Genomic DNA, 72,089 nt, shown 5'->3' on the forward strand with positions numbered 1-72,089 from the left:
CGACTGCTGAGTTACCTAACGCATGACCTGAGATCCTCCCCCTCTTCCTTCCTGTCCTCAGGCGCTGCTCTGTGCTCTGGGGACGCTGTAAAGGCAGCATATTTAAAAAGGCGCAGCACAGCTGCTGGATCCAAGTGACATCAGGTACTTGTAGGGCTGCAGGGGGATTTCATGACTGCACTGAGATCACACTTTTTCTGAACATGAGCACTTCTACTGGCTTGAGGTGATCGTGATATAGGCCTTTATGAACGTCAGACAATGTTGCATAAGATCATTGGTTAATGGAAATCTGAAGAGCTCTCAGAGAGCTTTTTGTTATGAGGCTGAGGCTGTGACATGCTCACAAAGAACCAATTTTGCTCTCAGTGAGCTCACTTTCAGTCTTGCCTACGCTGCGAAAATATTCATTGTGTTGTTCTATATCGGCACTGAAAGCCCATCTTGGTGTAATTTAAGCCTTTAAACACCACATGTACCAAACAGCAGTATTACTTATTTGATATGAGGCTGTTTTGTCCAGATTTGATTTGACATCATATCTTTAATCTGCACATTTTTTTCAATTAATCAATTTCTTTCATGCAAAAGAAAAATATGAAAGAGAAACCATCTCGCAATGGGTCCCAACAGTCAGACACTTGTTTGTGGATGTAACCTACTTACAGTATGCACTCACTGGACACTTTATTGGTTACATGTTTAACTGCTCCTTAATATAAATATCTAATCAGCAAATCACCTTTCAGTAATTCAAAGCAGTTAGTTATGTAGACACAATGAAGGTGACCCGCTAAGGTTCAAACTGAGCAGGGCTGGTCCCACACAACCATCTCTAGGGTTTAAAGAAAATGGTCTGAAACTGGAAAATATCCAGTAATGGTTAAAATACCTTACTGGTGATTTCAGAGGAGAATGGACAGATTGCTTTGAACTGAGAGGAAGGCAAAGGTAACTAAAATAACCACACCTTACAACCGAGATACAGCCAACCAATCCTTTTATGATCACAATGTACATATCTTCTGATGTCTGCTTCTAGCAGGATTACAGAGCATGTCACAAAGCTCAGATCACTCTAAACTGGTTTCTTAAACATAACTTGAGTTCACTGTATTCAAATGTCCTCCGCAGTCACCAGATCCCAGTCTAATAGAGCACCTTTGGGTTGTGGTAGAACAGCAGATTTACATCATGGATGTGCAGCTGACCAATCTGCAGCTATTGTTTAATGCTATCCTGACAATATGGACCAAAATCTGTGAGGAATGTTTCCAGCACCTTGTTGAACTTGTTCAGTAAAGAATTAAGGCTATATCTAATAAAGTGGCTGATGAGTGCAAGTGGTGGTTTCTGCCACAATAGCCTTATTTCCTTCAAGTTGTAAAACCCTAGCTGAGATGTGTTTCAGTAAGACTGATGCACATGTTCAAAACTTTCTTCATATTGAAAACACTTCACTTTGGGGATAACTTACATCTCAGCTGTGTGAAAGCTGTTGGAGCAATTCCTCACGGAGATGCATCGACCGTTTTTCTAAATAAATTCGACTCTTTTAATGTCACTCGCACTTCCTCTGGTAATCAGTCGAATGTTTTATCCCATGTAATGAAGCAGGTGATGCCTCACGATGTCCTGACCCTCAGACTGGAAACTTTTACCCGCCCACGCTGAACATCAGAAGCACAGAATACCCTCCCACTCACTACACAGAAGTGAAAAATAAGCTAAAGGACCAATCCTGTCCTCTTGATTCAACCCACCTACATGTCCTCGGGTGTTTTTCTCATTTTACCTCTGCTTTTTCTATTTTCTGATTATTTGACGGCGAGCATCACACAGAGCCACTGTTTGCATAGATCCTTGTTTCCAGTAGCCGATGCCTGGCACCTCCTTCTGTAGCAGGTTGCGAAAGACAGCGGCGTAGGTGACCAGTCCACAGCCTGTTATGTGTCTCAGCTGAGTCACACTAAGAATTTATGACTGCAGTAGCCTAAGCTAACAGGGTGATCATCCTATCAAACAAAAATATTGTGTGTTTTTTTATTGTGTGTTTACTTATTGTTGTATCTGGAAGCAACAGTGCATATCCAGCCCATCCCATCTGCTCCCTTACATTTACCTTGTGGCTCATTCTGACTCACACATTCAGAAATGAAAATTTACTGAATGTTGTCTAAACTCTCGGGGACCAGCGTCCTTTTTTATTGTGAAGTTGGATTTGTTTTACAGTCGATGGTGGATAATTAGAAGATTTTTTTCGCACTGTTTGAATGCCTTCTTCTAAACTGCTAAAAGGCTTTGAGGCATTTTGGAGGAGGGGACAACAAAACAGCAGTGGATGATTGCTTCATGTACATAAATGCATCTTCTCAAAGGAATGTCATTTGAGGCTCTGAAGCTGTTCAGGGCTTCCACTATGATGCATCAGTTGTGTAGTACAGCGGTGCAGAGAGTTATATTGGAGGTGACTCCCATCAGGGCTATAAATAGCTTTGCACTTTCCCCCCAGGAGCTCAGCTAGCGCTCTCCCAGGCATTTGATCACTTGTTTGTAGTGAACTGACATCACCCACTTCTGCCTTTTTCTCACTGACTTTCTGACTCCTGCATATAAACACGCGCACACATACACACGCATACAAAACGCTGTAGCTTACTTATAGCTTGAATACAGTGCTCATGGAGACCTTCATCAGCTGCTGTGATGATGATGATGATGCCTTTGAGGGCAGATAGTTTGCCTCAGGGTTTCCCTAAACTACGCTACTACACTTACTGATGACTCACCTAATCGCTTAAGACTCAACTACGACTGCTGCGAACAAAGGCACAGAGTAAAGTCAATTCTCAGATACAGCATCACTCTTTAATAAATAAACTGCTGCTCTTAATTGGAGGGGAAGGGGATTCGGGCACAAGCCTCATAACATGTGGGAGTATGAAGCGAGTGAAAACGAAAAAAGATACACAAAACCCCTGCAGGCTGTGTCTGACCCCGGTGAGTCACTGTCTACGCGAGCTTCTGCAGAACTGAGCATGACTCAGTAACAAGCACGAACATTAGTGAAGTGCACTTCTATTGCTGGCTACCTTACCTGGAGTTTTATCTCATTTATTGGAACACAGAGTGCCGCTTGTACAGTTTTTGCTTTTTGAAGTGCAATTCCCTTTTTCCTTTAGACAAAAATGCCTCACTGAGATGTTACAAAAACACCGAAAATTGCAGAATGTTGTGGAGACGGGGTGACCACGGCATGTCTCCTTGCACTTAATCAATTTACACTTTAAGAGTTTTTAAGGCAGAAACAACTTTGTTAATGGTTAGTAAACTACTATGGTTATTGACCAATTTATGGGCAATTATAAAGTCTGAATTCATATAAAAACAGACTGGTATTTAACTAACAACATGATGTAAACTGATTAAAACTTAATTTGATTAACATTTTATTCTTGTTTAAATGATTAATAATGGTTGTGAACCCAAACTTTGTTTTATTAACACCAGTTTTTAAATTGTCAGGCAGTGAAATGTTCCAAAAGTTACATCCTTTGACATAACATTTAACCCTGTAAGCATTTATAAAATACTATAATTTATAACTAATCGCTTTATTAAACAGAGCACTGTCGTACTGAGGTTTAAGGAAACCCCCCTTGTACCTTGACATTAAGAAAGACTTATGGCTGTATATATAGCAAATGTTTCACTTACTAATGATTTAAAGCTCCACCTTCCAAAGTCATTAACATGAACAACTTCAGTGCGACCAAAATAACTAGCTAAAATGGATTATAACACTATCTGCATCCATTGAAAGGTTTGCGAACTGACAGAAGGCTGACAGAGGGGGAAGAACTCATTTTCTTAATTAAAGACCTATTGCTTCTGTGGCCGATTAGAAGTCAGTAGATCCAGGATTATTTAACTTTGAGTTACATACGTTATTAACAAGATTATTGCCAAATTAATAAAAGGATATAACCACATGGACTCCCGAGAGACAGCTGGTGTTTGATCTGCAAAGCAAGGGCATTTCAGTGAGTCTTTCCAAGTCGGTGGGAGAGTGGGACCAAAAACACAGCAGGTTTAAACAAAAATAAAAAACACAGTTTTCAGGCTCAGTTAGAGGTTTGATTGTGTGAAAATTGGTGCTGTATAAGAATTTACACATATCTTTATTTAGGATTTTTTAAAAAACAAATGACAAAAGTAAACGTTCATTTTTCTTATTCTGTGTAGCTTAACAGTCCACGGGTTGTGTAATCAAAATATATTTAAAATATATTTAAAGTGTCTAAAGTAAGTGCAGGCATTATGTGATGCATGACTATACTATACTATAAAGACACATCTCCTGGATGCACTGGTACGCATCTTCAGTGATGTATCCTAGGGTCATCAGGTGTTTCGGGTCTCACAACATCATACACCCTCGCCCAGGCGACCCAGCCGGGGGTGATCAGGCCCCGACTTGCGTACCAGTAGCTACCCACGGATCAGCCCTCTTAATCCACAGCCACCTTGTGGCTTTCTCTGCCGCTTCACTCACAGCCTGGATGGCCCTCTTCTTGGCTGCCCCAGCCACGCCCAGCCAGCCTAGAACTTTGCAGAGTGATCGTCCTGCAAAGCCCCTACAACCCACTTCTATGGGCTCATAGAAAGTCTTCCAGCCCCTTCCCCTGCACTCTTGCACTAGTTCCTGGTACTTTCCTCGTTTCCTTTCATTAGCCTCCTCAATCCGCTCTTCCCAGGGCACTGTGAGTTCCAGCATGATCAGCTGTTTTGAGGCCTCAGAAATAATTATCAAGTCTGGCCGGAGTGATGTTTCTGCAATGTTCTGAGGAAACTTTAGTTGTTTACCCAGGTCAGCCTGTAGCTGCCAATCAGAGGCTGTGTGGAGAAGGCCAGTTGTCAAATGTGGGCGCCCCTGGGGTTTCTCTCCAGCCTTAATAAAAGAGATTGCCTTCCTCGGAGCATGATGATGCTTGCTGATGCTGATTGCTGAGGCAATCTTTTCAGCAACTACTCTGAGCACCTGGTCGTGCCGCCAACGATACCGACCATCGGCCAGGGCCCTTGGGCAGCTGCTAAGGAGGTGTTCTAGGGTCCCTCTTCCAGAGCACAGGGGACAGGCAGGTGTCTCGCTCTTTCCCCACAAATGGAGGTTTGCTGGGCTTGGCAGAGTGTCGTATACTGCCTGCACTAGGAATCGGATCCGGTGGAAGTCTGCCTGCATGATGTTTGCCCAGGTGACCTTGCGCTGCAAGGTGCTCTCCCACCTTGTCCATGCTCCCTGCCGCTTAAGGCCTACAGCTCTGCTTACTCGCTCCTCCTCCACACCTGCTCGGACCTCTTCCTGGAGTAGCTGGTGTCTCTCCTTTCCCTGTGCCCTGCTGACCTGGGCCTTTGGGATGTACCCCAAGCCTGCTCCCCCTTGATATTGTATGTATCATATGCATGACGGTACTATGTCTGATGATTAATATGTGTATATTTTCTCTCTTGAATTTTGCACCTATTGATGTTTTTAAGTACTTATGTACTGCTGGTTAGCTTGAGCTGTCATACAAACAAGTAACTATTTTAAAATTAATAGTATGGAATACAAAGTGCAATAACTGCATCTTATAACATAGAAAAGAAAACTTTGTACTATGGAGTAAAAGCAAAAAGCCGCATAACATGAACATATTAAACATATTAAGATAAAATTGTGTAAAGAAAAAGATGTTTTACTGTTACTGCAGCAATTCGTGGCAAATAATTGTATCTTCGTATATTTAAGTCAAATTTTAGGCGAAAATCCCGTTAAAAAGTGACATTCTAACAGTCCTTCCTTCAAACTATTTGTTTATTTTTGCATCTACAGAAAATATGACACGCCAAATCTACGCGCGTAATAAATAATTCATATGAGCAAAAGGGGGGCGTGTGCACCTTGTGCCATTTGATGACGGCTGAGCCGTTTCCCATTATTCAGAAACACATGCCGGAGTTTATCTGCGCCCTTTGCCTCCACATCCACGCTGATTGGGAGCAAAGGGCGATCAGTGCAAAACTCGACGGTGAATAACTGAAGCGTGACGACTTGTGTTTGTGCTCAAGTTTGCTCAAGGTGAGCCGAACGAGGCATCGACAAAACATGTAGGAAACGAGGTGAAGCTTGGGTTCATTTTTTCTGTGAACAGGTTTTTGTTCAGTCATTCATCAACTTGCTTTTCTCGGTGCCCCACAGATCGCTCTCTGCCTGATGGCTGTTCCGTTCGCGTGTTGTTCAAACTGTCGTGGCTGCTGAAAGACGTGACCCCCGCGCATCGCAGAGCGCCACACGCGCACCTGTCGGATGTAAGTGGGAAGCGGTCGGTGAGCTTATAGAGCGAGAGGGGGAGAGAGAGATGGTGACTGCTGGGTTCAGCACGCTGGATAGCGCTCGAGGAATTTGGAAAGTACGGCGGCGGCGGCGCGCGGACGCACGAGGATCTAAGTGAAACGAGTGCGTGGAGCCGCCGGAGAGATGAGCGACCATGGTGGATTTGAAGTTCTCGTTTGCAACAACAGGCGCAGGTAACGTGCGAGTGGACTTTCTGGAGTGAGACATGGACTTTGCTGAAATCATTTTCGCTTTGTTCATCGTCGTGGTCGCGATCGTCTCGCTGTTGTCCAACTTGTTGGTGCTGCTATGTTTCGTCCACAGCACCGAGATACGCCGACAGGTGCCCGGTGTTTTCACCATGAACTTGTCTTTCTGCAACATACTCATCACTGTTTTGAACATGCCGGCCACTCTGGTGGGGATTATCAGAAAGCAGCAGCCCTTTGGAGATTGCGTTTGCCACACGGTGAGCTTTCTGGAGACTTTTCTCACCGCAAACACCATGCTGAGCATGGCGGCTCTCAGCATAGATCGGTGGATAGCGGTCGTCTTCCCGCTCAGTTACTCCACCAAAATGCGCTACAAGGACGCACTGATCATGGTGTGCTACTCCTGGCTGCACTCCTTTACCTTCTCCCTGACGGCGCTGCTCTTCTCCTGGGTCGACTACAGCGACGTTTACGCGTCCTGCACCTTGCAGCCGAGCGAGGAAGGCAGCGACAGGATTAAGTTTACAATCTTCACTATCGTTTTCCACGCCACCAGTTTCATTCTGTCCCTGCTCATCTTGTGTTTCACCTATTTGAAGGTGTTGAAGGTCGCTAGGTTTCACTGCAAGAGGATTGACATTATCACCATGCAGACTCTGTTCCTGCTAGTCGATATTCACCCAAGGTAGTTCACCTCGTGTATTGTGAGCATGATTTCTCCCGGTCTGTTTTGACAGTGGCCTTGTGGCAAAAAAGTCTAAATGTTCTTTGCTGTTTTCAGCGTGAAACAAAGATGCTTAGCAGAGCAAAAGAGGAGAAAGCAGAGAGCCACGAAGAAGATCAGCATCTTCATCGGCTCATTTATCATCTGCTTTGCTCCTTATGTAATCACAAGGTGAGTCAACTCATACATAATTCAACTTACTGCAAAACAACTGCTTAAGAAATAACTGACCCCACACATTTGTAAAATAATACATCTTCGACGGCATTTGACTAAGTAAAAAATACATTTAGCCAGCATGTTGAGATCTGCATCCACGCTGATCAGCTTTGCAGACCTGTTTTCTTCACATGCTAATGCAGTACAAACTCACAATGTCCGATCAGATACAAGCAAACAGTTTATTCCAAGCTGACAGCACACCGCTCATAATTTCAATGATCATTTCCTTAAACTGTGATATGGCTCATTAGCCACCTGTGCTGCGCTGTACATAAACATGGCAGGCTACTTCCAGTGAAAGACACGCATTAGAGTCTAGGACAATAGATACAGTTCAAACAACCAAAGAGGCTCCCAGAGAAGCGTGGAAATGCTTTAGTGGGCCACAAATCGCCCAGATGCGGTGCTGATGACCCATCAATTTGACATTTGTGGTGTGCTCATATATGGAAGGGAAGAAGGAGGACAAATTAGCAAAGAGCAGCGTTTGAGGTGGAGTAACCCCCCACTGACCGTGCCTGCCCACAGGAAGTGTCTAGTGTGGCAGTTGGCACCTAAGCATCCAATTATGATAATTCATACGCATATTTTATCTTTTGTACTTGTAAAGTAGTCTTTGCCTCTGTGGTATTTTGATGGTCGTGTTTGATTTCACTGTTCCACATCCCCCCTGACCAGAAGAATACAGGAGACTGTGTTAGAAATGTGGAGAGGCGCTCAGCTGTGTGGTTTAAGTTGAAAAAGGCAAAACCCTACGCTGTGTTTCAAATACTTTAACTGATAGTATAGTAAGTAAGTAAATAAATAAATAAGAAAATGTAATCTCCACTGGACAGAAAAAACTTCTTTATTGGATAATTTGAAGCGCCTTAATAAAATCTACACAATATCTATGGTCATATGTAATGCCTTTAAAAATGATAATTTCTCCACCTTTTTTAATGTTTTGATTTGATGTTAACGTGGCACTGAAAATGCTTTAGCATTTAATTCAGTAACCAACATAAAGATGTGGAAACTATCTAAATATCTGTGCAGGTTCTCAGCAATCCGGGTCATAGTAGTCTAAGGAGCTTGAAAAGAAGGTGATGGGACTTGTTTAATTGAAGAAGATTCTTAGATGAGACCAGGCATCTTCTTTTTTAAGCTCCTTAGACAACTATATAACCCCTTTAAAAAAAAAAAAAAAAAAACATGTGTCAAATGAGACCATGTTTTGAAATCTATCTGTTCATTTTTAATTTGATGGGATCAATATGTTTAAAAAAAAAACATTAACTGGTGAGACAGGGACACGTCTGTCCCTGTGCTGCTTCAGAGTTTCTTCTACATGCTGAAGTTTTCAAATGTATTTTTTCACCTGCTCAGCAGAGTATCCTTGATCAAGTCTCTCCTGTGAGAGTTAAACCTCACAATTCCTTAAACACGATGAGAGTCTTCATGGCCTTTTTTGGGTATCTATCTATATTTTGCTTTTGTTTACTGGCCTCTTCAGCCAAAAAAGCTGAATTTTAGGTTATTAGAAAGTAAAATATAAAAATGCATTCAGTAGGAGGACAGCTTAACAACTGGAGCAATTGGAAGGTTATTCTTGGTATAATATGACAAATACGCCACAGTAAATAAGCCTACTGACGTTTTCTTTCTTTACTTAGGAAACTTAGTTCTATCAAAATTTATAGTAACATTAACATTTTGGCTTTTTTAAAAAAAAACTTTAATCATAAAAATAAAGGGTGGTTGGTCTGCAGGGTAGCCAATCTATCATCAGGACCCCTTTACTGCAGAGTCATACTGTTAGATTACACACACAACACAATTTTGGTGTTGTCTTGGGGTTATAATAGGTTGCACTTTCCCTGAAAAGGACATTGTCTGTGTGGCAGCATATGTCACTTTGAAACTTGCATGCATTATTCAGCATTAGTGGGTCATCATAAATGTGCATAGTACTCATGTAGTGTGCACTAATGCACCTTCACACTGTCAGAGACGACAGCTTTTGAAGTGCGCTCTGATAACAGAAAGCAATGATCCTGTCATAGTTCTGAGACTTAAAGACACAAATATACATAAACTGAGGCTCAGTGGAAGGAGAGGGCTATTTATACACATGGGGTAAACAGGGACGTGGAAACAGCTGGATGAAATGAAACAGGTGAAAACAATCAAGACAACCAGAGGGAGGGAGTAAAGTTCAGATACAGGAGACATGTTTCAAAGAAAAAAGAAAGAAATAGCAAAAGCTCCAACCAAAAACAGGAACAAAAAATACAATAACAAAAAATCTGAATCGGACTTTACAGGGAAAATTCAAATCTAGATACTTTTACTAAGCAAACTGAAAACAGGGCCAAGGTCAGGGACCACAGCAGGTCTTCTTTAATCCAGAGGACACAGCATCTGTGATTTAAAAAAAAGTCAGATTTAATTGAAAGAAAACAAGAAAAATGATCAGTTTCATCAGCTAATATTTAGTCTGTGTGCTGTTCTTTAGTTAAAAATAGCTTTTGATTATTAGTTTTTGTTAACGTTTCACACAGCCTCCCAACTTTGGTCGAAATGGAGTTCTTTGTTTGGTTTGTTTTTCATTTAGGCATTTAAAAATCTGCCACACAGTTCCTTTTGATCATTAATAACACGAGTGGTCTGAACATAAAAATCCGAGGTGAAAAAATGATAAAAGATCTCCTTCTTTTGAAAGGGCAGAGTTATAAAAAAAATTTCACCACGTTACACCTACCATTGCAAAAGAAAAAGAAAAAGAGCACACAATTGCATTTCCAAGCCTCTTTTATGATCATTATAGAGTACCTAACGTGTTAAAGGTTTTATGGTCAGTCTTACCTAATCATCTGACATGACATCAGGACAAATCTCTGAGCGGCACCTTCACTAAAATGCACTCTGTTTAGTCATGTTTCTCCTGATGCCCCTTCAGGTTGGCTGAGCTTCTCCCGTTCGTGGACGTCAACCGCCACTGGGGAATCATCAGTAAGTGCCTGACATATAGCAAGGCTGCGTCTGACCCCTTTGCCTACTCTCTCCTACGTCAGCAGTACAAGAAAGTCCTGGTCACCGTCGTCAACAGGCTACTCCGACGTGACCTGTACCCTTCGTCTGGCCATAACAGCTCTTTAGACACAGAGAACGACTACTGTCTCCAGAGGATCAGTTAATGGCAAATGCAGGACGTGACATATGCACACGCTACAGTGCAGGCCAAAAATAAAGGTTGCCTCTTGCAGAAAAAAAAGGTGGGTGGAGAGAAAAAAAGAACAGGAGAGAGAAAGAGAGGACAGGTTATTGTTAGAAAGAGAAAAGAGAGTCGAAAGATGGGACAAGGAAGTGGGTGGAAGGTGAAGAAGAGAGCAAAAAAAAAAAAACCATAAGGAAGACGGTGGGCGGACAGGAATGAAAAGGTGGCGATGTGGGGGAGGATGAATGGGCAAAAAGATAAAGAAGAGATGGGTAAGACGACAGATAGGGTGGAGACGTTGGGGAGTGATGGCAAACAAGGGATCTGTGATTCATCAGGAACAGCATTCCCCAGAAACCACACAGCCAGTCTATTTCACTGAATAAGTCATTGGCTCATCTAAAGCTGAGGGGACGCACAGCTGGAGATGAGGTCCCTTCTTCACTCTGAGCGACATGTAAAAGGTGGCCTTCCTCTACTCCAACAACTTTAGAATCATTTCAAACCTGTTCTTGCCCCACTTAACATCGCACACACGGAGGCTGGTGGTCGATAAGCAGCCGAGCGACGACGGGCAAAGAGGGAAAGACTTTTGTTGCTCCTGCTTCTGTATAATGTCCTGTCAGTGAATGGATGCAGACCTAAATGTGGAGGCTCAGCTGCTGCACATTATTGCCATGTTCTGTATTGACTGTGTTAGACTACTTTGCAGTGTCATGTCAGTCACTTAATATTGATGCACTTTGTCTAATTCTCTCAGAGATGCTATACCTAAAGGAGCCAAAGGCATTTGACATTTACACCCTAATCTTAAAGGATGAGTCTGGTGAGAGGCTTTATTCTTTGTTACTGTCACCAAAATCAATTAGTTGGTCGGTTTCTCAGTATTTTCCAACTTCCCAAGCATCCCTGTTCTTTGAATTTCTCAAGTATAGACAACAATTAATGTGCATGTTTAGACTATTTCCATTAATACACAGGTCAGTCTTTAAAAGCTTTATTTATTTATTTTTTAAAAATTGAAAGTTATATTTTGTATACATCACACGTACAATGAAATATGCCAAGGCTTTGTTTGTTTTAGTTTTTCTAATTACCGGTATGTTTTATAGCTCATGAAAATCACACATCCAGTACAACATTCACTAACGTCAATCATAGAATTATTTATGAAGGAGAGATGCCCGACTTTTTAAAAGTATGCAGAGGTGATCTGTGGCTCTGCTGAGGTTGTTATTGAAGCGGGGCAGGTGCAGGAAAAAGAAATCAGGATCTCCGTAAGGCTCGCCAGCAGATGAAAGCTTGATGTGCTCTGAAACCTCCTGGTAGATGCTCCTTTTACTTTGGACTTCATAAAACACAGTGGACCAACCGTTAATAACAGCAACCCAGTTCATCAAGGACTGCAGAAGCTTCACACTGGACTTTAAACACTCCGCTCCACTCTCCTCCAGGCACTAGGACTGAGACTTTCAAATAACATATAAAATTTTGGGACATTTCTTTCCCAGGTAAGATACTTCTGACATCTCTGGTTCAGAAGTGGCTTGATATTAGGAATCAAAGTGGTAAATGCTAATGGACTGGTTCTTGTACAGCACTATTCTACTCGACTTGAACACTCAAAGCTCTCTGATCTAACATGCCTAATTCAACCATTCACACCCATTCATACAAGCGCTTTTTTTCTACACCTAAGTGCTTTCTGTGTAACATTCACATACATTCACACTCTGATGGATACATTGGAGAGCAACTTGGGGTTCAGTATTTTGCCCAAGGATACTTGCACACTTGCACACAGACCAGAGCAGCCAAGGATCAAATCACTAACCTTCTGGCCACGACCAGCTGACATTTGCACGCGGTGGCCCTTGATGCTAAGTCACCAGCCTCAGTCCACTTCTTGTGAAGCTCTTGAATTCTTGAATCGACTTTTTGGCAGTCCTCTAAAGGCTACAATTATTCCTGTTGCTCATGCACTTATCCTACCACACGTTTCCCTTCAAGTCAACTGTCCATTAATATGCTTCAATTCAGCTCTCAGTGAAAACAGCCAGTCTTTTCAGTTGAGACTGTCGGTGGTTCACTCTGTTTGTGGAGGGTGTTGGTGACATCTGGACAGTCGTCAAGTCAGCAGTCTTCCTGTTGATCGTGGTTACGAGGCCTTAAATAGACTCAGAGAAATACAGTATTTATGACGTGTGAATAGTAATTTACTCAAACTGAGAATGAAATCATAAGATAACGAGATACCGGATTTCTGATTTTCATGACCTATCATCAAAGTTACAGAAAAAAACTTGTCAGACATATTTCACATTGCATGCAATGAATACAATGAATGCAATGAATATTTCAAATAAATTGAAAATAAATGAACCTTTTCACAATATTGCAGCTGTCAGGACACACTTGTAGACGGCAGAAAGAAGATAAAAAACTACTTGACCACAAAACATCCATCACTGAATACTTGGCTTTCTTGGTTTTCCCAAATATTATGTTAGTGTGCATTTGAGTCATTATCTAATTAAATAAGCACCAGTCTGCAGGTTGAATAAAGCTAGGTTGTGTGGGCATATCACCAGTCCATAATTTTGGAATGCCATTTTAGCTTGGAGAGTTAATAAGAGGAGGGAGAACACTTTTTATTTTTTTTTTCATTTTGTATATTTGTTGACAGTAAGAAAAAATATGGCAAATTACCAGATTTATACTTTTAAGTTAGAGTTTTTAACTGAATGTACCTGATCACCCACTTTTAACTGAAACGCGTTTGTATAATTGTGTTCTGTTTTGCCAGCTGACTGGAGAAGTCGTTTCTATGGATATTTACATAATGATATTACATATTTTGCACTGTACAGGAACAACTTTTTGTCTAGATAAATGGGGAGCAACGTGATGTAGCATAGGAGTGTTTTCAAAGTGCTTTAAAACACACTGCTCTGTGTTTGTGCTAGATTTAAATATGTGATTTTTTTTCCAGCTGTTCCACACAAGAACCAGAATAGCTGCTTCATTATAATAACAGTTATTATTATTACTAAAATAAAAATCTGGTTATTTGGATGTATTTTACTCACATGTATTTTTTCCTCCTGTGAGCCACTTGCTGTTCTTTGGCAGTGTGATTAGCTATTAGTGGAATATGTGCAATAATAAAAAGCTGTCAATTATAAAATACGAATATGAATGTTTTCACTGCAACGTTGCTGAACGTACACAAATGTCCTTTAATTACATCATATTTCATCTCCAGATTTGATTTGCCAGTTTTTATATTGAATTCAGCCCATGGACACGACAGGCCGGCACACTGAAAGACAAATAGCATGTCTTTTATTTAAATTTGGACTCATTAATTTCAGATTTTACAGTCTTAAATAAATAAAGAATAAACAGATGCATTTGAAAAGGCTTACACGGGGAAGTTATTCTCTGAATAATAAAAAGCTTTCCGGGTCGCACCTGTTTCTGCCTCACAGCCCTGATTGTGGCGCAGATAGCATGCAACATAAAAAATGACTCTGGTGTCACATGGAGAACTTCTCTTGCAATATCGGCAAGTATAATTAAAGAGAGGAGTTCATCTTTGTCAATTAATATATTCAAACTCAGTAATGAATCTCTTTTAATCTGATGCGTGGAAACAGACCAGCAGTAATTACTGGCAACATTAAAATTAGAAATCCCCATTTTTGGTGGCTCGCTCAACCACCGGCACCTCTGAATTCACAGGCAGTTAACGCTTAAAGCAGCTCAGGCTTGTGCAGAAGCCAGAGCTCGGCTATTTTTGCACCTCTTAATTAACCCCAATCACCAGAACCTGATAAAAGAGAAACTGGTAATTAAAACTGCTCAAATGGAAAATGTATGCATGGCACAATATGTGTCACAGCTGCTCGAGTTTAAAAGTACGGAATCGACTGAGCGGGTTTGCAGACTGTCAGGCCTCTCTTGAAAATATGCTTTCTACATGGCTATTAATACATGACTCCTCTCACACTCTAGAGCAGCCTGAGGAGGATTTAAAGACAGCAGCATTGTCTGCATCAGTGGTAAATATCTTAACCTCCTTCCACACTTCAGTCCACCTACATATGGTGATAAAGTAGACGAAATGATAAGCTTGTAATTAAAATAAGGAAGAAAAAAATCCAAGATAAACTGAATTAGAAGAGTCTGATTTCCATATAAGCAGCTTGTTTTCTGTTATTATTATAGAGTGTTGATGGAGAAGGAAGGAGAAGGTCAGGAGGTCATAGGAGAGGGCGCCACTGTGGTGCTGCATGAGGAAGTCAGGAGCGGCAGAGACATGTATGAGGACAGTGAGGCAGGGTTGAGGCGTGCAGCAGGCGTGATAGATGGGTTCAATGTGGGAGTGGGACTACATCGGCTGTGAACATCTTCTTGTTCGCAAAGGTCAGGCAGGAGTCTTTGTGGGCTATGACGTTTGCAGAAGACTTTGTGGTGTGTAGGGAGAGCGGGGAACAGGTGGAGGAGAGCCTGGAGAGGTGGAGGTATGCTCTGAAGAGAAGAGGAACGAAAGATAGAATATATGTGTGGGAATAAGAGGGACAGTGAAGCTGCAGGGAGCAGAGGTAGTGAAGGTGGTGAACCATCCACACCGCACAAGAGAGGTGAAGATAAGAGTGCAGGCAGGGTGGAGTGGGTGGGGATGAGTGTCAGGAGTGATTTGTGAGAGAAGGATAACAGCAAGAGTGAAAGGGAAGGTTTACAAGATGGTAGTGAGACCTGCTGTGATGTATGGTTTGGAGGCGGTGGCACTGACAGAAGGAGGCCGAGCTGAAGATGCTCAGATTTTCATTGGGAGTGAGCACGCACATATATTTGTATGTATATATGTATATATATATCTCTATATATATATACATATATACATATATATAGTTTGTTCATTAAAAGCTGTTCGAAACACTTTAAAACACTTGTCCGTTGCTACAGATCCACCCCTTTTTTTCTCCAGCAGTTTCCCACAGAGACACTTGATCAAAATCACAATTTACAAGTTTGTGCGTGTTTTCCATAGAGGGTCACGTCTCCCACGAGGCTCCTTTTCCATTCAGTTTCTGGGGCATGTAGTAATTTCCATAATACATGAACGTGTTAAGGATCTAATCAATATTCCTGGTTTAGCTGAAGGATGTAGTAGTATTTTTACTTTACCTCCACACCATCCTCCACCTGCCTGTATGATGAATACCCAGGCTTCCGGTTATGCAAATTCAACTCTGCCAAGCTTGAAGAAGAAAGGACTCTAATACTGGCTCAATAAGAAAAACAGATCACCTTCAAAATGGTATTTACTACTAATAATATTTTTTTGTCTAATAATGATTAAGATTTCTGCAGTATTTTATGTGATTTAGCCTTCTGAACATCACCGTAAAAGCTGCTACGCATCCACTTTGATTGGCAGCAAGTTTGAGGATTATAAATTGTAAATGTTTCTTGGTTGCTAGGTTTATTTAATCACAGCCAACTGGTTGTTGCTCCAACCTTGTGAGTTGGACTCAGGCTTACAAATATTCTTAAAAAGTCTTAAAAAGCTTAATTTAAAATGACATGTTGTCCAAAGCAAAACTGACACCAAAGAGAGAAGGCAAGAATAGATCAAAAGATATTAAGTACTCTAAGTATTTGCCAGATGTACAGCTACATCAGGTGTGTTATCAGGTGTGCTGGCCACTTTGTTAGGTACAACACGTCACCTGCCCATTAATGCAAGTGTCCAATCAGCCAGTCACATGGCAGCAATTTGATGCATTTAGGTATGTAGACACCGTCTACAGTCTGAAGTTCAAACTGAGTATCAGAATAAAAAGGAAAGGTGACTTTGAATGCAGCATGGCTGTTGGTGTTACATTGTCTGTGTATTTCAGAACCTGCTGATCTGCTGGATTTTCACACACATCCATCTCTGGGGTTTACAGAGACTGTTCTGAAAAAGAGAAAATATCCAATAAGCAGCAGTTCTCTGGATTAAAATGCCTTGTTGATGTCAGAGGTCAGAGGAGAATAGCCAGACTGCATTGAGCTCACAGGAATGCAACAATAACTCTGGTAACCAGGAGAAGAGCATCTCTGAATGCACATGTTGAACCTTGAAGCAGATGGGCTAATGATGGGCAGATGGGCAGTAGCAGCAAGAGAGAGGCAAAAAACAAAGGCTGAGAAACCTTTATAACCTTTCAATACACAAATTGACCAATACAGGAAAAATAAAAACACAAGTCACGTAAAGACTTCACTAAAACTAGCAACTCTGGTACTAAGTACTTGCAACATACGTTATTATTATTATTATTATTATTATTATTATTATATGTAAGTTCTGACTGTGACTTACTCACACACTGAAAGCAGCATTAGGTGCTTGTACTCTCTTTCTCTGCGGGCACCTGACTGGTTTGGGGGGATTTTTGTGGATTAGACCGCTTTAAGTGTATAGAACAGACAAATAAAACTAGAATATTGTGTTTAAACGTAGCACAAAGCTTCCCACAGGAAGGGGGATACAGAATGAAATGATAATCTGTGGCTTATATATGTATTTTTTTTCTGCTTATTCTGTTGGTTTTTGTTTTTTGCCCTTTATCCCCGTCCCTCTTCTTTCTCCCCTTTCTTTTCCCCAGTCTGTCCCGTATTTAACAAGTAAAAATAAAATAAAATAAACAATAAAAGGTGAATCAAATAGACCATTACGGAGAGGCTGGGATGGTCTATTTGGTAAAGTAAATCCGTTGGGCATCTTTCTTCGCCTTTAGACAGTAATTCTGACGGCAAAAGAGCCAAACGGGACAGGCAAAACAAACAAACAAACAAAAAGATAATCTGTGGCTTCATGACTAAAAGCAAGCTCACACTGACATTTAATATGATGTTATAATTTTACAGTCAGTTTAAAGCAAGAAGAAGCACCGACACAAACTATTGTTGCACACTTGAATTAAAATGAATTGAAACCAGTGTGGCTTTGTGAGTTCGCCTTTACTGCATCTGCAAATATATACATGGACATAGCACAGCGTTACACACTTTTGCAGTCTCACATAACGCTTATAGGCGCACTGCCTTATGGGTAGTGTTTAAACTCAAATCACTAATATTTCTTACAGTGGAACAATGAAATATACATAAACACAAGGTAGTGTGATCCACCAGTCTACATCTGCTGTGATTACAGCCCGGTACAGGTATAAATCCACAAAAGTGCCACGAGGTTTCCACACAAACTAATGAATCAGATCTAGCTGCTAATCGTTAGCATCACAGCTAATTCACATCGCTACCAATAACTTATACACTAATGACACATAGTGGGGATTAACGGCCAACTTTCCCACATTCTCTGCAACCCCGTGGACTCATCTGTAGACACATTTTAAGTTATTTACCATCTTGTATCTGCTTACCTGCAAATATATACATGGACATAGCACAGCGTTACACACTTTTGCAGTCTCACATAACGCTTATAGGCGCACTGCCTTATGGGTAGTGGCTGGCTTCTTTACTCCCGCTAGAGCTGCTCATTTTAGGGGATACTCCCTCTTGTGGTGTAACGGAGGAATAACTACGCTTCCTGCACTATGTCATTTTTGGAGACTGGGGCACACATTATTTTACCACAATCAAAGAAAATACAGATGTGAACAATCAGACCATTTAACTAACTACAATATTGTCACTAAAGATTATGGGGGGTGTCTTGTTTTGTCCACAATGTCTTTCTTGTCCTTACACTCTCCCCTCAAAAAGTTAATGGCGTCCCGACATTCTACCAATATCAGTCCTTATGTGGCAACTATACATTGCTCGTAGGAGGCTACATCCCTTTAGGAGTCAGAGTTCAGCATCACTGCTAGCCACAGTGAAACACATGACATGTATCTCCCCTTCATGTCATATGTCGCAGCAGGTGTTATTGTGCACGATAACAGTCCACTGCTTTTCCATCCATATCACGGGTATCTGCATCTTTACTGAGTAAGGTGCTCTCACCTGGACATAACCTCGCTACATGACATGGGTGCCATTCTCATTACAGGTCATTCCACTGTCTTCTTTATAGCTAACAAAACAGAATTAACATTTCTATCCTTCTAATAAGCATTAATAAAAACCCAAAAATGTAACTGTTATAACTGCTTTACTGCAATATGTAACATATGACTGTGTCTGAGGTATTTATTCAAGTGCTAACGTTGGCTGTCCTAACTTGTGGTAAGTAAACATTAGCTTTTGTTTTCTCATTCTGAAAGGATACTTTTTCACACTGGCAGGTGACTGGTCAGTGTCCTCTTGGTCACTGCACTCCATCTCGAGCTGGTGCGTCTGCTCTGTGTCTTTAATGTCCTCTTGTGCCTCTGTATCCTCGTCATGCTGGTCGCGTTGGTGTTCTATATCATTCACGCCCAGATTCTCTTCTTCGCAATCCTCCTGGTGTTCCCTGTCATTGTCATCACAGAGATCCTCCCTACTGCCTGCTCCACTTTCTGCATTGAACTCTGATGCTTCTGTCCACCAGGACAGTCTACCACGTTCCCCTTGTTCTGTTGCCAGTCCTCTGATTGCCCTCCAGTCATCTTCATCCTCCGAACTGTGCTCTTGCTCATGCCGCTCATGTCTGTCCTTGTTGTTTTTCTGTTTTTGCTTTCCCAGTTCTGCATGTGAGTTGACTTTTCCGGCTGGTAAGAAGTCACACGGCAGCAGGAGGTTCCTGTGGACGACTCTGACACGTCCCTTGCCATTTTCTGGCTTAATCTCATATACTGGGCTCTCCTTATGTTTCCTTTGTGTCACCTGAAACACCTGGTCCTCCCAGAAGGATCTCAGTTTCCCTGGTCCTCCCTTCTCACCAAAATTCCGGACCAGTACTCTGCACCCTGGGTACAGCTCTGCACCATGTGTTTTTCTGTCATAGAGCACTTTTCCCCGTCGACTCTCCTTACAGGCTGTCGCTGAGGCCAGTTTGTAAGCGTCCTGCATGCGAATCTTCCACTTCTCAGCATAGTCTTGATGAGAAGGGCTTTGGTCATTAGCTGTGAGACCAAAAATCATATCAATGGGGAGTCTGGGGTTTCTCCCAAACAAGAGGAAATAAGGTGCATATCCAGTAGCCTCGCTGCGCGTACAGTTGTACGCATGGACCACCTTTGCCAGGGATGCCTTCCAGTCTGCTTTTGCCCCCTCTGGGAGGTTCCGAAGCATGGCCAGCAGTGTCCTATTGAACCTTTCTACCTGACCATTTCCCTGGGGGTGGTATGGTGTGGTTCTGGACCCCTTGACTCCACTGTATCCCTCCAGCTTGGCAAAGAGTTTGTTTTCGAACTCTCTTCCCTGGTCATGATGGAGCCGTGTGGGAAAACCAAACTTCAACACAAAGTCTCCAAATATTTTCTCTGCCGCTGTTTTGGCACTTTTATCTCTGCAGGGATAAGCCTGAGCAAATCGTGTAAAGTGGTCCATGGCCACGAGGATATACTCATACCCTCCCTTACATTTCTCCAAATGTAGAAAATCAATGGAGACCAGCTCAAACGGGTACGTTGTAGTGATATTGATCAGTGGGGCTCTGGTGGGCTTGTGGGGACGCTTGTTTTTTAGACAACTACACACCTGTGTTATGTAGTGCTCCACGTCCTTCTGCATGTGAGGCCAGTAAAAGCGATCCCGAATGAGGGCCAAAACTCTCTCCACCCCCAAGTGACCCATGTCTTCATGTAGTTCTTTATAAATGAGCGAATGGAACTTCTTAGGCAGAAGTAGCTGTGTTCGGCTGAGTGTTTTCCTGTACAGTAAACCATCATTATCAAGGTGCAGTTTCTGTTTTTCCCTTGCCAGAGCAGCGATCTCCTTGTTGCCTGCCTGTTTTCTGCCTTTTGGCCACCGATTAGAGATGACATACTTCAGGACTTCCCCGATCACAGAATCCTCTTTTTGTGCATCTCTTAAGTTTGCCTTAGGGATTTCCAGACCTGACATCCCTACCTCCTCACTTTGCTCTGCTACCACAGTTGAGATGTTTAACGGGCAGAGCCAGGGTTCACTTCCCTGCAGCTGAACAGCCAGAGCCTGAGTCACGCTGTTTAGGACCTCAGGTGTCACTGCTTCTGTACACGTTTGTATGTAGTGTTCCATATCCAAGGGCATTCGTGAGAGACCATCTGCATCCCTGTTAGCTCTACCAGGTCGATACTTGATGGAGAACTGGAAGTCAGCGAGTTCAGCCACCCATCTGTGTGTGGTTGCATTCAGTTTTGCCGTTGTCAGCACATATGTGAGGGGGTTATTGTCAGTGTAGACAATGAAGGGTGGTGAATAGTAGAGATAATCTCTAAACCTCTCACATATGGCCCACTTCATGGCAAGAAATTCCAGCTTCCCTGAATGGAGGTGGTAGTTCTTCTCTGGGGCAGTAAGGGTCCTAGACCCATATGCTATAACCACTAGCTTCCCATTTTGTCTTTGGTAAAGCACAGCTCCAAGTCCCTCCTGTGATGCATCACAGTGTAAGATGAATGGTTGCTCAAAGTCAGGATAACCTAAAACGGGGGGCTGAATGAGGAAGTTGACGAGCTGACAGACCACCTGATGATGCTCAGCTGACCATACCACTGGGTGAGAGGATGGTAGCTGACCCCCTTGATTCTTTGTCTTTTTGTTGTCTTTTGACGCCCTGACTCTCCCTTCCCCTGGCTTTTCTGAGGAGAGCAGGTCATAGAGTGGCTTTGCAATGCGCGAAAAGTTAGGAATATAGTTGCGATAGTATGAGATGAATCCCAACAGCTTCCTCACTTCCCCAATGGTGGTGGGGTTCCTTTGTTTTAAGGCTTGGACAGGCGCAATGTCAGCGGGGTCCATGGTGTGACCATCTTGAGTTACCAACCTCCCCAGGAATCTCACCTGATTTTTGAACAGTTCACATTTCCTGGGTGTTAATTTCACTCCATGGCTCTGATAACGCTGCAGGACCTGCTTTAGATCATTTAAGTGGTCCTCAAATGTTTTTGAATGAACAAGGTTGTCATCCAAGTAAGGCAGACATGTGTCGTCCCGCAGCCCTGCAAGGCATTCTTCCATCGACCTCTGAAACTCTGCCGGTGCAGACGACAGCCCAAAAGGAATTCTTACCCATTCATACAATCCCCAGGGTGTGATGAATGCTGTGAGAGGGCGACTTGACTCTTCCAGGAAGCCCTGGTGATAAGCCTTCCCTTGGTCTAAGACCGAGAACCAGGAGCTTCCTTTCAATGTGTTGAGCATATCCTGTATGCGTGGTATGGGATGGCGGTCCGGGATTGACTTCGTATTTAGCTCCCTATAGTCGCAGCACAAGCGGAGGCCGCCATCCTTTTTTCGCACACATACGATGGGGCTGGAGTAGGGGGATTTTGATTTCTTTATCCACCCTCTATTCAGCAAGTCTTCCAAATATTCTTTTACTTCTTTATGAAGTGGCTTAGGCACTGATGTATATGTTCGGCGAACAGGTGTGGGGTCGCTGAGGCGGATCTTAAGCTGCAGTGAGGGGATATTGCCAACATCGTGTTCATCACGAGCAAAGGCATTACTCTCCTCCCTTAATAGCTGCCTGATCTTCAGCTGCTGTGCCGGAGAGAGATGGTCGAGGGGAACTGGAGGGTCCCAAACACCTTCACTGTTGCTTCTTGTTCTGTTTTCCTGTTCCCCAATTTGGCTAGCTGGAGGTGTAGCTGTTGCTTCTACAGTAGATCTTGTTGTTCCCATTTGTTCTATTTCCACTGTCACTGTGTTTGCTGGGTAAATAGTTCGAACCCTCTGAGTTTGTCCCAAAACAGTTCTCGGAGGCAGTATGATCTCATAAGCTTTGGTATTAGTGACTGGGAGGCTCATACGGGACCAGCTGCCTTGCTGTAAATGGACAACGCCCTCTTGCACCTCCAATCCCTCTGGCATCTGAGGGTAGGGGCTGGGCTCGAACAGTACATCCTGACCTGCTGGGAGTGGGCCTGCTCTCACACTACACTTGACCACTCTTGTCTGACCAGGTGGGATACTCATTAATTCTCTCCCAGTTTTCACTCTGCCCTCACCTAGCCCATCGTCTCCACTCTTCATCACCTTTATAAAGACCTCAGCTTTCTTACAGTCAATGGAGAATGCTGTGCTAACAGCTTCTGTTACAGCACGAGGTGGCTCTATTCCCCTCTCTAGCATGTATTCAATCACGTTGAAGCCAATTATTGGCTCCTCCGCCACCCCATCTTCCTGAGCTACTAATACTGGCACGAGAAGTTCTAACTGCGCAGCCTCTTCTGTGGGCAACCTGAATTTGATTTCAACCCACCCGGAAAATGGGATTGGTGTCTGGTTTACTGCCCTCCCATCTAATATACCAGGCCCAATGATTTCAGTTAAACTCCTAACTTTGAGGTGTGGGATGTTCTGTTGTCTCCATTTTTCATTTATGAGACAAACCTGTGATCCCGTGTCCCACAACGCTGCGGTTTTTACTCCCTCAAGCAGGCAGGTGATCAGGTGCTTCCTCCCTATAAGATTGAGGAGCTGGGCTCTTCGTTTTGGGGAGAGGAGGCTGACGGAGACCGCTTCATTCCTCTTATCTGGTGTGGCGGCTGCTGCTTTTGTCTCCAAATGTTTTATACTGTCCGTCAAGAGTTTGTGAACATCTTGTTGTTGCTCACCTTGGTTTAGTAGCTGAAAAGAGGGTGACGGGCGTGGGTTCACTGTGCTAGCTGACATACCAATCTGCTCTGCCCTGTCTGGAAGTTTTCTCCGGGTGCGGCATCCCCTAGACAAATGCCCACTTTGTCCACATTTGAAGCAGTGGTCGCAGTTTTCTCCTCTATTGCTGTCCTGACAATCCCTGCAGCCACGTTTGAGGCTTGGGCGGTGTAAGGGAGAAGGTCGGTGCGACTCACGAATCACTCCTTTTATTTCAGCTATTTCCCCTTTTAGTTGATTGATGATATCAAACAGCTCAGTTTCCTTGCGTGTCACTGTTGCTGGTGCTTTAGCAGCTTTACCTTTTGTCGAGGTGGAGAATGGCTGGTCTTGCCCACCCACTGCACCAACCGTTGCCTCCTGCACTGACTGTGCCTCTGCTTTTATCTCTCTTACTTTCATTTCTCGGATGGTCTTTCTGAATTTTTGTTGCCTCTCCCACTCAAGGCTGGCCGCTTCATTTGTCTTTGCAATCAGCACATCGTCAGTGACTGCTGGATCATCCAGGTAGAGTTTGATCTGGTATTTCACATTGTCGCTAATCAGACCTGTGCCAACGGCTCGCAGAAACTTTTTCTGAATCAGTTCGACACTGTATTGTTCATCTGTTCCTGGCTCCCTTGATGATGCTAGGAGTCTTTCTTTCAGCTCTATTGCCCTAAATAGAAAGTTCTGTGGGGACTCATTACTTCCTTGAGTGATATTTATCAGCCGATGATAGAGGTCAGTAGAGCTATCCTCCTTGTAGTGTCCCCTCAGTATGGTACGAAGCTGCATGAGGGTGAGGTCTGTTTTAATCTCCAACATATCACGAAGACTTAGGCCTGGGCTTATGGCCCTAACAACAGCTTCAATAATTTCAGCTTCGCTGTGATTCTTTTTAAGTCCCATTTCGATTTGATGAATCAGGTTGGAGTATGACAGTTTGTCTTTCTGACCCCGTTCCCCAATTTGGCCACTGATTCTAAATTCCCTGCGTATAGTCACTTCAGGGGGCTGTGTTGCTGGTGAAGCAGGTAACGGTGATGGACGAGTAGGTAACTGTGCAGCGAGACCCTGATTAGTTTCTTGGGAGGCCATTCTGTCTGTCAATCTTGCCATTTCTTCCTCTAACCTTTTTGTTGAGGTTTGAAAACTTAGTTGCAATGCTGCATATTGTTCTTGTAGACTGGCCAATGCAACCGCATCCCTACTGACACTCTCTTCACGTTCCTGTGTAGGGTCATCTCTTTCCTTTAATTCTTTAACAGTTTTAATTAATCTGTCCAGGAATGTGTGTGCTACTTCCTCTTCCTCCACTTCAATAATTGTTTCAACTGCTTCACTTATTGTTCTGATCAGCGTGTGCTTCTTTGTCTGTTTTCCGATTGAGATTTTAACTTGTAAACACACTTCTTGTAGTTGGTCTGACCTTAACTGTAGCAAGCTCTCACTTAGCTGGTCTTGCAGTTGCTCCAACTCCATACTGTGGGTGACGATTCTGTAATCTCACACTGCTTCTCAGTAGCACCGCTGATCCCACCGCTGCCACCAAATTTTGTTGCACACTTGAATTAAAATGAATTGAAACCAGTGTGGCTTTGTGAGTTCGCCTTTACTGCATCTGCAAATATATACATGGACATAGCACAGCGTTACACACTTTTGCAGTCTCACATAACGCTTATAGGCGCACTGCCTTATGGGTAGTGTTTAAACTCAAATCACTAATATTTCTTACAGTGGAACAATGAAATATACATAAACACAAGGTAGTGTGATCCACCAGTCTACATCTGCTGTGATTACAGCCCGGTACAGGTATAAATCCACAAAAGTGCCACGAGGTTTCCACACAAACTAATGAATCAGATCTAGCTGCTAATCGTTAGCATCACAGCTAATTCACATCGCTACCAATAACTTATACACTAATGACACATAGTGGGGATTAACGGCCAACTTTCCCACATTCTCTGCAACCCCGTGGACTCATCTGTAGACACATTTTAAGTTATTTACCATCTTGTATCTGCTTACCTGCAAATATATACATGGACATAGCACAGCGTTACACACTTTTGCAGTCTCACATAACGCTTATAGGCGCACTGCCTTATGGGTAGTGGCTGGCTTCTTTACTCCCGCTAGAGCTGCTCATTTTAGGGGATACTCCCTCTTGTGGTGTAACGGAGGAATAACTACGCTTCCTGCACTATGTCATTTTTGGAGACTGGGGCACACATTATTTTACCACAATCAAAGAAAATACAGATGTGAACAATCAGACCATTTAACTAACTACAATATTGTCACTAAAGATTATGGGGGGTGTCTTGTTTTGTCCACAATGTCTTTCTTGTCCTTACACTATAAATTATTATTCTTCAGAATGAGGATTCATGTGAAGTGAAAATGTGAGGTTACTAGTCTAAATACGCAGAGCCAGTTTTGAGTTTCGAGTTAAACCCAGCAGCAGGCCCGTGAAACAGCCACCAGCCGTACTGAAAAACGAAGACGCAGCAAAATGTGAGCGAAAATTTGCCCATCCTTTCATGCACTTATCCCCGTTTTACCTCAGAGCCATTTCCTCTGTAACTCGATAGGAAACCGTAATGCTTGTAATAAAGTGGCTCACAGAGTTGCTCGGAGGAAAGTTTTGCAGACTTGGGACACTCCAACGCGCACACTCACGCCCTCTGGCTCAGTGTGTGAGGTGCCACATCGAAACGGAACATAAGTGTCGGAAAGTGCGCATCATGCTGCTGATCCTGCTGCAGTTGTTGGTTTTTGCGTCTTGTGCTCCTCCGCGATGCGACCCGAAGTTTCGAGGTAAACTTTCTGCACTTTTTGCGATAACAAACTTTATGCTGATGTGCGCATCTGGACCGGCCGCGCAAAAACTGGACAGGACGTCACGTGCAGGCTGTGGACTATTCTTGATTCAGAAGCTCATTTTTGTTCAATTAGACTTGTGAAAAATTCTTGTATATAACTTTAAAAAAACCTAAAGCTACAGGATGAGTGAGCTGAATTAGATGGTGACAGATCTAAAGTCTGACAGATGGTGTTAATGTTTTAGATGGAAGCAAGTTTAATGAATACGATTTATAGTCGTGGAAAATGTGATCCTCGAGGGACTTAATGATTCTTTGCACACTGACTGGCTTTATAGAGAGTTGTTGAAGCGAGCAGTGTTCTGTAGGCCCCACTGTAGCATTTACAAAAACCACCCTGCCATCTAGTGTCTACTCAGTGTCAGCTAATGGCATGCTGGTATGTCTTGCAGGACAGTGCAAGCCAATAATAGAAGAAAAACGTAAGTACCCATGGGCTTAAAGCAAGAAAAGTGTCATGCATGTGCTGTTTGCTAACTTGCTTTTCTGTACACTTTCTAATTTCTAACCAATCAGTTTTTTGTGCCTCTAACACTGGAAAAAACCAAGCCTCAAAGTCCCCCTTCTCCCCCCCCCTAATATGCCAAGTGACTGCAACAGGACTGTTTTTCACAACAAACAGGAGGAGATTATAAATGATAGTGGGTGTAGTTTTAGTGGAATCTGTCCCCAAAGCCATAAAATCATTGAGTATTTTTAGATGATCGATGGCAGCATGAAATATTCAAATTCTAATTTCCAGAGATAATAGAAATATTTAGGACTAGATGATTGAGGACGGCACAGTGAAGCTCATGATTAAGCGCTGCAACAGATGGAGATACACGTCTTGATCTGTTACTTTCTAAGCTGATCCCTGATCTGTCTTCATTGTGGAATTTTTCTACTCAGCCAAATGCACAGATCTAATGCTGTACTACTGCGATGACATGCCCTACGCTCAAACCATGTTCCCAAACATCCTCGGTCACAAGACTCGTGAGGATGCTGAAGCTGGCGCTGAGTACCTCCTCATCAGCGTGGCTGAATCTCTGCTGGGCGGAGATTGTAACCCAGAGATTCGCATGCTGGGCTGCTCGGTGTTGGCCCCACGTTGTGAGAAGGAGAAGGTGCTGAAGCCGTGCCGCAGCACGTGTGAAGCCGTGCGCAGAAGATGCAGTCGCACGTTTGACAAGATACAGATGGCCTGGCCCTACTTCCTCGACTGCGATCGCTTCTTTGTCAGCGACCAAGAGGGATGTTATGACCCCCTGGAGGGCCTCAGAGGTGAGATATAATCACAGCATACTGTCATTATGTTGACCTTTGTTGACCTGAATTGGCCTTAGTCTTGGCTGTGGCTGATGACATCCGTGTAAATGTTTTAAATACTGACATTAGCTTCTTTTTTCCACCTGAAAAAAAGAGCAACTCAAATAAAAAGCAGGCATGAAAATTTCAGCAGTGCACTCCTTCTCCTAAACACATTCTGAAGGCATCTGGTTTGCAGAGATGCTTATGTGGCTCACTTTAAGATATAGCCTAACTGGAATGCCTTACTTCCCCTATAAACTGTCACTAATCCTTGATCCTGTGGTTATCTTCTGGTGTTTTTATTGGCAGTGGCTTTATAAACAACCCACAATGAACCACAGAAAGGCACACATTGCTAAATCATATCTTGCCCAAATAGCTGAAAAGTCTTTATAGTAAAAAACAAAACACAAAAACAATAACAGACCCAAATATGTATTTTGCTACCACTCGTTGCATCTCCATGTGTGAACCAGATGAGCGCGTGAACAGCAGCAACTTCTGCACAGACACATGGAACCAATTTGAGTAGTTAAGTTGTGTCATTTCAACATTTATAGACAGTATAATGTGTACATTTCATGAAGTGTATGCAGGTAGTGCTTTTTAAATTGTTCCAAAACTTTCATGATGCACAGTCTGGTAGCAGGTTAGCCTGATATCAGTGTAAGAACTCCAGCTGTTCTTCTTTCACTGTGTATCATATTAGGACTAGAGATGGCACGATACCACTTTTTTTATGTCCGATACCGATACCGATATCATAAATTTGGATATCTGCCGATACCGATATGAATCCGATATAGTGTTTTTTAATCAACAAAACTGTTTTTTAAAATATCTTGCTGCATTTTGTATAAGTTCATACTCAAGTTTAAAACAACAACTACACTAAAGCTATTCTGTTATACCTGTATACAAAAAAAATATTTCATAGTTCAGCAATACTGATCAATCTAATAAACTTAGACCTACACCATCCTCCCTATTCTGGTATTTTAAAGAGTACTTAGCGTAAATATTAAGCAACCTAACTAATAGGGTTCCAACTCCCAGCAACAACAAAAATAAATAAATAAAAAATAGGGAACCACCCCTCACGCGCCACCTCATGATGCTTAATCGACGTAATCAACCTTAATTTGATGCAGTGTGAAAAAAAATGCACAGAAATCAATTATTTTTCAAGAAATATTAAATAGACTCAACATCTTTCTTCAACAAAATTGCAGACTGCACAGATGGTACCTTCCCAAAGGAAAAAGTACTATAGCTTACTAGGGTATATATATTAGACTTAATAGTCACTATATACAGTAATTGACTTCTATTCATTTTACATCAAATTAAAACTTTGGGTGTCAGATAATTATTTATTAAAAGCTAGACATTTTAAATGAGAATAAGAAAGAAAAGTATGTCTTTGTGCCCCCTTTTCCCAGTTAATGCCCTATCGGCCCCCCTGGCTAAACTTTGCTAGATCCGCCCCTGCACAGTTACCAGCGTCAGCTGCGTAGAAAAAGATCCTCGAGTAGAAAGTAATATTAAATACATTCTAACAACAGCTGATCAAGCTTAAACGTGCTGCTGTTGTTCAGCCGCTGGTTTCCTCTTTCTGGTGCAAAGTGGGCCAAAAACAAAGACGGACTCGCGACAGAAAAGCCGATCAGCTGATCATTTAAGCAGTTTCACGATTGAAGTAGCAGCTGGAGAGCGAGAGGCAGTCGCTCGTTAAGCTTAACGCAGGAATGCTTTACAAACATTCAGAGATGGACTTACACACTTGCTTTACTTCTCTCGGGGATAACTTTGTCGGAGATGAAATGCCGGGTTGCTAGCGAAGCTCCAAATGCTATCCAGACCACAGGTCCCGCATGCCACAGCCGCTCTATCACGTGATGCATACTGCTCCGACATGCTAACGTTCTGAGGTGAGTTACGGCGTGTTGCAAGTTTTGTGAGGTGCTTTCGTGATATTTAATGGATCGGATTACATTTTTTATTTTTCTCCGATATCCGATCCAGTCATTTAGGTCAGTATCGGACCGATACCGATACGTAATATCGGATCGGTCCATCTCTAATTAGGACAGTAACACTCACGAGGGCGATTAAAGGCCTGCGTTAACAGTGTTCTCCTGAATGCACCCTTATAAACATAACTATATCATCTTAAATAATAAAACAACAAGCTGTAGCAGATACTACAATGCATTCTTAAGTTTGGACTCCCCTCACGGGCCTCTCAGTTCTTTGGTCCGCTGCCTGACATCGTCTTACTCCTTTATTTTGCAGCAGTGAAGCTAACTTTACTTCTATCACTCAGCACAATAAAACTTAATGTTTGTAGGCAGACTGGGTCAGTGTTTGTGGCGCAATGTGATGGGTTGATTTCCTCATGTGGCATTTAAAAAATCCTGATAATATTAAATCTTCACATTACATAAATGTAAAAACATAATTCGGGTGCGGTATACTAGGGACCGATATTGGCTCATATCAGTATTTATAAAGGCCGATAAATAAAAATTTTGAAAAAGTGGAAACGAGAGAAACAATCAACCACAACATGATGTTACATAATTTATCCACCAGAGGGCACTCAAATGCAACAACAAGCTGATCCAAGCAGAAGCATTAGGTAGTGCTAGCACGAAACTTAAGCGAAATAATTCGCAAACCTCAACTCTACTAATTTATTTCGCCGACCTTCATCAGAGGCTCAAACACAATGGAGGTCATACTATTTATACACAGAGGTGCATCTTCTTCAGATTGAATGAAAGAATGAAAGAAGACTTCATTGTCAACAAGGATTCTTAAATAACTACAGATAACAAACATGATGGGAATCTGTTTGGGTTTTTGAAATCACTAAATATCTGCATCAGTCTTAAAATTTAAAATTTCCATATTGGCCAAGCATACACTATGTAATCTTCCACTTTCTATTGAGATAAATTATCAATACAGTAGTGTCAATTATCAATATATTTATAAAACATGCAGTTGGTCTTGGGTTGTTTTTCTTTGTACTATGATTTTTTGTTATATGATTGTCTTGTGCTACTCTGTGTTTTCCACCCTTTAAATTGTATCTATGCAAAGACATATTAGGGAAAAAGAAAGGGCCTCAGAGGTGTGAGTGCACGTACCATTTGGGATGATTTCTCCACAATATGACGCGCAGGAAGTGTTTACATAAACCATCTGTAGCTTATAATGTAGCCAGCAGCTCTGTGTTGCAGTCATAGATGTTAAAGTTTTTGTATAATACAGTTTTACACTGCATAAATCATGTTTTTTAAACCAGCAGCGAAAGGTTTTACAGCCTTTCTAGGTCTGGTCTCAGCTGGTGTCAGAAATAAGTGTGAATCCTAAAATCAGGGCAGACTTGTACAGACTTTGGGGGAGGGGCGGGGTGGCAGTTGAAATAAACACTTCTAACTAATTATAGATTTGAAGTGCTTCAACTTTTTCTCCTTTAGATTTCTGTTGTAAACTGCAATATTTATACCCTGGAAAACCTTACACAAATAAGGATAGTACTTCCATTTGAGGTAGGTGAGATAGAACAAGTCATTGTTAAGCCAGCTTCACCTAACAGCCCCTAAAAAGAGGGTGTTAAAACCCACTGTGATAATATAATAATAATGGATTGGATTTATATAGCGCTTTTTCTAGGCACCCAAAGCACTTTACAATACCACTATTCATTCACTCTCACACGCTGGTGGAGGTAGCTACAGTTGTAGCCACAGCTGCCCTGGGGCAGGCTGACAGAAGCGAGGCTGCCATATCACGCCATCGGCCCCTCTGGCCAACACCAGTAGGCAAGTAGGGTAAAGTGTCTTGCCCAAGGACAGGGATCGAACCGGCGACCTTCCGGTTACAGATGCGATTCCCAACCCCCTGAGCCACGGTAGTGTGTCTGTTTTGGGACCTTACTCTGTGTGCATACATAAAAAGCTGGTTGTGGGATGAGCAACAGAACTGGCATTGATTAAAAAGATGAGCTGGAGTGGTGAAGGGTTGCAAAGCAGCTTGCAGAGCAGCTTGCAGATTTCCAGTAACTATGCTTGTCTCTACAGGGCAGGAGGAAGAAGAAGCTGCTGATGGCCTGGATATTCTACTCACTGCGGACTCTCCTGACACTTTGCAGTTCACCTATCATTCCAACACTGACCTGATCAGTGTCTTAAAGAAGACTGAGGAGCAGTGCTCCGGCATAGCCCGGACCTACAGCATAGGCCGCAGTATGGAGGGCAGAGAGCTGCTTGTGATCGAGTTCTCTAACAATCCCGGAGAGCATGAACTACGTAAGTCAGGCTCCTCAGTCTTCATAAGGTCTGCTTTCTTTTCTCTTACAAATGTAGGTAAAACTTAAACGTGGCTCTCTACATACAGTTGAGCCGGAGGTAAAGTATATTGGGAACATGCATGGAAATGAAGTCCTTGGCCGCCAACTACTCATCTACTTGGCTCAGCACTTGTGCTCAGAGTATTTGCTCGGCAACGAGCGGATTCAGACTCTAATCAACACCACCCGCATCCACATTCTGCCCTCCATGAACCCCGATGGGTATGAGTTGGCTGTTTCCGGAGTCAGTGACAATAACTACGATTTTGAGCAGGTGAGCTATTTACAGTTACAAGCAGTAAATATATTGATGTGCAGTTTGAGTCAATAGTTAAGTAATTAGTAATGCATGATTCCCTGCACAGTGCAGCAGAACATCAGCTCTTTAAATTGATGCCCATGAGCACGAAGCCAAACGCTCACCTTACAGAATATATTGTAGTCTGTTATAGTTGAATGGCAATTTCTGGATGACTCATACTGCTACTATCTAAAACACATATTATTAATAAGGCAATAATACTTATTCCTCAGGAGGATCAAAGATATGATTCTTGGAACATCGGCCGAAATAACGCCCAAAACATCGACCTGAACAGAAACTTCCCCGACCTGACGTCCATCGTTTACAGCAGACGCAGACAAAAGGGCTACCGCACCGACCACATCCTAATCCCAGACTATTACTGGTTTGGTAAGGTACAGTATAAATCCTTATCCATATATAGTGAATGACACTGCACATACTTTATGAAATAACGAGCTGTGCTGTTGCAAAGTTTGCCTCTTTACAATAAACTGACTTAATCAGTTAGACCAATAAGAAGTGTTAATGCTGAAATCCAGGTTGCACCAGAGACCTACGCTGTCATGAAGTGGGTCCGCTCCATCCCGTTTGTGCTCTCCGCTAACTTCCATGGTGGAGACTTGGTGGTGTCTTACCCTTATGATCTGTCCAAACACCCATTGGGACATGAAATGTTCTGCCCAACCCCAGATGATAAGGTAAAAAGGGTTCTTTGGGAAACTTATAGAGTTAAAGGATAGTTTGTAATAATCAAAAACAAAGTGAAACCTAAACAAACCCTAAAAACCAGAAAATATAAAGGACCTCAATTATTACTGTCATCAGTACAGGTATGAACATGTAGTATATGTTTAGAGGAAGCTGGAAAAAGAATAGACTGTTGACTGTAACCACAGACATTCTGGTTATTTGATTTGCCTTTTTAATCTTTTAACATCTACCAGGTAAATGGTGGGTCAACCAATGCTAAACAAGCATAAACTACAAGATGAAGAGCGCGTCTCTTAAACGTATTAGTTTCACATAAATGGTTGGACGTGTTAGATGTGAACCTAACCATAATTTAATTGCATGTTTAATCCAGTTCTCAGTGTATATATTCCCCTCTTTCTCATGCAAAATTGGGCATCCTTGACTCTAGGGCTGCCACAAACGATTTTGATAGTCGACTAGTCACCGATTATTTTTTGGATTAGTCGACTAATCAGATCATGCATCCATTGGACGTAAAACGTACAGCTTATTGCACCAGCACGTATTTGCTCTTATATAACTATCATTAGCTTACAGCTTGAAGTGTTTAAGGTATATTTTAACTAAAAATAAAGACAAGATGATAGTTTATTAAAGTTTAATGAAATCTGCAGATTGTTTCGTTGGAGTTTAATAAACTCAGTCTCGTCTGCTCCTTGCTATCTAAAATATAACAGGACACCGGAGTATATTCTCGAGCATCTCACATTTCTGATAATCAGTTGTCGTTTATTCAGCTGTGTAAAAACTATAACTTTATTTCTCAGCCAAACCGATTTACTCAGGAACAAATAAAATACTAAAAAAGCCAAACAATAACATTTGTAAGTTATCTAAGTGACTTATATATGTTTAACCTGAGTAGCGAAAGACTGCGGTGGGTTTGAAAATGATTTGCCGGGAGTCCGGTGTTCTCACGGACTCTAGTGAGCTTTGCCCCCGGCTAGCTATCGAGCTAGTGGGTAACAGACGTCTCCGAAAACGTCGGAGCACTTTTGAAAATATGCAGTGTCTTGATAAACTGAGCAGATATTTGAAGTTTCCACAGCTACATTCTTGCCTGAAAATATGTTAAACTTTATTTTGTGACCCAGAAAGAATAATAAGAGTAATATTAAAACTAACTAGCTGCCGCCATTGTTGGCAACTGTGCTGGTCCGCGCTATGAATTCTGGGACACAGCTTCTTCTTCTTCGGGGTTTAACGGCAGCTGGCATCCTTGTACATGCAGTGCTGCCATCTTCTGTTTCAGTCCGTTATTACACTCTTAAATCCTACTACTTATTCCTGCGTCTTTTGGGATCTTACAAAGCTTCAAACAATGCGTCGACTATTAAATTAGTCGTCGATGATTTTGATAGTCGACGTAATCGTGACTAGTCGACTAATCGTGGCAGCCCTACTTGACTCCTCCCATTGCATCCTAGGCCTCCCAACTCACAAGCAAATAAAAGAGGTGAGGATTCCCTTGGAGCGAGGAGCCGGGGCAATGGGGATTTTTAAAAAAAAGGAGAAAGCCTTTTTAAAGCAGTGTTAATTAAATGATACCTGACATGACTGTATGATAAATATAAACACAAAAGATACACCAGTGCATCCTTTGTGACCGAGTGTGCATCCTCCAGGAGTGCACACTGCTCTATGCTTTTTCCTACAGTCACTGGTCAGTTCTGAAAACCTTCTACACCCTTATATTCTTACTTTATGCAATATATCAGTCATGTTTTAATGAGTTAAAGGCTATAAAGTGAAGGACCCATGATGGTTTAGACTACAGCTACTACAACTGTAACGGGACTGGTAAGTAAGGTGTAATATTGAATATTATTTGCAGTGTGCTCCCATAAAACACTTAATGCAGTGACATGCCTGTTTACTGCTCTTTGAGGGAAGGTAGGAAGCAATGAGTCATTGCTAACAACAGAAAACAGATGGCAAAAAAATAGGACAAAACATTATTAAGATCAGCAGACTCTGATTTTTTATTTATGCTTGTTGCCCCGGTAAAACCCTGTGAACATGTGGTTTAAATCAGTGGTTATTTTTTCATCTGAACAAAGGGAGAAACAGTTAACCAGTTTTACATTTTGCAGGTTTTCAAATTTATCGCAGCAACTTATGCAAATGCCCACGAAACCATGTCCAATGAAAACGCACGCTGTGGATCGTCTCGTACTCAGAGCCAGAAAGGGATCGTTAATGCAGCTCAGTGGTCCAGCTTGGCAGGCGGTGAGTTTGGGGGGGGGGCACAAATCCAGAGAAGTAAAATAGATTTCTGAGTCAGGAAGGAAAGTGCTGTTGTCTGCTGAGTCTGCTAGAGGGTGGTGTAAGACCAGTTATGAACCTGTGAGTGTGTTTTTTGGATTTTTGTTTTTTTGTGGTCAGGAATGCAAGACTTCAACTATCTCCACACCAACTGCTTTGAGGTGACTGTGAATGTGGGATGTGATAGATTTCCCCCTGAAGAGGAACTGGCCTTTGCCTGGCATGAAAACCAAGAATCTTTGCTCTCATTTATGGAGATAGTAAGACTCTTTTAGCAGATATCCTGATTTTTGTTGGCATGGCAGTTCAGCACATGTTAGCAATAGCATACTGAATCTCAAGTGCGATGAATGAAATGATCTATTTGTAAACAACTTTCTTGGGTGTTGGTCCTCAGGCCCATCGTGGCATCAAAGGGATTGTAAAAGATGAAAAGGGAAATGCTATAAAAGGTGCCAGGATATCTGTCAGAGGGATACAGCACGACATTACAACAGGTAATAACTATCACCTGCTAACAAAACATACGCCTTTACAAAATTTCATTTAGTTATGACATTAGTTTTGTCTCTTAGTCAATTCTTAAGCTCTTTATGGCCAACATGATTTTTATTCAGTAATTCAGATATGTAGCATCTTAAATATTAAAAAGATATGAGCTATAAAGGCAAAAAAGGCATTTTGAGGTAGTTGTCCTGTATAAGTACAACTTCCTGTGTCAGGTTCTTCATAAAACCTATATTAAGCTCATAACAAAGCTCAATAACATCATTGTTTATTCTGATCACAACCTTCCAACCACCCTTCAACCATGTTATGAGTGTTACTGTTGCACAGTAAGGCACTCTACAACTTTCCTTAAGGTGAGATGCGTTTGGCCACAAATTCAATAACCAAGTGAGAATCTGAGAAGCATCGTATGTAAACACCTTGTTGTGACAGTAAAACAAGATTCAGCATCAAGTAGTCACTAACAGCAGCACAAAACGTATAATAATTGACAAATCTCAACTTTTTTGTCATATTGTCTGAGTAATCTGTTTATTTTAGTTTATTTCTTGTGTTGAGAAAGGTAAACAATTTCTGATATATATGGGTTTTTTTTCATATTGCCAAATATCGGCACTGGTGTCTGTATTAAAAATCCTATCTAGGTTCTCGAGGTGGAAGTACCTGGAAACCAAATCAATATCTTACTTCAACTAAAGTTATTAAGGTCATTGCAGTTCTACCAAACACCTACTCCCACAGTTTGTATTACAGGGTTTCTGCAAGTTGTGTAAACCCATCTTGATGTGTAAAATGAACATTTCTCTACAAATATATTCGTACTCATGTACTGTGTATTCATGTTGATTATAAGCCCAATTAAAAGCCCAAATACTCAGCCTTTCTCTCCCTGCCCTAGCTGAAAATGGAGACTACTGGCGCCTCCTCACTCCTGGCATCCACACAGTCTCCGCCTCTGCGCAAGGCTACACCAGAGCCACCAAGAGAATCCAGCTGCCCTCTCACATGAAGACTGCAGGCCGGGTGGACTTTGTGTTGCCGAAAGCGCCTGTGAACTTTGACCCGCAGGAAGAGGACTTCTCATCCTACGACAAGTTTGACCCTTACAACCAGTACCAGCACTACACCCAGATGGCTGATTTGAGCCAGAACCAAGAGGAGAGAGCAGAGAAGCCCTGGTGGTGGAATTACTTTGCTTTGCCTGGAGTACCTTCCCCCACCTGGCTGCTGAAGCAATATTAGAGCTTTAACAAGAGAAGCAAGAAATGAGTCTGTCTTTCTACATTATGCAGAAAAACATGGAAGTGTTACTTTTTACTGATGCTACTTCTGCTTCACAATTTTGCCTTTATGTGCTGTGTCTGGTCCGAAGCCCACACCTGAATTATAATGTAAGCGCCTTACAAGCTTTTGCCTGGACAGTAACATAACTTTAGTTAATGGCCACGATTGAATAAAAAACACGTTAAAAGATTTGACCTGCAGTTTTATAGCACTATTTCACCTGAACTGTCGATATTTTTCATGAATTATTGGCGTATTTAGACCTGACCCCTGACTACTTACAATTACCAAACACAAGGTTTCTGATGGCCACTAGGGGGCAAGCTAAACCAACATCTGGCTGAAGTTGCTCCAAACGGTGGTTGCTCCTCAACACAGTGTGCAATTTGTGAAATTGGAGTAAATAGACATGTCAGTGAGAATAAATAGTTCTGCATTCATTTCTCTCATTAGTGAGCGTAAGGAAGAATTTGGTTTGTGATATAATCTGTTATTTAAGCGATTATAAAAAGAAGTTAAAGGTTTTACATTGACTATAAAACAACAATTTACTCATTATACACAACTCTCATGTGTCCAGGATTCTGAAAGTGTTCTCATAGGCAGCGCAGAATAGTAGTTTTCAACTTTTATCATTTTTTTATGCTATTTAGATTTCATGAGTCATGATTCAAATTCAAAAAACACTTTATTTATTCCCCAAGAGGCAATTAAAAACACACCAACAGAACATCAAACAAACATAAACATGAAAGCATCAGTATATCACTGAGCAGGTCAATTATAAAATATAATATTTTATAATTATATTATTACTGTATTACTCCTAAAATGCATTCTTAACCTAAAACCCCTCCACGTGTAGACATGCTGTCCTGCAATAATCTGTATGTCGTTCCACCAAAGAGTGACTGGCCTTCATTGCTGAATAATTGTTAGACACTTGATGAAGTTATATTCTCCACTTTTCCCACAGAAAATAAACCAAACTTCTTGGAGGGATCCTGACCTCTTGTATAGTTTATTTACAACCAAGCCCGGGGTAATCAGTTGAAACGTCTGTCAGTGTTTAGGGTGTATTGCATGTCGACCTTCTTTAGAGGACGAGCGTTCGGTCAAATTAGACCTCATTTCTTTTGGAGTCCATAAATAGTGGCAGACAAGTGCATTACGTAGACTTGTCTACAAACAACAATGGAGGAATAAGCAAGAAGTGCTAAGAAGATAAAGCTATGTCTTTATCTTCTTAGAAGGCAAATTTGTTACAGTTAAAGAAAAAACAAAACATCCTCAACAACAGAATTTCACAGAGAAAACCACCAAATGGACACTAGATCCCAATAATGAAAAGTAGCCCAACCAGAGTAAGGCATGCATTCGCATTGGCAGCCCTGGGGTCCAGTGAAGTCCCAAATCCTATAAACAAAACAGCTCTTAAGAATTTTTTTATGAAAGGTCATGAAAGAAGCATGGGAAAAGCAAATTACCCCCAGATAAAGGTCGAGGAATAGTATTATAAAATCATAGTGAAAAGTCTGCTTAGAGAACTACTTGACCCATGACAAGTCAGTGAAAAAAACACCGGGCTTCTCAGGGGATTTATAAAACACAAACACATGATTTGGCACCAAACTCGGTCAGCCAAACAACAGAGATCTCCATCTACAGGAGAATAGGAAAATACTCCACACTCTCCCAGGATCACATAACCCTGTGTGCAGGGCTTTCAGCACACTGTCAGAGGGCATCAGGATGCCTGCAGGTCCATGCAGGATGTTACAAATACTGGATTTCATTATGTACTGCACTGGCACTGCAGTACCTCTAACGGTATTGTTTACAGTGATATTGCAATGGTACCTGCAGCAACATCTATACCACCATATTCATGGTCACATATATCAAAGTAGTGGGCTTTAAGCTGCAAGCATTGATAACGTTTCCTACTCAGGGTTTGGGGTGGAAGTAGGGGGATGGGGTGGTGTCTACCAGGACTAAATAACTTATTCCTTTCTCCCTTTCTTATTCTTTTTTATTCATCTCCTGAATGTGGATGAGTATTTCTGTCTGACTTCTTCAGTCCCATTATTTTGCTCATTCACTATGGTGGCCTTTGTTTTGTCAAGTAAACATATGTGAAGCTGCTACACTAACATACCATAAATCTGAGGAGCTAATGAAGCTGCAAACTTGTCATAACAAGGTTCACTCACTGTTTCAGCAGCTTTAATTACAATCTTTTGGCCGTCAGTTGTTCAGTTGTGGCGAAGATGGTTAAGAGTGTTATCATGTGACCTTTACAATCACTTAACTGTCATCACTTGTCGCATTAGACCGAAAGCTGCGGAAGCTAATAAGTGGATCTTAGGTTGACAAGGTCAAGAGTGAAAGTTCAAGCTTGACTGAGATAAAGTAGCTCTACAGGTGAACACTGCAGGTAAGGTTTAAAAGGTCTCAATGGAAATTTGACATTGTGTGACATTTTAAGTACAATAACTGACAGTGTGGCATACAAAATCCAACTGTTTATCCAATGATCCATCATCCATTGATGAATCTAAGGGATATGTCCATTATGTGACTTTTTTCACTCTAGTATTTATAGACTGACCTTGTATACAGCAAGGCATTAGGCCACACCTCTTAATTCTTTGAATTCAGGTGTTTTCAGGCCCACAGGTATATAAAATCAAGCATCTAGTCATGCAGTCTGCCTTTTACGAAAGAATGAGTCGTTCTAATGAGCCCACTGAATTCAGGTTTGGTGGTTGGTAACAGGATATCACCATTGCAACGAGTCAGTTTATAAAATTACTGTCCACTTAGATCAGGGCTGCCCAATTCCAGTCCTCGAGAGCTACTATCCTGCAGCTTTTAGATGCATCCCTACTCCAACACAGCTGAATCAAATGAATGGCTTGTTATCAGGCCTTTGCCAAACACGATGGCATGCTGAAGAGGTAATCAAACCATTTGATTCAGCTGTGTTGGAGTAGGGATGCATCTAAAAGCTGCAGGACGGTAGCTCTCGAGGACCGGGATTGGGCAGCCCTGACTTAGATATTCTTAGTGGTATTATTACAAAGTGGAAGCATTTAGGAACCACAGCGACCCAGCCGCCAGTCGCAGACCATGTAACTACAGAAATCCTAACATCCTCTGGCATTAACATCAGCACAAATCCTGTCCACTGGGAGCTTCATGGGATGGGGATCAATACCTGAGCAGCTCCTGTAGGTTTAATGTGTAGGTGGTCCAGTACTTTTTTCCATATGTTACTGCTGGCTGGGTTTTAAGGATAGTGTATAATAATTTTTCCTTTTTCGTCTCTATTTGCCCTTTTTTCCTGTTTTATGAATGAGCTGATCAATTTTCACTTGTTTTTTAGTTTCTTTTTAATTTTTGTTTTATTTAAACCATGTGCCATTCAAACTGTTTTTTACTGCACTTTGCAGTTCTTGGAAATTACAGTTAAAACACCAGACATATCAACATGAGAATGTAATATAAGAAACTTTAGATATTTTATCGACAAATGTCCTTGATTTAATGGCGCTGCAATCTTCTGCAAAATGTGCAAAATGCAGAATTGAACCCGTTTGCTTTTCTGAGCCCGCTTCCTTGAGCCTACGATGTCAGGTGGGGTGCCAGGTCACCAATTACTTGGTAAGGCTGAGAAAGTTGCAAAGAGCTGCCCTGAGCTGCCATGTTGTGTTAGCATCATGCTGCTGGCAAGTAGGTAAGTAACGCCTCATTTCAGTTCAGTGAACCTGCTCTCTTTTCTCAGAGGACTTTTAATACGCTTATGTCCCACCTCGAGACCAGTTTGTTAACTATGACTATTTATGAATGCTTAGTCCACCATGTGGATACAGTGCCACAAGGTGCCAGCATTGAAGCAGGGGGTACTTTCATTTAATACTCTCATTAACTCATTTTAGTATGAGACTGACAAGTCTGCTGCACGTCAGACAAAGTGCTGTTATCTGTGTAAATGTATATTAATATAATACGCAGACATACTTTTATCATGCTGCGCTTTTCAAAACAGAAGCCTCTTAAAAAAGAATAAATTGTGATGATTGAGACAGAGAGAGTAATAAGAAGCAATAGGTAAATTGCAATATATATATATAATATATAACTTCACAATAGGCTAGGTGCTTTTATTTGTGGGTTAATTATTGGTTAAACATTTCTTTCATATATCATTTGAGAAAATGTTCTAGGACATTAGAAGTTACAACAAAAATTGGAAATGCCATCCACCATGGTGAAAAGAAAGTACACCCACATTAAATTCTGAGGTTTTATGTTTAGAATATTGTAACAATTACCCATCCTTAGCAGGTCTAAATTTAAATAAGCACAACCTATAATGAACCACAAAACTTGACTTTTTTACACAGCGTCATTATGAAATTGAACAAAAGCTAAATCAAAAAGCAGAAATGGTGTGTGAAAAACAAAACACACCGCTACTGATACCAAATGAATTAAGACGCAAAGGTTTTGGCAGTTTGCAGGTCTGGAGTGTTCAGGTGTGTGCTAACATAATCACACAATCTTCCCAGCAAATTCATCCTATGGTCAGACCATGCACAAGAGCTACATCTCAGACTCTACAGGCCTCAGTTGTCATGTTAAATGTTAAGGTTCACAATAGTACAAAAGACTGTCCTTTTGCACAGACAAGGCCAAAGTGTTGATGTTTGGCCATAATGTGCAGAACCATAATTGACGAAAACCAAGTACAGCATATCAGCACAAACACCTCACCTCAACTGTGAGGCATGGTGATGGAGGGGTGATGATTTGGGCTTGTTTCGCAGCCACAGGACTTGTGCACATTACAGTAACTGAATAGACCATGAACTCCTCTGTTTAACACAGTATTCTAGAGTCAAATATGTCTGTCTAACAGATTGGTTGAAATTAGTTCACTCTACAGGACAATGATCCCAGGCACAGCAGCAAATCTAGTCCAGATCTCAACCTGATTGAAATATCCTTGAATGCTTGCAAATGTCAGTGAACTCAAACAATGCTGTTGCAAAGAGTTTGCCAAAGAGAGCAGAGAAGGTTTGAATTGGAGATTATGTATCGGAATTTCAGGAGCAGGACCACGCCTCCAAACACGCTCCTTCCGGTTCTCATCTATATAGGTTCCCCCACTCCTGCAAGCTGTTCATTCTTGTTTACGTGCCCCACCCTCCCTCCCTCCTTGTTCTCAAATCTTTAACTTCTTCACTTCTATTTAGTACACGGGGATCTGCCACCAGTCCCCTTCGAGGCCTTCCCCAAACTGCAGCTCAATTCATGTCCAAGCATTTACCTTTACCTACTAAAACGCCGTCAAACCTAAAATGAGGACGTGGGCCCAGCTAGTGAAATGGTGATAACTGGACAGAAAATAAGTAAATGTATTAGTAGCTTCTTTCACTTCTTGTTTTGTTTATTTGTTCTTTTGGGTTTTTTTTTAATGGTACAATAAGTTGAGTGGTATTAGAGGTCAAAGACACAATCAAGGTGAAGTGTTCCCTTTCCTGAGCCTTTTTTCGAATTTACAGTTAGTGTGTAATGCAGGGGTGTCCAATTCCAGACCTCGAGGGACGGTGTCCTGCAGGTTTTAGATGTGTCCTTGATCCAACACAGCTGATTTAAATGGCTAAATGACCTCCTCAACATGCCCTGAAGTTCTCCAGACTAACTAATCATTTGATTCAGGTGTGTCGACCCAGGGTGATGTGTAAAACCTGCAGGTCATCGGCCCTCAAGGCCTGGAGTTGGACATCCCTGGCATGATGTCAAGGTCTCACCTTTTTGTTTGTTTCTTCATGACAGGAACAAGAACTGACTCCTCTGTAATAGGTGTGTGCTTTTGAAATGTGAGCACGTCTTGCAATACAAGCACTGCTGTATAGCTGTATGGAACCACATCAAGTCTAGTCATTGAGGGGTAGCCATAGAAAATCTACTCACCACAGGAAGTACTAATACCAGGGAGAAATAGAGTTTAGTGGATGTCAAACTCAACTTTCATTCATAACTTTCAACCAGTTGTGTTGCTTACAGTGAAAATCATGCCTCCGACGTCAGACTGCCACTGCCTCTCCGTGACTGTAACTCTCTTTTCATAATCCTTACAGGGGAGAGTCACTGGGCCCTGCCAAACTCCCATAATTGGAAAAACAGCATTTCATTTCCTAATAATGGCTCAATGTCAAGTCCAATTCCGTCCGCTTGTTAAGCGGCAGCAATTACTGAATGGTACATGTGCAGACAACTCCTCCAGTGGGTGATAATAAGCCACTTTCTTTGTTACAGACCCTGAACAAACTCGTAGGGGAACACGTGAAGCAAAGATAATGCGACCAGTCGAGCGAGAGTGTATACAAAACCCCACCAATCATTCTTGTAGAAAACCCCTCAGCTATGACAAAAGCAGGTCCAACTGGGTTAAGGTGATTCCACTTTAATAGTGCTGGGATCCGCAGCCACAACACCACATAACAATAGAACATACAGCTGCTCGTTTGTGGAAGTCACTTACTTTTGGGAATAAGAGGCTGCGTCCGGGTTGACTAGCTGCTTATGTATATGAACTTGGGAGGTACGCTGCGAATCTGAGAGTTTCTTTGTGGACTTCTTCTGTTGGTTTGTTTGGGGTTTCTCCTTCAGCGTGACAGTCAGAGGTCATTGTCCATCAAAGCCACACAGGCTCCAGAGTGACCTGCAGGCTCAGATGAAGAATCATGTTTGTTGACATGTTCCCATTGTGTTCATTTATTTTGATTTATTTCTGCAACGCTCTGATACTCTCTTATAGAGGGGGATCAAAGTGAGGATCTTGTGTTCTGGTTCAGTTACAGGGCTTTGCCTGTTGGCACAGGAGCAGTGCAGACCATTTCATTTTAACTGAATCTGTCAAATCATTTTGTTGTAGCAAAAGTAAATGCATCCATCCAATCCATCCATCCATCCATCCATCCATCCATCCATCCATCCATCGATCCAATCCATCCATCCATCGATCCAATCCATCCATCCATCCATCCATCCATCCATCCATCATCCATCCATCCATCCATTAAATCCATCCATCCATCCATCTGCTTATCGGGGTTGCAGTTGGATTGGAGCCTATCCCAGCTGTTATAGGGGTGGTGGTACACCCTGGACGGGTTGTCAGTCTATTGCAGGGCTAAAAAAAAAAGATGAATTCGGTCAAATTCGGTCAATTCAAACAGAAGGAACAGGTGAAGAGTCGCGGCAGAGAACTGAAAGGAACGGACTTCAGCGTGAACGACCAGTTCCCCAAAGAGATCCTGGAACGACGCAAGGTCCTGTTCCCAGTTCGACGTAGCTTCATCCAGAAAGGCTCCCGTGCTGTCATCGCCGTGGACCGGCTCTACGTGGACGGACAGCTCTACCGCGACCCCGGCACCACACCGTGGTTATATTGACTGCACTCCAGATAAGAACCCGCTACACTCTTTTCTTATTCATTCACACTTTCTCTTTTAACATGGGTTTAACCTAGTAATATCAATATGATGTCATAGCAGATATAACACCGTCACCCTCCGTCATTGCTTTAATTGGAATGTTTCCGTTTCGTTTCTTTTTTGTTGTTGTTGCTCACAGTTCATGTGGTTTCTTTCTTTCTCTTGTCTTTCACTGCTGTGATCACCTACTTCCCCACTCACCTACAAACAACACCCTCTATTTCTCCATATTTTCACACCACGATCACGCAAACACATCAGCTCAACGGCAGCACATTCACAACAGCCTCACAGCACGCACAGACTTGCAGGACACATAAGCAAGCCACGCTTGTTCATATTAGTGAATATCCACACACATAGTCTGACTTATGGAGCCTCTCACCACACTTCTTTTTCTCTTTCTATTTACAAACAAGGGATGTTTCCACACTCTCTCCACCTGTCTAAACGAAACACCCAGCATACTTCATTAGACATACACACACAATTATGGGCATGCTGAGGTTTGTCACATGGAATGTAAATGGAGCTGGCTCCAGAGGAAAGAGGTTAAAGATATTTAACCAGCTTAAAAAACTACAGGCAGATGTTGTTTTATTACAAGAAACTCACAGACCTGTCACAGGTTTAAACGAACTTAAAACACCTGAGTTTCCTAACGTGTTTGCAGCCTGTTATAATTCTAGACAACGGGGAGTAGCAATTTTAATACATAAAAATGTTAATTTTACAGTACTCGATACAGTTATAGATCCAGAGGGTAGATTTCTAATTATTAAACTATCAATATTGAACAAAAAACTATGTATTGTAAGTATATACGGTCCAAATGTTGATGAACCCTCATTCTTCCACGGATTTTTTAGTGCACTCTCTGAACACCTTGATTGCACACTCATTCTTGGCGGTGACCTCAACCTTGGACTAAATGAAGACATGGATAGGCTCAACACAACAGGAACTCAGCGCAATTGGCAGTCCACAAATATAATCAAACAGTATATGAGCGACTTTGGTCTTTGCGATGCATGGCGCTCTCTTCACCCCACCAGTAAGGAATATACTTTTTTCTCGCATGTTCATCACTCTTACTCTCGTCTGGATTATTTTTTGGTCAACAGCTCACTGCTATGTGACATTTCAGACACTGAGATTCATCCTATAGCTGTCAGTGATCATGCTCCTGTATCTTTAACACTAATGCACAAGAATAACACTACGCCAAGAAAAAACTGGAGATTTAATATATCACTACTTAAAGATGAAGACTTTATTAAATATTTTAAAAAGGAATGGACTTCATATTTAGACTTTAATGACACTCCCGGAATATCTGCTTCTGTTCTATGGGAAGCAGGGAAAGCTGTGATGAGAGGTAAAATAATTTCTTTCTCATCACACAAAAAGAAAGAAGAAAACAAAAATATTCAGGAATTAGAAAAAAACATCAAATCACTAGAAGAAGCCTACGCATCCCACCAAGATCAGGAAACATTGAACAAAATATGCAAAACAAAACTAGAATTAAATGAAATTATTAATAAAAAAACACAATTCCTTATACAAAGACTTCGCTTGCAGAATTTTGAACACAGTAACAAATCAGGTCGATTTCTAGCTAACCAGCTAAAAATAAATAAAGAAAAAACAACTATATGTGCTGCTAAAGATTTATCGGGGAACACAATATATGATCCTGGAAGAATAAACAACATTTTTAGGCATTTCTATGAAACTTTATACTCACCACAAATAAACCCATCTAAAAATGAAATTGATCTGTTTCTTGACAACGTAACTCTTCCAAAATTACTAGATAGTCAAGCAATGGAACTGGATTCGCCACTGACGCCAAGTGAACTCCAGGAAGCCCTGATAAGTATGCCCAATAATAAGGCTCCAGGTCCAGACAGCTACCCTGCAGAATTCTACAAAGAATTCTGGATAATTTTGGCACCAGTATTCCACGGCATGTTGCAGGAAATCGAGGAAAATGGCAGACTACCACCAAATATGAATTCTGCCAACATTAGTCTCCTGCTAAAACCAGGCAAAGACCCTCTATTTCCCTCAAGCTATCGTCCAATTTCTCTTTTAAATGTAGACCTTAAAATAATCTGCAAAGCTCTCTCAAAGAGATTAGAGAAAATGACCCCCCTCTTAATTCATCCTGACCAAACTGGTTTCATAAAAGGTCGGCACTCCTCAACAAACACTCGTAGATTACTTAATTTAATAGACTACTCATACGATAAAAACATCGAAACCATAATATTATCTCTAGATGCAGAAAAAGCATTTGACAGAGTTAACTGGAAATTTTTATTCGCAACTTTACACAAATTTGGTTTTGGAAATTCTTTCATAAACTGGATAAGAATATTATACAATTCCCCAACAGCTCGTATCAGAACAAATGACCAGACATCCTCCAGCTTCTGTCTCCTGAGGGGCACCAGACAGGGATGCCCACTCTCCCCTTCACTTTTTGCAATTTTTATCGAACCTCTAGCAGCAGCATTTAGACAGGCTACAACAATTAAGGGCATAAAATGTAAGAACATAGAACATAAAATCAGTCTCTATGCGGATGATGTGTTGCTTTTTCTGCAAAACACACAAACCAACCTCTCTGAGGTAATTACTTTAATAAACTGGTTTTCAAGAGTTTCAGATTATTCAATTAACTGGCCAAAATCTACAGTTCTCCCCATTAACTGCTCCTTCCATAACTCTTCCTCTGCCCCACTGCAATCCGGAAATATTAAATATTTAGGTATTAATGTCTCTCCTAAGCTTTCAGACTTAACTAAATTAAACCACATCCCACTTCTAAAGAAAGTAGAAGGCGATCTGACTAGATGGAAATCTTTACCCATATCACTCATGGGAAGGGTCGCCACTATAAAAATGATGATCTTGCCAAAAATAAATTACTTATTTTTGATGATCCCTAACAAACCATCACAAGATTGGTTCAGATCTCTGGATTCATATATTTCCAAATTCCTTTGGAAAGATAAACCCCCGCGTATCAGCTTAAAAACGCTACAAAGAACCAAGGATAGAGGAGGATTAGATCTACCTAATTTTCACCAATACTTCTTAGCCAACAGGCTTCAGTTCATCTCAGAATGGTTAAAACATACCTTCTTAGTTGAGCCCTGGCTAGATGTTGAACAGGCACTATGCAAGGATCTAGAGATTTCAGACCTACCATTTATTAGCTCAAACATCAAAAGACATGAATGCTTTAAAAGTATCAACATCAGCTTTTCTCTGACAGCATGGTGGGAGTTTCTAAAAATAACGGAGTCTTCATTAATCCCATGCAAACGTACACCTATCTGGAATAACCCTGACATATTACAAAACAATAATATGATTAATTTCCCAGAATGGAGTTGTAAAGGAATTAAATACTTAGAACATATATTAGAGGGAACAGAATTTATTCCATTTGACAGACTAGTTGCACAATATGGGATCAACAAGACAAGATTTTTAGAATATCAACAAATTAAATCCATAGTAAAAAAGAAATTTAACCTCAGTCAAGTTGAATTACAAACACCACTAAGTGCGGCACATTTTCTTACTCTTAAATCCCCCAAATTATTATCTAAAATATACAGAACACTTTCTAAATTAGATGAATCAATATCCCTTCCTATTGCTAAGTGGGAAGCAGATTTATCAGTCAGCTTAGACCAAAACTTCTGGTCTCAGATTTGCTTAAAAACCTTTAAATTAATTAAAAATCCCAGTCTGCAATTAATACAATACAAAATACTACATAGAGTGCACTATACAGGTCATCGGATGTTCAAGATGGGCTTTACATCTTCCAACAACTGCTCACACTGTCAAGGCAATACACCAGACAATTACATCCACGCTCTTTGGTTCTGTCCACCAGTGCAAAAGTTTTGGCGCGAGATATGTGAAGACTTATCAAAGTGTCTGAAATGTAACATTCCAACCTCCCCTTAGTGTGTTTACTGGGCAGCTTAGATAATGTCACTTCAGAAAAGAATATAGCCCATATGATTTTCACTGCCCTATGCATAGCCAAGAAAACAGTCCTCATGAACTGGAAAAATAAAAATAATCTTAATTCTAACCAATATAGAAATTATCTATTAGATTACATTAGTCTTGATACAGCCTCTGCCACCACATCAGATCAATTGCTCTGGACTCCTTTTATCAGCTCCATCACCTAGTGGGGGTGGGGGGTCATAGTTTGGTCCCGCCTTCACTGTTGTGATTGGTGTGGGGGTAGGGACAGGCTTAGGGCGTCGGGGGGCTCCCCGGAGGCATCTTCCTTGGGGGGCTCAACCCGGGGTAGCGGTCATGTCCGGTTGGGGGCTCTGTTGGCTCTCAGGTGACTGTTTCCTCGCGGCTGCGTGCAGCGGGGCTAGGGGAGGGTCTGTGCTGACGGACGTGGGTTACTGACCTGGTAGCCTGGCTGGCCCTGGGTGGGTCCGGGATGGGCGTGAGGTTCTGGGGGCGCTCCGTCTCTGGGCTGGGGCCCGGGCCGGGCCTCGGGGGCTTGGATCCTGGTTGGTGTGTTGCCGGGGTTGTGGGCGGGTGGGTGCATGGGGGCCCGGCCCTGGAGCAGGCTGCCGCCGGGGGGCTCTTCAACTGGTGGGGGAGATGGTCACATCTTGCAGGAGCTTTCCTCTCTTCAGGAACTCTCTCTGCAGGAGGGGGAGATACAGGAGAGGTGGAGGAAGATCTCAGCCTGGGTGTTTATTGTCTTATGTAGTCTGGAAGATGAGTGGATGGTGGGGTGGGTGCAGTTCTCTCTGTGGTGGGGTTGGGTGGACTGTCCCGGGCTCTGTGGGGCCGGGAGGTGCTGCTGCACTGGGCCCCGGTCTGGATGGGCCTGGGCCCCCTTTCCCTGGCGGGTCGCGGAGTGTGGGAGTGCCTACTGGGGTCAGCCCCTCCCTTCCTTCCCTCCCCATCTCCAGCTGCCTCCCTCTTCCCGCTCCACCACAACCACCCACACATGCAGGGCCTTGGAGTAGGGGTATGTCACCAGGGTGCAGAGGAGGCTACCCCCCCCCCCCCCCCCCCCCCCCCCCCTCTGTCCCCTTCTGGCTGCCTCTGCCTCAATTTTATCCCACAACTTAGACATTCACATTATTCACACTCTCATTACACATACATATAGGATCTTGGGGGTGGGCACAATCACGGAGTCCAAATTACCATCAGGGTGTACACCTCACCCCTGGCGTCGTTGCCCACCTCTCAATTTTAAATACACTTAGACATTGAGGGCTATCAGGAGGGACTATGCGCTTACCTGCTGCTCCTTGGCAGGTAGCTCCATGCCCTCCTGGGTTTTAATTACACCTTAGAACACATATGCATCAACACTACAATGAGCGGGTGGAGGGAGGTTTGGAGTCTTCTCCCACCCCCATTCTCTGCGGCCTGCTGGAGCGGGAGGGCTAGGTGGAGTTGGCCGTCCGACTGCGGTCTGGGGTGTGGGGCCTCCCTGCTGCTACGGAGTCGGGGTGGTCTGCCTCTCCCCACCGCAGGGAAAAGGGTAACACCACCTGGGTCTGGGTGCAGTTCCCCCCTCCAGGGGCAAGGGTACCTAGACCCGGTTTGTAGAGTACGCTTGGGGAGTGTGATCGTGTGTACAGCGTCTCTTTATGTCTGTCTCCACGTTGGTTGAGTGTGGAGTGAGTGCATATGAGAGCATGAGGGGGGGAATGGATGTTTGTATCTGTGTGTGCCTGTATGTCTGTGTCTATATGTCAGGCTGGGTACCAGACGCCACCTCTCTGGGGTCACCTCAGGCCCTCCAAGGTTTGGAGGCCTATCTCCACCTACCACCACTTCCCCTGCCGGTGGCGGACTCCCTCAGGTGTCGGTGCGTTGGTGGTTCTTTGTGTCTGGGGGTGGGCGTCCAGGTACACACCGGCTCACTCCTTGGCGGCCGCTTATCGGGGCCTGGAGCCTGGGGCTCGCTCGGGCCCCTTCGGGGGTGGGGTGCCCCCGGCCTCTCGGCCTGGGGCTCGGTCACTCAGGCACAGCTGGCGGCCGGCGGAGCTCACGGGCGCGTCACTGCAACTCCCCCTGGCTTCTGCTCCGCGGCTGCTGAGTGAACCCTCATCTGGGACTCTCCTCAGCTCTTACTGGAACAGTGGCGCGGCTGCCCCTCTGTTGGTCTTCCATGGTCTCTTGTGTTCTGGGGGCCTCTGGATGTCTGGAGTTTTGATCTCCTCCATACCTGCTTCACACCCTGGAGGACGGGGCTGTGGCCCCCCCACACTCCCTAGCAGATCGTTACATGGAGAAACCTTTGGAATACAAGCGCGCTGATCCACACAGGTATGCACACGGGTGTTCACTGCTCGTAGACCCAAATTACACCTTTCTTGGCTGCTACTTCGAAGCACATCTGTCCTGCGTGCTGCACAACAACATTGAATATTTAGTATTTACTGCTGTTTACACTTAGCTAGATTAATGCGATGGTGTTGTGTTTAGTATGTTGCTTTGTTTTTGTTTTTTTTGTCTTTTTTTTGGCTTGTTTTCTATTCTTCTCTCAACAGGTGATCCAGGAGATTTTTATTTTTTTTCTCCCCCCCTTTCTCACTGTCCGTCTCCCCTTCTGTTTTTCCTTTCCTTCCTCTTTCTTTCTCCCTTTCCTATCTCTCACTCATGTCTGTCCCGTCGGTAACATCTGAAAATAAAATATAATAAATAATAAAAACAAAGATCGACCAAATGGACCAATACGGCAATGCCACGATGATCCATTTGGCAAAGTAAATCCATTGGGCATCCTTGTTGGTCTTCAGACAACAATTCTGATGGCTAAAGAACCAAATGGGACAGGCGAAAAAAAAAAAAAAAAAAAAAAAAAAAGAGATTTTTTTTCAAAGTTAAATAAATTTTTATTCATTGTTGGGTAAGAAATATCTTACCCAACAATGAATAAAAAAAGAAAAAAAAAGTTATGTGAGCTACAGATGCATGATGGACAGAATCACGTTGCTAGTATGGCTAAAGTATTGTTAGCCTTCTACATTAGGGCTGACAAAGGAAATACCCATCCATCCATCCATCCATCCATCCAATCCATCCATCCATCCATCCATCCATCCATCCATCCATCCATCCATCCATCCATCCATTCATTCATCCATCCATCCAATCCATCCATCCATCCATTCATCCATCCATCCAATCCATCCATCCATCCATTCATCCATCCATCCAATCCATCCATCCATCCATCCATCCATCCATCCATCCATCCATCCATCCATTCATTCATTCATCCATCCAATCCATCCATGCATCCATCCATCCATCCATCGATCCATCCATCCATTCATGCATCCATCCATCCATCCATCGATCCAATCCATCCATCCATCCATCCATCCATCCATCCATCCATCCATCCATCCATCCATTCATTCATTCATCCATCCAATCCATCCAATCCATCCATCCATCCATCCATCCATCCATCCATTCATGCATCCATCCATCCATCGATCCAATCCATCCATCCATCCATCCATCCATCCATCCATCCATCCATCCATCCATCCATCCAATCCATCCATCCATCCATCCATCCATCCAATCCATCCATCCATCCATCCATCCATCCATCCATCCATCCATCCATCCATTCATCCATCCATCCATCCATCCATCATCCATCCATCCATCCATCCATCCATCCATCCATTAAATCCATCCATCCATCCATCTGCTTATCGGGGTTGCAGTTGGATTGGAGCCTATCCCAGCTGTTATAGGGGTGGTGGTACACCCTGGACGGGTTGTCAGTCTATTGCAGGGCTAAAAAAAAAAGATGAATACCAAATTCAATGCAGAAAGAGAGCCTACATGTAAACAAAAACATGTGGCCAAAACCAACTAATCAAGGGTTTGTGAACTCTTTGGTGCAATCTACTTTCTTTTGAAAGAAGTACTGGGACAGTTTCACATTATTCAGCACAAATACCCAGCAGCAAAGTAAACACTTCCTCCAGATAAACAATATAACTTCTAGTGGTACTAACTTTAGTAAATAACTCAACGTTTCTTTAAACCAGCCATCTCTTCTAAAGATTTAAACGCACCGTGTGAACTATTATTTGTGTAATCAGTATTTTCAGATCCTGTATACTCTGTAGTATCAAGCACGTCTTCCCTGTCAGACAAGATGATCTTTTGTTCCAGGAATGTCTTGCAGTATGTTCGATAAGTGGCACAAAAAGGGATTAAGGGTAATTGGCGATTTGTATCTAAACAACACACTGATGAACTTTGAGCAATTGCAGTCAAATTTTAATATTCCTAGAGACCATTTTTTGGCTTTCTCCAGGTTCGTAACTTTGTTCATTCTAAAATTCCACAGTCTTCAGAAATAGTTATATATGATGATATTGAGACATTTCTTATTAAGTGAAAAGACAGAACTCATTTTATCTCAGCTTTTTATTCTCTCCTATATACTCTCGGTAGCAACACATTGAGCGCTATTCATAAATGGGAGACAGATCTTAATAATCAATATACCGAAGAGGAGTGGAAAGGAGCCATTAACATGGGTAGTTCCACTTTTACTTGCAACCGCTTGCGAGAAACCCAATACAAAATCATACATCGCCTTTATATGTCTTGCATAAGATTGCACCTCATATTTCCCATTTTTGTAGTAAATGTCAAAAAGAAACTGGCACTTTTTTTCATTACTTTTGGGAATGTAAATTAATCAAAAGACTTTGGAGCTTCATATCTCAAGAACTAAGTAATATTTTTAACAATCTGATTCAAAGGGACCCCGGGTATTTTCTTCTTGGCCTACCCTCAAAAGAAGTAACATTGAATCACTTGCAATAGTTTGTCACAATTATGTGACAAACTATTGCTGGTAGCTAGGAAATGTATTCTCATTAATTGGGTTAAGGATAAACCCCCCTCTGTGACTTTGTGGTACAGAGAATTATTTAAAGTTATTCCTCACGAAAGAACTGCTGCTATTTTAGGAGGAAATGAGGGTCTCTTTCTTAATGTTTGGTCCCCTTTGCTTTCTTATTTGCCAAATGATTTGTCCCAACTGTTGAGGGGAGGGGGGGGGGGGGGGGGGTGCGATTAAGATGTTCTCAGTTAAATAGGAAGTAAGTGTAAAGGACAACAATTCATTCTTGGAGTTTATCTTTTTCTCTTTCTAAATCTGTGGGTAATTGAGTGAAAATATGTTTTTGTGTGTGTGTGTGTGTGTTTTTTTTGTTTTTTTGTTTTTTGTTTTTTTCTCTCTCTCTCCTCTTTACCCCATATGTGTATTTGTACAGGTATATAATGACTTTCATATATTCCCTTTGGTTTTTTTTTCCTTTTTTTTCTTTTCTTTCTTTTTTGTTTGCTTGTTATGTTTTATGCTTTTCTTGATAATGAATAAAAACTGTTTAAGTAAAAAAAAAAAAGACAAGATGATCTATTAGCTGTGGTTAACGTGACAGTGATTTATTGCAAGGTTTAAATTCACCACTCTGTCAAGCCTAATTCTCCCAGACTGAACAGAAACAGACCGAGTTCACGCAATAGAAATGCATTCTGACAGCTACTGAAACATGAGAGTAACAAAATCTGGACAATGGGGATAAACAAAAATTTGCCATGACACTAAATTTTTCATGTCTAAATTTAGGAATATGTGGCTTTAGCAGAGAGTAATTGCACTGGACATTATTCTGTGTGGAGTTCTTCACAAACTACAGTTCCAAGCATGAATATCAGTGCCATACAAATAATGTCATTTTACATTATATCTATTATATATTCTATTTGTCTTTTGCTGCCCATTGGCAAATCAGTGTAAACACTGTGTTTAAAATGCACACTGATGATGATGAGACCACATTCATTGTCCCAACAGTTGTTTCTCCTTAGGCTTGCAGAGCATAATTACTGCGACGTCGTTTCTGAAGAAGCAATTTGAAGCAGCAAAAATATTAACTGGAAATGATTTGGACTTTACAGTGCTGTGTAAAAGTGTTGAGCACTAGACAAAGTGATCTTGTGCAATAGTTCTTCAAGTCTTCTGAAGCTTTTTCAAAGTTTTTCATGAACATTGGCTTCTTTGTCACTCATTTTCAGTCCAGGTCTTGGACTGAAGGGAAGGGAAACGGGTAGAAAAGGTTGAAGCATGCCAAATTACACAGAAACTGGACTGAAAATCAGTGGCAGCTGGTCTTATGGTGTGATGAATCCAAATTAGAAGTTTCAATGGTTCAAGGTCAATATGTACAGAGGTCAACAGAGAGACACAACCCTGAGTGTCTACAGCCGTCTGTGGAGGCTCGGTCATGGTTTTGGGGCCGCATTTCAGCCAGTGGTGTTGAATTGAGTTGAACTGAATTGCCTTTATTATCATGCAACATACAAGATAGGACACTGACTAGAAGATGCAGTGCAGTAAAAGCATACCTGGACAGAAAAACACACATTATAAGTATCACAGTATCAATATTAGTCATGGATTGGCCTCCCCAGAGCCAGAACCTCGGCATTATTGAAGCAGTGTGGGATTATCTTGACAGAGAACAGATAAAAATGCAGCAAACATCTAAAGAAGAGCTTTTCTTCAGTCCTTCAAGAATCCTGGAGGACTATAGCAAGAAAGCTCGCCTCAGAGACTTCTGCCTATGTTGAAGAATAAAGGTGCTTATGCCAAATATTTACCTTCAAGCTTTCAAGTCAGATTTGTGCAAACTCAGTTTTTACCTTATGAACTGCATTTTCATGTATGCTTGCACATTTTCATAAATGACTGCATCTACTTCCTATTTTCCCAGCAGAATATAAAGAAATGAAAGGTCACTAATGACTTTTGCACAGTAAGTTTGACTTACAGGATAAAAATTTGGAGTTTATGAAAAATACGTAAGCGCTTCATTGTTAGAAGTTTATGTTTATTTCGACCTGGCCAGGAAGTGAGTGTTCCAGGAAAACAGGAAGATTTTATCCAGATAAGTTGTCCTGTCCTGTCTCACTTCACAGTCCTTCATCTTTGTTTTGTTAAAGAAAGTTTCCTCATATTTCGCCATCATGGGTGATTTTCTTAGTGCTAACAAGCGCAGGAGTCTGTGTGGATGTCATTGTGTTCTACTGCTTTGTTGAGCTGCTCTGTCACTGCCTGGATGCTACGAAAAATAAATTGTGGTTTGGTGTCAGGCTAAATGATTGTGTATGTTCGAGACGAATAAAGGATATTTTACTTTTCTATGATGAAAGCATCAAACAGCATGTTTCTGTATTAAGTTTTGAAATCTCTTGGTTCCCAGGCTGTGAAACTGGGTGTGTGCGTAGGTAATGACAGTACCTGGAGCCTTTCCAATGTATGAATATGAATAAACAGACTTTCACATGGACTTAAATTCATTGTGTCAGAGAGAAGGAATATTTTGGCACGTTTTAAGGGGTTGCATTACACAGCTCTCATATTCTATGTCTCATTTGGTCTTGCGGCCCTTGAACTTGTGTTTCTTATTATTGCACTGTCTCAGTAATCTCTGCACAAGAAAAATGACACTATACCTGAAACACTGTGAAACTCCATCTGTTAGAAGTGTAGCTTAATGAGCTGCCAGTGGTAAATGCTGCATAAACAAAACAATAAAGCATGCTTATTTCTTGCATATTAGCGATTATAGAGTTTAGCATACATTGTATGGAACTGAGGCACAGAGAGTGGTTTGCTATGACTTGTTTCGTTCATTTTGATGAAAGGTCAGGTGAGAGTTTCACACAGATACATTTTAAATCATTTTGGTTGTTCATTGCAGTCACCAGTTTACCAGTTTGTGGATTTCTTTGGTCAGTTTGATGTATTAAAAAGTATTTTGGCTCACTATGAATGTGTTTCATGCTGGACCAGTTCAAAGAAGCTGGTCAGTGTCTTTGCTGTTGTTATTTTTTTAAGTCTTTGCTTCTTTCCCAAATATTTCATTTGATTTCTCCACCCTGATATCCTAATGCCAATCAGTATTTCCAGCTTTTGTTTCTTGATATCGTTTCTCTGACATCCTGTTTTCTTGGTTTGTGCCCCCCCACCCCCCTAAAAAAAGTCCTTCCATCCATTTCCTACCACTTATCCAGGTCTGGGTCAAAAGGCTGAAGTTTAAGCAAAGCTCTCACCCTCCACTCCATCCTCAACCATCTTCTAAAGCTCACCTAGGGGGATATCGAGGTTTTCCCAAGCCAGATGAGAGACATAATCTCTTCAGGTTTTCTTGAGTTGGCACCAAAGTTTCCATCTGGGGGACATGCCCAACTCAACTCAGCTAGGAGGCATCCAGGAGGCAGCCTCGTCAAATTGCTGAACCACCCCAACTGGCACCTCTGCGGAGAAGAAGTGACTATAGTGAGTCCCTCATGAAAGATGAATCTCCTCACCCTGCCTCTAAGAGCGAGACCAGACACCCTAGATAGAAAGCTTGTTTTGCTGCTATACTTTGGATTTTCTTGGAAAAAAAAGTTTAAGTTTGCTCTCTTTGATCTTTTGGTATCACTTTTTATTATTTAAACTCACCTTGGGTCGCCTTAGTATCTGACCGTTTCAGTGTCCTCCATTTGGGTTTGACAAAAAAACAAACATACATGTAGTTAGACACTGATGAACAATTCTTGTCTATAGTCATGTAATTAACAAAGACTGTTTTTGCTTTGGGAAAGAAAGAAGTCCTTCTTGGCAAAACAAAGAAAAACCCTGACAATTTTCTAATGTTACATCCTTAGAGTCAACTTTCCTGCAACAGCAGGAGATTCTCCCATTTGAGCTATTCTGAGCAAAGCTCAGTCTAGACACTGCTAAATTTAAGGGCCGAATAAAACATAAAGCACAATTGAAATAAGTGTTCTTGATCTTAATGCACATTATCGCTGTGTCCCAGGGATAAAACACTTAAAATTCAGTCATGAGGAAGAGAAAGCCTGAGGGCTCTTTAGGCTGGGTACATGTCCGTGATGCACCCAGCTACTTTAGCTGTCATGCAGCAATATCTCAGAGTCTTCTCTGGGTGCACTGATGCTTGGCTTAAGCCATTTAGCAGCGCCCTGGTTAACCGAAACCGACAAAACTTCTGATTCCAGCCTGATCTTAGAATAACACCCCTGGCAATTGTGAAGCTGTCTTTGCCCATTTCATCCAGCGTGGTCCCACAACTGCATTTGTAGCTGACACAAATGCAGAAGAAGATGCTTCATGATGTTACAAATGTTTCCCAGAGAATTAAATCAAAAGTAAATCATTTAAAAGAGAAATAAGATCTGGTGGACTGTAGTGGAAGAAAAAAGGGGGCTGGAGCCTTGCTTTTGCTGGAAGAGAGTGTAAGACTAAAGGGTGCAAAAGTGCAGTAGCATAAATAAAACACGATGGCATTTGGCCACTTAAAGCCAACGGCTGGTCCAAAGGGTAAAACGATGGTTGATTCCAATCTTATATTTGCCAAGAATTGCTCTTTGCACAAAGTAGTTGCCTGGAATCATGCAGAGCAACAACACTGGTGATGAGATGTTTACAGCTGAGTAGAAATGTTAACACCGAGCACACTAAAAGTCAAACTTACTCATAACACTGCAAAAAAATGCCACTATACATTACAAATTCCACTTTGGCAGCATGTGTGGTCTAAAAATGGCTGCCTGTCCAACACATCTTAAGCTGACGGCAACTGAGCATCTTTCTAAGCCCATCTTTGTTTTGTGTAAGGCTCATTTGGGCATTTAAGCAAGATTAAGCATAAATGTTAGCAAATCTTGTGCTAACATATAATGCTACATTAGCTGACACAACAAAAGCAGCAATTGGATAGTTGCACTGTTGTTTTCAAGAAACATGCTGGCCCGTCTGCAAACTGGCTAACCACTAGCTGAACAGTAGGAAACCTTCAGTGTGATGGAAACTGAAAAAGCAATGCATTTGACTTTTTAAATGTGTTGGCTTCAGTGGCGAAGCACAGTTTTGACTTTAAAGGCAGTCCATTTCCAGTCTGTGACTCATTTTTCACAGTTTCACTACTCTTCGGAGATTAGCCGGATATGATTTGCAGACAAGCTAGCATGTTCCATGCAAACTATTAGCGACTGCAGCAATGTGTTAGCAACTAAATCAACCACAAATAAGTTTTTGTTAACTGGTCACGAAATGCTCTTTTTTCTTTTTCTCATGACTGGTAGTTGTTGATGATCACTGACTTGTCTCTAGGACTGTGTGACTGGGGCCTTATTCACTTGATCCTACGTTGTAAGGATCACTCAAATGTTGTTAGAGATCATGCTAAACCTCAATAGCCTACTACACCATTGGAATGACCAAAAACATTAATTTCTGTTGATTTTGTGTGTTTTATCAGATGGAGTTTTTTCAGCAAGGGGTCCGGCAAGGGCCTCTTGTGGTCCAGCAACAGCAAGGGTCCAGAGTTATGAAGTTACGAAGACCTGGACAGCCTGGTGTTGACCACGAGACCATCCCATACTTAAGTTAGTTCTGTGATGCAAACTCTGAAGAATTCTATGAATCTGTCTTTGATGAATACTCAAGTCTTACCAAGAAGAAACACTTCCTCTTAATGCAACTGTATTGAATATATAATATTTATTTTTCTCTGATGTATCACACCCTTTTTTTGTGTCATGCAGCACACTTTAGCCACTAGTAAAGTGCAGCAGCCTGACAATTTGTAAAACAAATGCAGTCCATAAAGGCCAATGTTTCTGTCGCATCATGCTCATGCTAACAAGTTAATTAGGCATAGTCCTCTGCACATGAACTTTAAGCTTGTATTAGTGGTCAAAAGAGATCTGTTGTAAGGTGCACTGAGCTAATTATGCGTTGAATCTCCTATTGCATAGTAGAGGATATGGCAGATAACTGCTTGAAGCCTTTGCAAGTCAGCAGCAGCTAAGCTAAATGTGGCAGCAAATGTCAGGCCAAATCAATACACGCTTCCCAGGATTCCTTTGGTGCCATAATCCAGGCTGTGGTGGGCACTGACCCTGGGGAGGCCTGGCTTCTTGTTTTCGTGCCCTGTTCTTTTCAAAAGCAGCTGCACTTATGGAGATGACAGCACTGAGCACAAGCTAATTACCTTAAAAAAGGAGCAGAACTTGTGCTGTAAACCACTTAGCTCACAGCTAAGCTGTGCTGAAACCTCTCCTCCCAGTGCTGGGCAGGTAGATAGCGCCGAGGAACTTAACCGTGCAGAATTTAAACAAAGGTGTTTACAAAAATTGGCGGTGACTTCAGGGACATAAGCAATGCAATTTTAAGGAGCTGTGAAACTGGGCTGTTAATGTCTGCTGCATAGATGTTCCATGTGTCAAACATTCCTTTTGGACATGCACTTTTATTCAACTACTGCACTTCAGCATTTCATGATTTGACTGGTATGAGCTGCATTTTGAAGACTTTCCTTTGAGAGAGGCCCCTGGTGTCTTCCAGCTGATTTCACAGATCCCATTAAGTCATAATCTTGTGTTATTTGCCTTAAAATAACGAGAGATAATCCTGGCATCAAGCAAATCAGCCATAAAACTGAGGAATCTCTGACTGGATTACATGTCTGCAAGTTCACAGAAGCAATGTGCAGTAACAACACAAAGTATAGTTTTTTTCCAAACATATATATATATATATATATATATATATATATATATATATATATATATATATATATATATATATATATATATATATATATATAATTCTTAATATTCACTGTACAATCTTCGTGAGTTCTGGCTTTTTTTGTTTGTTTTAACAGAAGTCCCAAAGGAGACCAGCCACCAGGAGAGATCATTTAATCCAGAACAAGGAGGTAGAAGGTGTGTGGAAGAAGATTTCTAGAACATCACATCCTCACTTGTAAGCTGTGCTCACTTACTCAAGCCATCAGACAGTCATTAAAAATGTAAAATTAACGTTTTTAAAGTGGAACATGATTCTGTCCTGGGCTCAGGAGGCAGTGAAGCGCAGCACTTGCATATGAAATGCATTTGGTCATCCCCCTGGCAACAGGGAAGGAAGAGGTGCAGTGAGTGAAACAAGAGCAGATTGCTTTTATACTTTATTTAGAGAGTTATTCTTGACACTGAGCCACAGATGCCCCACCATTGTGAAAATCCTTCCTGCTCAATTGAGATTGTTGAAAGAAAATGTTGGAGGCTTGGCTCTCTGTGGGGATGCATGGAAAAACAATCATGTATTTTTATTCATTTCAGTCAAGTTTTCTTTTAAAATTGTAAATACTGCGTGTCACAGATATGAACGGCTGACATTACACCCCACCTCACCCTAGACTATCAGGATGAACACTTACTTACTTTTTTCTTTTAACATTAAAAATAAAATGAGTGTGAAGTGGGAGGTTTAACATCAACAGGCAGGATGCTTTATGAAATGAGGTCCTCTTAACACTAATGTTTGGCCTGGAGCTGTGGCCACACACTTAAATGCACTTACATTAACGTGTTCCCGATGTGCTGAGTGTAATGTGTTCCATATTGTTGATTTTCTGCAGAAACAGTGCATCCTGTAGAGTCTGCGCCACTTCACATCACCCTCTGTGTGTAGTAGAACTCATAATAAGTTGCAGAATTAACTCGTGTTTCTCTTTTAAGTAAAATGATTGTGCAGCCCAGTAGAGCCAAAAAAAACTTTCATATAAAACACCACTGCAGAATATTAACTCCAGAGCACACAGTTTTTCACTTAATGCTTGTTATATTTTATTCTTAGGCTTTAATCACACAGGCTAAGATGGAGAAATGTGTATTTTCTGCCTGGACCGGGTAGTTGCTGTAGGATGCTGGCTGTCACTTGGTGAAATTGGTTGCAAAGAGGATCGTGTACCAAAAACCTCCTTGGGATTGCTTTGGTCGCTGGCCCATTGGTTAATATTAACTATGATTTGTCTGCAAACATACCATTTAGTCCACAAGCTGGAGTGAAACTTGAAGAAATGTGACACAAACTGTAAATGGAAAACATCCAACTTCAAAGTAAAAGTTGCTCCTGCATGAAACACAAAAATATACAGTTTTTACTTTGATGGTAAATGGTTTCGGTTTCTGGTTTGCAAGTACTTGGTTAGTGTGTGCAGACAGACTGGCATTTTCCATGTAAACTATGGGCAATTGCAGCAATTTTTTATTATTCTAGAAATTGTGACAGTAACTTGTAATAGCTGATGACCTTTGTGTGTTAGGGACGGCACAGCAGGAGTTGCTTTATAGGAATTATATTTTGACTTCACACATCAAAAGAGCAGCAGGGAAATTCTAGCAGAGTTTCCAGCATCAATAACAATAACTTCCTGTGTATATACCAAGATGGCGCCGCGTATGGATGCCCTGGTGCTTCAGTGCGTTACTTTTGTCTTGTTTTTGTGCATTTCTTCTGTGTCTGGGCACTCCTCTGGATATTCTTACACCAGAGAAGAGCTCCTTAACTGCAGGACTACAACGCCTGTGGATTTATTTCCAATATTTGTCGCATCTGCGGCAGATTTACTGCTGACTCTGATCAGGAAAGTGAGACGTCGAAAGAGAGGTAAGCGAGCCGGCGTACTCGTGCGTTTGAGGAAACGCGGACTGAGAACGGCCCTTCCTGGGATCTTCCTTTCTAATGTACGCTCACTCTGGAATAAGATAGACGAACTGGACCTGATGAGAAGCATGAACAGAGACTTTGCCCCCTCCTGTGTCTTATGTTTTACGGAGTCGTGGCTCAGTGAGGACATCCCGGACTGCGCGCTCAAGCTGGAGGGCTTTCATCTGCTGCGCGCGGACCGGCAGGCCGCTCTCTCCGGTAAAACCAAAGGTGGAGGTGTCTGCTTCTACATCAATAGTGGCTGGTGCACAGATGTAACAGTGATTGCTCAGCACTGCTCTCCCTCTCTGGAATATCTTTTTATTCACTGCAAACCGTTTTATTCTCCGCGGGAGTTTGCTTCATTCATCCTGGCCGCTGTTTACATCCCGCCAGACGCGGATGCGCAAGCAGCTCAGTGCGCACTCGCAGAGCAGATTCTCCACACGGAGCGGACATATCCGGACTCTCTCATCATTGCTCTTGGGGACTTTAACAAAGCCAATCTGAGCCATGAGCTTCCGAAATACAAGCAGTATATTAAATGCCCGACCAGAGAGGAGAGGACATTGGACCACTGCTACAGCACGATCAGCGGGGCCTATCGCACGGTGCCGCGCGCTTCACTCGGACTTTCTGATCACGTCATGATCCACCTAATCCCCGCGTACAGACAGAGGCTGAAGCTCTCCAAACCTGTCGTGAGGACCAAAAAACTGTGGAGCAACGAGGCTGTGGAGGAGCTTCGCACGTGTTTGGAGACCACAGACTGGGACACAATGAAGGCTGCTTCTAACAGCTTGGACGAGTTTACGGACACTGTCACCTCCTATATCCACTTCTGTGAGGACAGCATTGTGCCATCACGCACCAGGGGTGAGTTATAACAATGACAAACCCTGGTTTACCCCTAAACTCAAAAAGCTGTGGCTGGAAAAGAGTAAGGCGTTCAGAAACGGAGACAGGGACTGCTACAGAGAGGCCAAGTACAGGTTCACTAAGGAAGTGGACATTGCCAAACATCAGCACTCTGAGAAGATGCAGCAGCAGATCTCAGAGAATGACTCGGCCTCTGTGTGGAAAGGTTTTAGGAATATCACAAACTACAAGCCTAAAACCCCCCACTCCACTGATGACTTGCTCTTAGCCAACACCCTCAACGACTTCTACTGCCGTTTTGACGAGCCATCAGGCAGCCTTCACACCTCCAACGACCCCAACAATAGAGGCACTTTGGACACTCATTCCCCCACCTCTCCCCCCTCCATAGAGCCATCACCACCTTCAAACTGTTCACCTGCAACACCCGCCCCCTCACCCCACACAAAAGAGGATTTCACACCACCTCCTCCGACCACAACTCTTCATATTCATGAAGCAGATGTGAGGAAGCAGTTTAGGAGTCTGAATGCTCGGAAAGCTCCCGGCCCAGACGGTGTGTCTCCTGCCACCCTCAGACACTGTGCAAACGAGCTGGCCCCAGTGTTTTCTGGCATCTTCAACTCCTCACTGCAGGCATGTCATGTGCCTGCCTGCTTCAAGTCCTCTACCATAATCCCTGTCCCCAAGAAACCTAGGATCACTGGACTAAATGACTACAGACCCGTGGCTCTGACATCTGTGGTCATGAAGTCATTTGAGCGCCTAGTTCTCTCCCATCTCAGGACCCTCACGGCCCCCCTCCTGGACCCCCTGCAGTTTGCATATAGAGCCAACAGGTCTGTAGACGACGCCATCAACATGGCCCTACACTTCATCCTGCAGCATCTGGACTCCCCAGGAACCTACGCCAGGATCCTGTTTGTGGACTTCAGCTCTGCCTTCAACACCATCCTTCCAGACCATCTCCGAGGCAAGCTTTCCCAGATGAATGTGCCTGATCCCATCTGCCGGTGGATCACTGACTTCCTGACGGACAGGAAGCAGCACGTGAGGCTGGGGAAGAATGTCTCGGACTCCCGGACCATCAGCACCGGCTCCCCTCAGGGCTGTGTTCTTTCTCCTCTGCTCTTCTCCCTGTACACCAACTGCTGCACCTCCACCCACCAGTCTGTCAAGCTAATCAAGTTCGCAGATGACACCACCGTCATTGGGCTCATCTCTGACGGGGATGAGTCTGCCTACAGGAGGGAGGTTGAACGTCTGGTGTCTTGGTGCAGCCACAACAACCTGGTGCTGAATGCCCAGAAGACAGTGGAGATTATTGTGGACTTCAGGAAGCACACAGCCCCACTCCCCCCCATCATCCTGACTGACACCCCCATCACCTCTGTGGACTCATTCCGCTTCCTGGGTACCACCATCACCCAGGACCTGAAGTGGGAGCCCACCATCACCTCCGTCATCAAGAAAGCCCAGCAGAGGATGTACTTCCTGAGGCAGCTGAAGAAATTCAACCTGCCAACACGGACGATGATGCAATTCTACACTGCAATCATCGAGTCCATCCTCACCTCCTCCATCACCGTGTGGTATGCTGGAGCCACTATCAGGGACAAACAGAGACTGCAGCGTGTTGTGCGCTCTGCTGAGAAGGTGATTGGCTGCAGACTCCCATCTCTGCAGGACCTGTACACCTCCAGGACACTGGGGCGTGCAGCTCGGATCTCAGCTGACCCTTCTCACCCTGGACACAGTCTGTTTGACCTGCTCCCCTCAGGCAGGAGGCTCCGGTCCATTCGCACCAGAACCTCTCGCCACAAGAACAGTTTCTTCCCCTCTGCTGTTGGACACATGAACAATAACCACATGACTGTCCCCGCCACTAACACATGACCCTACGCTGTGTCACTGCATCATTTCATGTCTGGCACTGATCACCACCTGCACTCATGTATATATCTTTCAACGTAGCACTCTTAATTCTTATTCTCATGTATATATGTTTGGCACTGATCACCACCTGCACTCATGTATATATCTTTCTACGTAGCACTCATAATTCTTATTCTCATGTATATATCTCATGTATATCTCATGCACATATCTTTCTTTCTACATAGCACTTTAATTCTTATTGTCTGCACTGAAGCACCGCAGCAATTTCCTAATGTTGTAAACCTCAACATCTGGCAATAAACCCATTCTGATTCTGATTCTGATTCTGTTCATATATGCACATGCGAAGCTTTAATTTTGAATTAATCAAACTTCTGAGTGCTGCAGTGGGAGGAGCTCCCATCACAATTCATACATCCTTAACTAACCATTTGACAAAAATGAGCTGAATGCTTGTGTTTTATGGGCAAAACTGCCTTTCCTGTGAGAAAATATCAATTTCACAAACACAAACAGCAGCCAGTTTCAGTATGATTGAAGGGAAGTGAGCAAGCTTTCCATGGATTGACTCCACGCCTAACTGAGATGATGAATGCAGTAATGATGTTCAAAAATACTAACAAACACTGTACTGTCTTCAGAAATCTGGCATGAGTTAGGCTATATCACATCTTATTAAAGATTATTTGTTGCTAAATAATCAAAAACTTTGGACAGTGTCTCTTGGTTGAAGCTACTGATACTGCTGGGTCATTACATTTTCTCCAGCTTCCTTTAAAGCTCCTACTGTGTAGCTTTAAGTAAGCAACAGCTTTTTCACTGAGAATTTAAAGGCACAAATCATTTCCCCTTCTTGTCATCATCAATCATAATTACACAACAATTTCTTCACCTTGGATCAATTTGTGCCACCAAGATCAAACAGTGTTGTTAATAGTCCCCCAGATTTCCTTAATCTATATCATGTGGTCCATGTACTGCTCTTTTAGACCTCAACTTTGTCAGTGAAGCCGTCCTGCACATCAGAAGGTACACTCATGTCCCATTTGAATAGTTGATCATGATATTCTTAAAAAAGGACAAATACAGACAATGTCTATATCATAAGTTTCATAAAGCTGAATTAGGTAGTGCTTTCAGTCCCATATTTAATGAAGGGTATACAAATTTCCGTGTTTAAAGATCTGCTTTTTTAATGTGGCCACCTTCCTAATTGTATTGACAACCGAACAAGCCCTAATCATCATTGTTTCAGTCACAACACAAACTGGGTCTTCAAAGGTTTCACCCTGGGGTAATTACAATAATTACTCTCACCAGTGGAGTCAGTCAGGGGCTCTGTTTTCAACTGTCTCTGCATGTACACAGGATGTTTGAAAGTGTTATGAATGGATGTTGTGGATCGTGCGGTTAGGACCGCTGAACCTTATCATGCAACTCATACTCGAAAAGCTGAATCCACTCAACATTTTTGCAAAACCTTTTAGCGTTTCCATCAGCAGGCATAAGACGCCGTAATCGAACATCAGAGAGGAACTGAAGAGCAATTCCAGACATAATGGTCCGGGTAATTTCCCCGTCCAAAGTTTTTTTTTGTTTTCTTCTTTACTAGTTTTAATGTGATTACACTCAATCGTGAAAAATGTTCAACAGTTTTCGACAATGGAGCAATAATCCTCTCAGTGGACTTTGATGTAGCCAAATAATCAGAGTCTAGAAAAACAGTAAATGACTAATACACTAAAAAAAGATTCAAAATAGGATTTTGTTTGTTGTGTTTTTCTTTTAAATGAACCTAAAAGGAAAAGAAACAAGCTTGACTTGAGATCCACTTTCTCGTCCTTATAACAGCTACATAGGCTCCATGACAGGCAGATAACATGAATAAAAATCTGAAAAACCTGGATTTGGACATTTTTAGGGATATGGAGACCTAAATAAAAAATATAATGGTAGTTGGGGACTTTAAAAACAACTAACTAACTGAAACTGGAACATGGAAAATAATACATAAATGTATCAAAATGTAGAACTAGATTAACACCCAATAAACACAGTTATAGACTTTCAAAATAAAACTATTGGCCAGTTTTTACAGTCTTTCATCATGAGACACATTTTGATGGACGTTTAGTTTAACACTGCTGGTTCATTTGTTTTTGCTTCGTCTCTGTGTTTAGACAAAATAAAACACTCGCACAATGAGTTAGACTCTTCGGCCAATTTTATCACGCAATCCAAATTTTATTGAACCACATCATAAAGCTGCTGTGCTTAAAAGGCATTAGCATCTTCATACCCAGGAGGTGTAACACTATAGTGTTGGGAAACACTGTAAGAAACCGACTTCTCCAGATGAAAAGCCATGAGCCCATCGTTGTTCCTTACATAATGTGTTTGTAGTTAGCAGGAGGCGCTTGTTTTTTACCCCCATGTACTGTAGTTTAAGCATCCTGTCACTTTAATTTAGTGTGATTTGAAATTTTGCCTGGTGACTGCTGAGAACGCCTTGAGAGCTGTATCCTGTGGCTCTTTTGGCTCAAATCAAACCCAGAGAGACATGAGGAAGAGCCAGGCAGCAGGCCTGCCCAGTTAAGAAAAGCTGGTAATGTAATCCTTCAACAACTTTGTTTGGGCTCACAGAGTTGGTATCATGGGCCTGACTCTCCAAACACACGCCTTTTTCATCACAAACTAAAAACATTAAGGAATCTTTGATATGACAGAAAGGTGAAACCTAAAAACCACTGTCTTAACAGAGGATTTGTAAATGTTTACTTCATCCTGAAATATAGTGTGAATATGCTGAATATGAAGGGTCATGCATCTGCAAAGTGTTTTCAGTGAGCCATCTTTGTATTTCATATATTACTCTTGTCGAGCTATTTAACAAACAGTACCTACTAAAATGTGTATTTTTTTAATGCTTTAATATTTAAAGGCTACCAGGTACAGTCTGTTATTACTCAAACAGCAGGAAAAAGAAGCTTTAAAGATAACTTACTGTGAATAGTTAGTAGCCTCACAAGTTTTAAACTATCGCTAGTAAAACAAACTAGCATTAGCGATGACTGATATTTTAAAAGAAGGAAATATATAATCAGTAACTATCTGGTAACATGCCAAAATAATAACAACGCATAACTGAATAAATGAATAAATAAGATGCAGTAAATTGCTGGCTAGCCAGTACCAAGTGACAGCTGCCGAAAATGAAACCAACTCCATTAGAGCTGGCTCCACAAGTCACTCCCCACAGACTCCAATCTTTGTTTTCCGCACATGGATAATTTATTTCACTTTTTTTTTTTACAGCTTATCAAGGTTAAAGTCAACTGGGTACTTTAGTTGTAAATGGTGTGACATCAAAATCAGCTGTAGTTGCTGTCTGCTAGCACCTTGCCTCTGCTAATGCTTGACTTTGTTTTTGTTGCCTACAAGAGATTTTTTCTATTGAATTTTTTGAAAAATAATACATGATGCAATGTGGTAAAACCTACCTTAAATTATGTGCTACACTTTTGTTTTTGCTGTTTCTTAAAGATATATGTGTCAGCTTAGCACTCCACCCTCCGGTCCAAATATCACCTCTTGTTGAGGCTTCAAAATGCCAGAAACCCCAAGTTGCCATCACGTTAGCCAAGTCCATCTTTTATTAAGTTTCTGCAAACATGTGACTGCTATCCACATGTTTACCTTTCCACAATGGTACAAGTGTAGGGTTAAATGAAAACGGTCCCAGTCACACAGGCCTCGAGACTGGTCTGTGACCACCTGACAACCAACGAGTGGTCACTAGTTTTCCCACTAGTTGGCAAAAATCTTGTTGTGATTTCTGTAGTTGCTAGCAGATTAATACACTCGCCTCTTGTTTTCTTAGAAAGTTATCTTCAAACACACACCAGCTGCTCTTTAAACAGCAGTAATGAAACAGTGCAACACAAACTGAAGCTGAGGCCTTTTGCTTTCAAAGTAAAAGTGGCAACGTTTAAACGTTTGCTGCAGCACTTTCTTCTTCTCTGTTTCCCATTTTCTACCTTTCAGCTGGTAGTTAGTTAGTGTTTACAGACCACTCTGTGTTTTCCATGCAAACTACACTCAAACATGACAATCTGCTAGCGACCATGTCCAGTGTGAATGACAACTCTCGAGCACTGACAATGTATGCATGAAATCGAGTGAGATACCTGTACATGCAGTCAGTGGCTGCTACGACTGTTTGTGGTTACTGCTGCTCCACACTGGTGGACGTGATCTTTTTATATGTGCCAAGATTAAATGTGAAATTAACTGATAGCAGCACAGTGGAACAGTGGATAGAACCGTTGCCTCATTGTGGTACTGAGTTCGACTCCACCATTAGATTGGGGCCTTTATGTTGGGGTTCTCTCTGGCTGCTCTGGCTTTCTCTCGCAGTCCAAAGACATGAGGTTAGTGGGGTTTGGTTAATTGATTATTTGATATTGCACACAGTTGTGAAGACTTGTCTGTCTTTACGTGGGGTACATAAAGACAGGCCAGGGTGTACGCCGCCTCTTGCACGATGACAGATGGGATAGGCTCCAGCCCTCCCTGCGACTCTGATAAGGACAAGACTAATAGAATGGATGGATGGATCTGTTGCTTAATTACCTATGAAACCTATGAAAATACAGTTTAAAGTCCAAAAGCTCCATCAAATTTTCTAAAGCTGTCAAGTGGGCCTGACAGGGGTCTTTGCCAGGCTGATTCTGGCTGCTGGGCCTTTTGTTTGACAACCTTGCTTTAGAGCAACCCATTCTTTGTTTGCAAAGGGACAGTGCATAACTGGGTGCTTGATTTTATACACCTGTAGCAATGGGACTAAAGACACCAGAATGAGAATAAGAGCAGTAGCCCTGTTATACTATAAATGAGTTGCCTGGTAAGTGCTGTTACTTATGTGTGCGAGATATCAAAAAACAAACAAACAAAAAACAGCTGTTGACCAGTTTTTATTAATTTAATAAGTTGTAAAGTTTTCAGAGGCAGCCAGGTCACATCTGGGCCTCATTTTGAGGACATGACTGGAAAATGTGCTCACATAACAACATTTTCTTTTACAGTGGAATCACATATACAGCAGAAAGCATTATTCTTCTTTTTGCACTGGCTCTTGGCAAAAAAAAAAAAAAAAAATCTGTCAGGATAGCTTTAGTGTTCTTCAGCTCAGAGGAAACACAATGTTGTTTAAGCACTTTATTGTCACTCTTTATCACGATCACATTTGTTTTTTTTTAATTTAGCCCAAAAAGTATGATCCATGTCATCAATGCTTATAAATCTGGGCAGCAGTGAGGGATCCAGAAAACGGCCAAGCAAAACCAGAATGTGCTTTTTTGTCGCCCGGTTTAATTTGTTCATTCACTATTGATTCACGGGTAATTGCTGGAAACAGCCTTTTCATTAAGCAGCCCACTCCCTTTCAGCATATAAATAACTTAATCTTGATACCTCCTTTTAATTTTCCAATGTTGAACAACTGGTTTCTAATTTCCAAATGTGTGAGCATTTAATGGGGCCTAAGATGCTTCATTCTCCTCCTATAACGCTGTCTACAAAATTGTGCACTGTTGAGTGTAATCATGCAATGCATCTGGCACAGACACACTCTGGCGGCAACAAGGCAAAACCTGCAGCCCAGAACTGCTCCACTTAAAGGAGGCTGATGTGAAAGGAGCAGACAGGCGAGAGTGGAGGGCCCTCCAGTCATGCAAAATGCAAAAGAAATATGACTTTATTACAGCTCCCTAATGGTGACATAACAATCTGTTCAGCCACTTCCCTCCAAATCTCCAAGCATTTTGGGAGAGTGCTTCAGTCTACAGAATAGGACGGGATGGAAAAATCTCTCAGTATGACTGAGTTTCAACACAATTGAGTTTGAAACACAGCTTTGACCAACTCGACGGTGATGGCTGTTATTTATTTTTTTGCTTGTGTTTTGCGTCTGAGCCATAAAAAATCCTGACAGACAAAAATAATTCACAACAGGATGCGAGGAGCAGGAGTCTTTGATCAGTGAGAGGATTTCTATAATAGCATGTGAGCTTTGTATTCTAAACATATTTGTAAGCTGGTAAAAGATGAGAAGATTAGCTCTGTTCTGGTGTCACAGAATGGGCTAATAATAACGATATGTTTGTGTTTGTGTTTGTGGGTTTTTTTTACACTGGAGTTGATTGTGAAAATCAGAACAGACCATTTTCATAGATTGGTGCGTTCTTTTCGATTGAGTACAGAAAAGATAGAGAACACCGTCAACCTATAAGTCATTTAAAGATTTGGAGGTGAGCACTTTATTATTTGTATGGTAGTCAACTGAGCAGAGCCAGATGTTGAATATCCATGAAACAGGGATATTTATGCCCCGCTACCTCAGAACTAATTGCAATATCCAGGGTTTAAAAATGAAACCTTCAAACACTGCAGTTCCTCCAATGGCCACTTGAGGTTAATACCGTATTTTTCGGACCATAAAGCGCACCGGATTATAAGGCACACTGTCGACGAACGGGTCTGTTTTCATACATAAGGCGCCGGATTATAAGGCGCATTAAGCAAAACAAAACAGTCAGATAAGTCAAACTTTACTCAACTCATTCTTCTTGCTTCCTCCACTTCTGTACCATTGATTCATTAATGTTGAATTCTCTCACAGCTGCTCTATTCCCATGTTGTTGCAGTATATTAATGACTAACCTCGTATTGTGGATGGATTATCTCAGTTGTTCTCCTGACTGAAGTTTGGTCCGTTTACAGCATCCTGCCAAGCGATTACATTTGTTTCTAACCATTGGGAATCCTCGCGTTAACTTTTATCGAGTGGAAAAAGGTTAGCGTTCATCCTCCAGCTTCACTGTGCTAATGTTATGCTAACATAGCTGTGTCGCTAGCAATCACGTAAGCACATCATTATATACCAGCTAGCCCAACTTCAGTAACCCTACAAAAGTCACTGCTGTTTAGTTTTCTGTCTTCATTTATGTTGGAAGTGATAGCAGAGCTGT

The 72,089-nt window shown here is 42.1% G+C and overlaps 2 protein-coding genes across 4 annotated transcripts; both read left to right on the top strand.

Moving 5' to 3' along the window:
* The first annotated feature begins 6,602 nt into the window (after window positions 1-6,602).
* Window positions 6,603-10,713, top strand: gpr78b (G protein-coupled receptor 78b). Its single transcript, XM_085350922.1, has 3 exons — window positions 6,603-7,273; window positions 7,370-7,483; window positions 10,476-10,713. Exons 1-3 carry the CDS (start codon window positions 6,603-6,605, stop codon window positions 10,711-10,713), a joined length of 1,023 nt encoding a protein of 340 aa, XP_085207048.1.
* A 15,483-nt stretch (window positions 10,714-26,196) lies between these two features.
* Window positions 26,197-37,092, top strand: LOC146636598 (carboxypeptidase Z-like). Of its 3 annotated transcripts, none has more exons than XM_085350923.1 (11): window positions 26,197-26,297; window positions 26,755-26,784; window positions 27,254-27,628; window positions 31,747-31,974; window positions 32,063-32,289; window positions 32,550-32,714; window positions 32,862-33,020; window positions 35,169-35,304; window positions 35,461-35,600; window positions 35,738-35,837; window positions 36,749-37,092. In XM_085350923.1, exons 1-11 carry the CDS (start codon window positions 26,225-26,227, stop codon window positions 37,090-37,092), a joined length of 1,977 nt encoding a protein of 658 aa, XP_085207049.1. In that variant the 5' UTR covers window positions 26,197-26,224. The 3 variants fall into 3 exon arrangements, with proteins under 3 accessions (XP_085207049.1, XP_085207051.1, XP_085207050.1); XM_085350925.1 differs by having other exon boundaries at window positions 32,553-32,714; XM_085350924.1 differs by having other exon boundaries at window positions 31,759-31,974.
* Window positions 37,093-72,089: the final 34,997 nt, after the last annotated feature.

Source organism: Diplotaxodon limnothrissa, linkage group LG3 (genome assembly GCF_057381915.1).
Source record: "Diplotaxodon limnothrissa isolate DT_005_m linkage group LG3, D_limnothrissa_male_GT1.1, whole genome shotgun sequence".
Lineage (NCBI taxonomy): Eukaryota > Metazoa > Chordata > Actinopteri > Cichliformes > Cichlidae > Diplotaxodon > Diplotaxodon limnothrissa.

Coding starts and splice junctions, on each gene's coding strand:
- gpr78b (XM_085350922.1), top strand. CDS start 6,603: ATGGACTTTGCTGAAATCATTTTCGCTTTGTTCATCGTCGTGGTCGCG. Junction 7,274..7,369: donor CTAGTCGATATTCACCCAAG/GTAGTTCACCTC, acceptor TGCTGTTTTCAG/CGTGAAACAAAGATGCTTAG. Junction 7,484..10,475: donor GCTCCTTATGTAATCACAAG/GTGAGTCAACTC, acceptor ATGCCCCTTCAG/GTTGGCTGAGCTTCTCCCGT.
- LOC146636598 (XM_085350923.1), top strand. CDS start 26,225: ATGCTGCTGATCCTGCTGCAGTTGTTGGTTTTTGCGTCTTGTGCTCCT. Junction 27,629..31,746: donor CCCCCTGGAGGGCCTCAGAG/GTGAGATATAAT, acceptor TTGTCTCTACAG/GGCAGGAGGAAGAAGAAGCT. Junction 31,975..32,062: donor TCCCGGAGAGCATGAACTAC/GTAAGTCAGGCT, acceptor CTCTACATACAG/TTGAGCCGGAGGTAAAGTAT.